Here is a 72,089-nt window from a genome sequence, read left to right as displayed (position 1 = left end):
AGAGTGAAATTATGGCTGGAGTCAGTACTTTATATTCTACCCTCTAAATTTTTTTTCTTTCAATTGTCAAAACTCATTCATTGGTGGAAACTCAAATTTAAACATTTAAAGCTTTGTAACCACAAAAGAAAAGCTCTCTCTATTTCTTTGTGTGCCTTATGGGATCACCTGAAGTCAGAGAGTACTTCTTCAATGGAAGGAGAGAGCAAAAGTGGAAAACCAATATAGCACTAGAAAATGTTTTACCTATTGAAGATCTAGCAAACAACATAGACAGGCAGTTTAAGCAAGCAGATATCCACACAGCCAGCAAAACCTTTGTAGAAGTTTTCTCTTTCAGCATTTTATACCTTAGAACGTATTTGTAGTGAATGGTAGAAAATTTCCCTGTCATAAGATGAAGCTGAGAAGACTGCATCAAGGTATATAACCAGGCCCCACGTAAAAGACTGCCCAATATCTCATTCATACAATGTAATGTCTTCAATGACATCTAAAGGCAGCAGATTTACAACAGAAAAAGGACATTAATTTCCAGCACAGCAATCAGTTAAATTAATCCACTCATTATGCAACTCTCAGTTCCACATTGCTATTTCACTTAATAATGCAAAAAGCTTTGCAAATTTGAAGAAAGGATTTGGCAGGTATATGCATAAGATTAGCATCTGCTAACTGTTATCCAGGAAAATATCACAAGAGAAAATATAACCACTCTTGCGTTTCAGGACAGAAGACTCTGCCTGGAGGTCAGAGAGAAGAGTGACAGAGAAGTGAAACAGGCTGCTCAGATAGGTTGTGGATTCTCCTCTGGAGATATTCAAAAAAAAACCCACCTGGACACCTACCTATGTTACCTGCTGTAGGGAACCTGCTTAAGCAGACAGTTGGACTAGATAACCACCAGAAGTTGCTTCTGACCTCTGCAATTCTGTGATTATATATTCAAAATGTCCAGTTTCAATAAAATGCCCAGGTGTACAGCGATGCATAGTGACAATAATGTAAAGAAGGTACAAGAGAGGTGGCAATAAGTATCCAAAAAGTTATTTAAAGGAAAGACTCACCCAATAGAGGCCTCCAGTCTGCTGGAAAACACTGAAGCAATCTCCACCAAGGAGCAGTCTCAAAGAAAAGTTGCTTCAGTGGTGGTCAGCCCTTAAATGAGGTCTAGAGGAGGTGGAGTCAGGCTCCACCCCTTTCAGGAGCACAGCTAAATTACCCTCACCTGTGCTCCCACAGCTGACCTGAAACTTACCTCAGCTGATTAATCAGAGGTTCAGGCTGCGATTACCAATTTCCCATACACCAGGCAAATGGTTAACCTCACAAAATAAGCACCACTGTGAAGATTACTTTCCATTGTTTGAACATCTACTGACTTTGTTAAGAAATATGTTTCATGTTTCTAGAGCTTTGGTAACATTTGATAATATTGACACAAAAACTGAAGATGTGTTTATTATTTTCTGTATTTTGTTCTCACTAGTGAATGTTCACATAAAGCTCTAGAGACAGTGTGACCACACAGTGGCTCTTACTAATGAGATTACTTATTCTGTGTTTTTTAGGAATGTGTCTCCCCACTTATAACACCTGTCTATGTAAGTACTTCAAAATCTACTTGCATATCTATGTTTGTGTACCTTGCAGGCAACAGCCATGTGAGAAATGGTCTGGGCTAAGTCTTTTTGTGTATGATTAAAGCCAGTATATTTCAGCCTTAGTGTCAGATTATCACTATTACTTAGAGCTTGTTACTTTGTAACAATAAAGCACATCTTCTGTAGAGTCTCAAACTGAAAAAGATAAAGCCAGTATGGGAGTAAAAAAAAGAAACAAACAAAACAAGACAGGTGCACAGCATTTTTCCTGCGTATTTATTTATTTCTTCCTGAACTCTTCAGTCATCAACAGAAGATTACTTCTGGTTATGGCTGTATCGTTATTGATGTAGCTAGAAATATACCATATAAAAAAGTATAGGCTGGCTAACCGCAAAGGAAAATCCTGTCTCCGCATACGAAAAACTGTTTTTCTTAGCAGACTTCTGCCTCTGTAGAGGACAGTGGAGGTCACATGCTTATAACTGATGGACAGATTTGAAGCCAGCAGCACGTAGCCCACACATTTTATTGCTAATTTCTGAACTTGGTATTTTCTGCATCCCATATTCTCTTTATAATTACCAGGATACTAAGTGGTGAATGAGAGCATATCTCAAAGGATAAACCTGTTCTGAGCTTGATACACATGATTTCTGGAGGTAGGAGAAACTGAAATTTTGCTGAGAAGATAGTTCAGCTTTTAAAATACTGATTTCCTCTTGAATTCAAACCAAACTGCTTCATATCCCATATTTTTACAGACAAATTTTTGAGTCTCTTGGATGTACCAGAATGCTTCATTTTCATAGTGTCAAATTGTTTTGGTTTGCTGAAGTTGAAATGCTTCACGTAATTATGTTGAAATACTTTATTTTGTTAATGTGAAACCACTATAACAATCTCTTCAAACTTCAGTGCAATATAACATTTAAAAATTCATGGAAATTCAGTATGAAAAATTAATATGAGTACAACAAAAATCAATTAATCAAAATGGTGCCGTCAAAATGAAATGTTTTTACCTTATCAAAACAAAATGTTTTGACATTGCCGAAATAAAACAAGACAGCTGAAGCAATTTGTTTCAGCTCCTTTCCAATGAAACTTTCATCAAAATTGACATGTTCTCTAGGAATATTTTGATGCTGATGAAACAATATGTCACAATGAAACACTGTTATATGTAAAATGTTTATGCCACCTTTCATTTTGGGAAGAGGAAAAAATACATCCAAAGGGATGGCCACAATGACACGGCAGATTTTGCAGCCACGCTACTATCTATGGCTACTTACATTTTCACTTCTTCCAAAAATAACCCGCTAGGTTTTACGTGTTGTTCCTTAGGTGAAGGTGATTCTAAAAACCCTGCAAAGATTTGTCTTTCCCTATTCTTTGCTACAGAGCAAGAGAACAAGAATAGCTGTAAGCATTTCATGACAACTCTCTCTTCTTTCTTACTTCATGATTGGGTGTGATTTTCTCTCCTGCACACTTACCCTTCATGCCCCTTTCTCTCCTCGTTTCCATGGTACAAAGGCTTGGGCAAGCTCCCTTTTACCTTCTGCATGAGTATTCATAGTTCCAATTAAGTTAAATTCAGCTTCTATGATTTGAGAATTCTTATCAGGAATACTTAACCTGTGCAAATAATATGCATAGACAGAAGTATTCCTTCTGAATGCTAATTAACCATCATTCAAGACTTCATACATAATCAAATGTCCAACTGCACCAAAAGCCTCACAGCTAAAAAAAAGTTCAGAAAAGGCAACAGAAATTCTTTGCTGGCAATTCAGAGCTGCCCAATGCCCCTGAACATGTTTCCTGATTCATGTTGTGAATTCACCTTCTTATTTTAACTGGAAACAGAGGGAGCCCAGCTATTCCTCCACCTGGCATGCAGACAATAAAAGATGGTGATGAAGGGATAAAAAAAGCTAAGAGGGTTGTTCAGCTTTCTTCATTATCCAGAATCATATTTTTAAATCAAATCTTGCAGAAAGTAAGTGATAATTAATTCTGTGTAGCTCTTTCTAAAGTGACTGCACTCTCATCTATACCTTCTCCTCAATTTTTTCAATTTTTCCTTTTTTCTTTTTCTTTTTCTTTTTTTTTTTTTTTTTTTTTTTTTTTTTTTTTTTTTTTTTTTCTCTTTCTAAAATATGCCTGTTTTAGGCCACAGCTCCTTCTTTTCATGTACAAGTCCTAATATTGGGAGCAGGGTCCAGACAGCCAGATTTAGGCCCAAGGAGCAGGCTGTCATAAAGCTGAACATCTTTGAGGGGACCTGTAGAACTTGGCCACCTGAACAGCTGTGAGGGCACTCTGGGTCTGGCAATGTGATTCTTCTCACCAGCCTTAAACATGTGTGCCGTATAAGTAAAATCCAAGCTCTTTGCCAAAGTGCTTCCTGATACAAAAAGTATCCACTCAACCTTTTTCTGGCATCTGTATTTCATTGAGCAAATCATGATCTTAAAGGCTTCTTTTTCTCCTGTGGGACTTTAGCGCAAATGAAACCTACAGACATTTCCAGTGTTAAGGACTGTAATCAGTCAAGTATCAGGCTTACTAGCTGGGCCTATATTTATCCATGCTATGCCACGTGATACAAAGTTCATCCATGCCACAATCAGGCACAAGCATGCCAGCGCTCTCTGTGTCCCTGTACCCAGGGTTTCCCTTGAAACCAGGATGAGGGAGATATGCATGTGAAAGGGCTGATGTGCAGTTAACCATGCCTAAATAAGAAGTCAGGAAGTCTAGGATACAGTACAGCATCTCTCTAAGACCTTCACAGAACTGCACATCTTGACACATTAAACCAGGAATACCAAGAGCTACAAAGCATTTCAACCAGTGGACCTAAAACACCCAAAGCCTTGCTACACACATTTCTCATTAATGTCCAATTTTTTTAAAGTAGGTCAATTCTTTCTCTTAACATTCTATCTAATTCCTATGGTTCTGCACTGTAAAAATGTTAGAATCTTTTGCTGTTATCATGCTTACATTATTTCTCCCGTAATGTCCAACTATTTCTTTATCCATTTTGATACGGACAATTAGTTTTTCCCTTCCATCATTTACACTGCTATTATGAACACATCAGGTTATGATCACATTCTTTTTACTTCACAATCTTATCTTTTTTTTTTTTTCCTTTTTCTTTTTGACTGTGTATTTTCTACATTTTTGCAAAACATTTCTTCATTCTCAATCTAAGCATGGAAAAATTGAATGTTTTGCAAATCTACACAAGTCACTTTTATTTCTATACCTTTGCATGAGGTCCTATAAAATGTATAATTCAAATTATAAAGTCCAGATAGACCCTCTTGTGTTCTGTTATATGCTCCCCATCCTCAGGCCCACAGAATATAGTTGTCTTTTTTAATCTTCTACCATCAACATAAATTTTATTGCAATCCTTCGTTTTATAGGCATTTCTGTCCGTTATATCATGGGACGAAAGAACATGTTAACTTTTCTACTGATATAAATTCTGCTTTTGATTTGCTCAGTTGTAAAATGGCTTGTTCGGAGGTGAATCCTAAAAACTGTAGTAAGAATATATTAAGTGAAGGCCTACCGCTGCATTTTGAGCTGGAGCCTTTATGTTCCATTTGCATTGCTAGAAGCATTCCTGGTTTTGCACCTAAAAATAATCCTTCCATCTTCCTATCAGTCCTTAGCTTAGGGACTGTTCTAATATGTGGTGCTGTTGATCATGGAGAAGCTTGTATCATTACATATATTTTCATAATTATGTATCAAGTGTAAAGATATATAAATGGCACATTAGGAGGGAGAATAACTGGACAAAACACAGAGAAAAAAACTGACAGGAACAGGGATGAGAAGATTTTGACTGATGGCTACATGTGAATGACTAATACATAGATGTATTAAAAAGATGAACTGGAAGTACAGATGAATGAATCAGCAGACAAATGGATGGTTGAATGGACTGTAGCTGTACTGGAGGGAAGGACAAGTAATGTGAATATTAGAGAAAGAAACTGAGTGGTGTTGTGAAATTTGTTCTGCCAGATTGATCCCGGTTGGATCTTTTCAGCAATCAGCTGGTTAGCAGTGAAACTGAGTTCAATCCACAAATGTGCAAGAAAGATGAGAATTGTCTTTGAACAGAGGGAATCAAAATTTAGAAATGAAAGCAAAGATCTTAATGATGGGAACATTATGAAAAGATTAAATCTTAGCAGAAGACTTAGCAATATAATGAGGAAAAAATGTAGAATAAAGTTTCAGATCAAATAAAATTCCTTATATATTCTTCTGCAAATGAAACCCAGAATTTGGATGTACCTCCTATTTTTATCTATATTTTCCAAAAATCCCAGTCACACGTTTCAAAGGTCAGGAATTTCACTTTTTGGACCTTACTGGCATTGAAGCTTATAAAGAAATTGGTCTTTTCATGTGTAAATGTGATGCAGTGATCTGTCTGTAGAAACACTAAGGGCGCAATAGAGAATATGCTGTCACCTACCCTGATGATAGGGTTTGCAGCTAAGGGTTTTCATTAACAAAACTAGATAGCTTAAGAAGATGAAAGTTAAAGAGCTTCTCTTGTCAGCCTCTACTTTAAAATATCATCAGGGTGATAGTACTTGTCACACTATATTTATTAATTTATCATGTTTTAGTTTTCAGTATGTATTTGTACAGTGCTCTGTGCACACAAACAGTACAAGTATTTGCAAGACTTTAACCTTCTAGGTCACAAACCTTTAAAATCTGCTCAAAAAACCAATATGAAAATAACCAGCAGTTGCCACACCTTAGTACCAGGATCCTTCCCTGTGCAGAACCCTGCTAGCAGCTCTTTAGTAAACAGTTGTCCCACATATTTTAGAGATAAGGCCCAGCTGCAGTATTTAGTACCCAATGGCTGGTCAAACTTGTTACTCACATGACTTTTCAGAGCAGCTCAAGGTAGCTAACATAAACCCAAAACAGATTTTCACATTCTTTGGTTAATCATGATTTCTACTGACATAAATATGTTCTTTGACCAGCATTCACCAGAAAATAGAGACATCCGTGGATAGCTATAGCAACTGACACTAATGGAAACAAGATTCCTTCTACTTAAATCTAAAGAAGCAGTGGACTTTTGAAAGAATAAATATGCAGGGTTGAAACTACATTTTTCAGTTCACTTTGCTGACTTTGTCCCCAGGTATTATGTTATATGACTTTATGCTTAAACCTATTCATTTCAACATCTTTTGAACATCTGGTTAGATCTGAGAAACAGCACTGCAGAAATAAACTATGGTATGTCCCATTATGTGCTTTCAGTATGTCTTCTGAGTAGTTTCTGATTAGCTTGCTGGAAACAATATCTGGTCAACATCTCAGTGAAAGCCAGCTGTGTTATCATCTTCTGAGCAGTGCAGCACTAATAATGATCAGCTGACTTTTGGTTCCTCTCTATTTTTCACTGCAATAAAGAGATGATGTTCTTTTCCTGCACTTGGCAGGGTTACCTTTCTAGCAGCCTGAAGAAATTAATTTTGAACTGGAATTCCAAACCATCAAATTCACTGAGAAAGGATCCAGAGAAAATGCTACCTTATAGTCTCCGTTTTTTGGCTTCTCCTAAAAAGAGGGGTAAAAAAAAAAAAAAAGAAAAGAGATTTCTTTTATTATTTTAAAATGTTCTTAGGTCATACATTAAATGTAATTTTACTGGTGATTGGGATGTCGCTGTGATTGCTCTGACTACTGCTATCCTTTTCTTCTTCACAAGACAATTACATCAAAGTTCTCTTCTTTGGCATCAGTTTCATCCTTTAAAATGCCCTGTTCTATTCTTCAAAAAGAAGACTTATTTTTCCAAATTCAAGCACAGCTTCTTATTTTTGCTTCTATCCTGCCATGTTTGTTTCTCACTTACAAATGAAAAGCTACTGGTTATTAATAAGTCCCCACACACATTTGACTTTCAAATAAAGTCAACAAACGTATTTCTAAAAAAGTTAAATAATAATACTTCTCAATATTTTGGCAGTAACTGGCTTTTCTAATGTAAAACTCAAAACTTTACTATTTCCATCTTATATTGGTGTTCTTTTTCCATGGAGAGTCTATGGTTGAGGAGTTTTGAGTTCCTTTATGCCTCTTAGGTGAATTATTTGTTATTACTGTGGTCTTCCCTTTTGGCAGAGGAATCTGTCCATCATTTACTATGTCACTTATTACGCATTTATCTTTAAATCTAAAGGAAAATTTATAAAATTTATCATTTTCCCTCTCAGTACTGACTCTTTGTTTTCTAACAAGAATTAGTTTTTTTCTTCGGGGATTAGGCAACACACACACACACATAAACATTATTAAAAGAACGTCTAAGCAAAAATCCAATTTCATTAAACATTTCAAAGACTATTTCTGAGGGGAAAATGCAGACAATTTCTAATTTTTCAGCCTTCCTGAAAATGTCAGTGCCTGCCCAGACTGGCTTCATCTGAATATCACTGTGAGCTGAATGCCATCAAAGTGATTGCTGAGACTGGCGGAAGCAATGGTGGCACCTGGTCAACCTCCAGCTTTAAAAATGAATGAGTAGCAGAATAATTACACTTTATTGTACCTGCTAATTTATCCCGGAAAATGCCTTAATAAATTGATTGCATGTTTCAAGTAAACCTGTAATGAGAGGATTATTTACAAAGGCCACACAGAAGCTGTTATTAAAAAGCAATCAGAAGGAGAGAGGAACAATGTCAGGAAGACTCAGTGGGGAAACCTGAATAGTGGGGGGTCTGGTATTTGATTTGTATTATCTTGCTGACATTTTAATTAAAATGTATTTCTCTCATTTCATTACTGTCTCACACTCCATCTGAATTAACTTTCACACTTGGTTAAAGAGAAAGACTATTCTTAAGCATTAAGACAAGGTGGTGCCAATAGCTTTGCTTTCATTTCTCAGACCAGAGCCTGGAAAATCCTAATTTTCAGATCTGGATTCTGTTGACGCTGAATATGAGAGTGCTGGGTGAAGGGCTTTCCTCGGGGATCTGCAAATAGCAGGATCCAGCAAAGGAGAACCTCTATTGCTTGACAAAAGGCTCTTGGCAACACTGAAGGAAATGGAGATGTCTGCAGACCCAGAGCAGTGCCTTTTAGTTGATTTTAAATGTTAATAGCATATAGAAGACAACCAAATTTTTCAGACCCGTTTTGTTTAAAATACTGAAATTTTTAAGTGGTAACTGAATTAAACTTTATACTAAATAAACATGGCGTATTATGCCAAATTACCCTCTCCTCCTTCCCCTTCCAATTTGTAAATAAGTTTTAAAAACAAGCAAAATATTAGTTAGCTGAAGCAGTGTGAAAAAAAAGGATTAAATAAACTAAAGATGTACAATTAATTAAAATTAGTTAAACTATGTTTGCACTGGCCCAGTAAACCCAAGCACTCTGTAACTGCAATAGTTACAGGGAAGGAGATCCAAATGATAAAGATGTCTGGGTTTAAGATCATCTTACCAGTATCTGAAGAATTTTAAATCCAAGAAGTATACAGGATATGAGTAATGTTCCCAGGAGAAAATAGCAGAAGGGCTGGAGCCCAAACCAAAGTGGGGATGCCAGGAAGGCTGGAAGCTGTTTCCCCAGGCAGCTATCCCACTTTCTCCTGCAGTGTTGCTTCCAGATGGGCAAAGATAGATTACTTTGGACCTAAATGTAGAACTATGAAAAGGGATTTTCCGAATTCCTCTCAATTAGTATCTGAAGGATTCACTAAGGAAACTCTTACAAAACGTTAGTTCCATGATGGGAAGAAGTGCCAAACAGGGACCGTTTTAACTGTGATGCAACACTGCATTATCTCATGGGAGCTGCAGATTAGTTGTGTCCTGTTTGTGTCCATGCACAGGGCATGCAGGTCAGATGCTTGCTAGGATAGTTCACCAAGATGAGCAACTGTGAAGGCTTCACTCAAGGAAGGAGACAACAGAGCATCACAGGAAAGGTGCACAACCACCTGTGCCCACTCACAAATACAGAAGTGATCACAAGGCCCACAGATCCACTCTGAAACATGACTTTCCTGCAGAGTTTGTCAGCCTGTGTTAAGATCTCTTTCAAGACAAATGATGACATTACCTGAACCATTTCAAAAGATACTGATATAACACTCTCTTTGTCACCATCAAGACTATTATCACTCCATCATTTACCCATTTCAAAGTTTGTATCGTATTGTTTGTGATGCTAAAATAAATAAATAAATAAATAAAAGTAAAGTATGAGCCCATAAAGTGAGAGAGCTGATCTTGCTGTGTGTAATAAGACTACACAATAAAACTCATTCTCTGAAGCATCCTTCAAACTAACTGTTGTCTAAAATGATTTCGGATTAAAAATTGAGAAACAGTGAGCATAACATATAGGTTGCATTAAACCAGGCTATAAAGTGAAAAATTAACACAGCTTTCTCTTACGAGTCTAATAAGAGATTGAAGAAAATGAGAACCAGGAGGATGATTAAGCACACTCCTAGCAGAGCCTCAAAATACAATAAAGACACAGTGATGTGAAGAGAGGGAGAACCTTCTAGGCAGAAAAAAGAGGGAGAAGCCCTGGAGGGTTGCTGCAGCAAATTGCTGGAGGACAGATTTTTGCAGAAACTAACAGCAGACAAGAGCTGCTTCCCAGTCCCAAGCTCTTTCTGCAGTGCCTGATCTGAGTTATAGCAGCAAATCTGCCAGGTATTCAGAGATGCAGTAGGATCAAAGCCATCTTCAATCTTTTTGCAGTTGTTTGACAAGACTCTGGGTAGACTAAGTCTTGAGATATTAGAGTCTTGGCAACAAAATAAAACCGAAGATTGAACTCAATGAAGATCACCAGCCCTGGCTCTTTTGATGCAGCTTTTCCCTACAGTATACCTGCAAGCATATTTCCTAGTTACTTTCCTATTTTTCATTGCTATTCTTTAAGGTGAAAACAAATTTCACTCCAAGGCAAATGTCACTCCCACTTGCATGAGTTCCCTTCTCACTAACAGCAGTTTTTCCAACAGCCTATAAATCCTCAGAGGAACTCGATGTGACAAGACCTTATATTTGGCAGTTTCCTTATAAAATGTACAGGCTTCTGGCAACTAATACAGAAGGAAATGATCATCATTTCTACACTGCTTAGTTTTATGGTATGTTAAACTACTGATATACCGATTCAAGAAAAAAGCCCTCAGCACATCTCTTTGTGCTGACTGATTCTTAGAAAAGCTGATGGTACCAAGGAGTTGTAATACTGTACAGTAAGCTGTAATCTTTACTCATATTAGAATCCATTTACTTTACTGTAGCATCTAGGCATTCCTTATCATACCAAATGCGTAGCAATTTTTCAAATACATGTGATCTTTATCATTCCACATGTTCTATTGTATGTAAGCTCGCTAATCACTGTGAAACATCTTCTCTCCCTAAAACCTGGAGGAATGGATTGCAAGGATATTAAGCCAAATCATTGTAAGTCCACATGCTGCCTGACACTTCAAGAGAAAATCCATTTAGTGGTCAGTGCAGTTTGCTGAGCACTGATATAATCTGCTTGACGCGGAAAAAGCAATTTTGACTTCTGGGGAGCTTCTAACCAGACTTAAAGTTCCCAGTTTGTTTCAGAAGCAGAGGAAAAGCAATGAATTAGTCCACATTTAAAATATTTGGCTCTCTGGGACCAGATCTCCAACAGTAAACAGGGTGTCCTAGATGTTTTCTGAGCATCAAATAAAATCATTGCCCTGACAAGCCACTGATTCTGCCTAACAAACAGCAAATGGAAGGTAGGATCATGAAACAGGCGAAGAAATGTAAGCACCCCCTTCTGGACACATTGCCTTCATTAGAAGTAGCAGAAATACATGTTTTCAGGTTTTCAAAACACAACTACTCCTCTTCTCCATCCGGTCTGTATACTTGTGCTGACCTGGTGTGCTGCACATTTGTAAGGATGTACAAACAGTTCTTTTCAAAAGGGGAGCTTATAAAATAGATGCTGCTGAGTAGTGTGGAAACATAGTCCACCGCTGTGTACTGAACACAGATCTCTTCAGCCTGACCAGACCTTAAGCACATACCTTACCTCCTTCCCTTCTACAAATACTAGGAGCCAAGCTGCCATTTCCCTCTTCTCAGGCCTCAGAAAAACAGCCACACACCAGCATGGTTAGATATAGCTAAGTCAATTTTATTGCCCAGAAAGCCGTACTTTTATAGCAGACAGACAAGGGTGTTTGAAAATCACACACACTAATTGGAGGAAAGCTACTGCAGTAACAACCCTAAAACCCCCCTTCAAAGCCGCAAGCCATTCACTCTTTTCCTAGAGGTGTCCTTGGTTCTCATGCTGTTTATCCCTCCACAGCTGCTGCTCTGTGAAGTCCTTATCTTGCTCCATAGCTGCTGCTCTGTAAAATCCTTCTTCTATTCCCACATGCACCCTTGTTTAAAGTACCTGGAATTTCTGGTCAATTATCCTTCAAAAAACTTCCAAGGTTGGCATTCAAACAGATACAAATAGGAACAATAGATGTTTTGTCTTATAAATGTTTATTCAAATGCACACATATGAGCATAATGATGTTTGTGTGGGTTCACATACTATTATATGCACATATGAATACTACTGTGCGGCTATGATATAAATCACATAATGATACAAACTTTTGATCCAGTGGGAAGATGAACACGTTTCACTTTCCTGTTTTAATGTTAAAACAGCTGTGACTTAAAGGGCACTCAGCACAACACTGCTCAGATCTGCATCACTTGTGAGTGACTCTATAGTACAGCTAGCTGGATGCATAAGTCAAATGATCAGTAATAGAATTTGAGGTTTAGACCAGCACAGAGGAAATACACAAAGTCCTGGATTCAAAATGCTCAACCAATCAACTTTGTTTAAGCTGGTAACTTGCTGTAATGACAACATATCACAGCAGCCATGGTTATCTCTACAGAGATAACATCGCACCATTTGGGAGCTGTTTTGTTTTGACTTTTTTTTTTCCTCCCCTATTCCATTTACCCGTATTAACAGTTGTTTCTTTAGGGACACCTGCAGCTTCACTCTTTTGTGATAATGCATAGGCATGTGTGGCTTTGAGAGCTATTTATGTAATATTTCCATTAACAAGCCGTAATTAAACCATCTAATTAAAAAAGCAGTAATCTATTTAACAGCATTTTAATTTTATTTTTTTATAGGATGCCTAGCAGAACAGTGATTAAGTTCCTCTGTTAGATGAGCATTATGGCTTTTCATAAGGCTCCTAATTATTCAACACAAAATGTTAAATAAATTAAATTAAAGACATAATTTTATTTCTCTGGGAAAAAAAAAAAAAAGAAAAGAAAAAAGAGTAAGAAAAAAAGAAAAAGGGGAACAACAAAATACAAGAGAGTAAAAAACTGCTCCAATATATCCATTAATATAGTAGGGATTATTTTTAATGTGTTGTGTATTTAAACCTAGACAAAAACTGATTAGCAATGTAAAGTATGTGAATAAAATATCGCACTTACTAGGCAAACAAATAGGTAGCTGTATTTTTATTTCCAAGAGGCACCCACTAGTGGAGCATAGGAACAGCCCTTTTGGCTCAGAGCAGTGATCCCCCAGCCCAGCACACTGCTCCCAGCTGGGACAAAAGAAAAGGCTGTCCAGGGAGAGGCACAGCCCTGGTCTCTTCTCTCTCTGTTCCACTTGAGTTTCCTCAGCATTCACCTCTGCTGGATGGGGATTCTAGACTGTACATCCCGTCTATTCCCTTCAGCATCCATTTACAGATCAGTCAGCCGGGGATTTTTCTAAATCCCATGCTGAGCCTGATTGTGCTCTCTTCTTCTGGAGCCTGCTGGGCTAGCAGCTTCCAGAATTTCCCTATCCTCTCAGTAGCGGTATGCTTTCTTTCTGTTTTAAAACTGTTGTCTACTAGTTTTTGGCCAGTGCTCTTTGTTTCTGTTATTGCAGAATTTAGCGAACAACAATACTGCATTCCCCTTATCTGTGATCTGTATCTTATCATAACCCTATCAGAAATACTCATTTTCTTTCAGTTCAGAAATGAAATTCTGTTTATGTGCTAACATCAGCAATACCTTTCTCATCTCCATTCCTTGTATTTCAAACTGAAAGACTAAGAAGGGACTTAATTTCTCTATATAGCAAAAAAAGCACATCCTTTAATGTATTTGCTCAAGTATCATTTCCATCTCTGAATTTAAGTGAACATCCTAGAAATTTGGGGTTGAGGTACACAAAAACAGGCATCAGTGTTATGAAATTGAATACACACATAAGGAAAGGTGACAGCAACACTGAATTTCTTCAGGGAACAGAACCAAATTCTTAATAACTTTTAAGATTTTCTAGGGACCATCACGCTAGCATTGCTAGCTGTTAAGAGAAAACAACAACAAAAAGCTCAACAAAACAAAATCACAGTCAAAGTCCCTATAACTGTTGCAATTTAATGCAAAGGACTCACACTGACCTCTAAGTGTTACTAATTCCAAAAGCACGTTTTAGGATGAAGACTGTAGAATTCCTCCTGTTAAGAACACCATGCTACAGAGACCCCATTTTCATTTTCCAGTTACTTTTCTTAAGCATGACCACCTTCACCAGTGTTTCTCAAGTTGACTCCCTCTACCCTCATTCATTTACTTTCACTAGGACTAAAGTTTGTGAGAGCAAAAGTCAATCAGCAAAAATGGAGTGCTATTCCCAAGAAAGAAATTTTAGCCTTTGCTCTGGCTAAACAGAACAAATTTGTACTCTGCTGAGACACTCCTGTACCTCTGCATTTGGGGTTTTGGTTTTGTTTTGCAAAATTTGTAAGAATTAACAGTCCTACAGGAAAGCTACCTATCAAAATTTCTTAGTCACATCATTCCTGATAAGGTGGAGCTAGGTGTTTTAATTTCAACAGGCTCTATAAAAATCCCATCACCAAGGGACTCCTTGTGCGGCCTCACCCAGAAAGACCAGCCATAGGCTGATCTGGGGCTCTGGGTGTTGGGTTAGAAGAGAGCTTTTAGCTGTTGCAAGGCACAGTATCACAGCACACACATGGTCTGAGAGCCAACAGTCTCTCCCACATTTTCTAGTCTGCCCTGCATTTTACACAAAAACAGCATGGAGGAGGAGGAGGGATCAGCCTAATCTAAATGTAAATCAGAAGGGGAAGAAAGAAAATGGACAAATAGGCACTAAAAAGAGAATTTGTGGGAGCAAAGCACAGTTCCCCATTTCAAGTGTATTTATAGATCTGTTTGGTTTGGACCCAAATCTTTTGCTGTGTTGGTGTTTGCCTCATTGCCAAGTCCCACAATAACAAACAAATTAGGCCAAAGGAGGATGTTTGCTGTTCAGTCTGAACACAGAGCAGAGATACATAAAATGAGATTCTATGTATTTAATCTTAGCCAAATTAAACTGTCAGTTTCTCCAATCTGCCCCAGCATATCATACCACAAAGAAAATTTTCCCTAAGTCTAAAGCACAAGTTAGTGAAATGAGAAAACAAGAATGAAAATATTTATCATTTAATTTGTTGTTAACATTCCTCAGTCAAAAGCCAGAATGTGGCGCTTGTGTCTTCTCCATCTCTGGAAGTGGTATGGCTTCCCTTTTGCTTTTTCCACAGGCAGGAGATATTTGAGGCTGTCATGTGGGAATTCTCAAGTGGTATAAGATAGGGTGCCAGGGGAATCATAGAATAGTTAAGGTTGGAAAGACCAATGTGTTTATCCAGTCCAATGTAACAATTCTAGACCACGTCTCTCAGTTTCACATCAGATGGTGACTCCACCACCTCCCTGGGCAGATTATTCCAAAACTTCACCAGAACCTGAGACACACACCCAGACTCTCAAGGAGCAGTTTCATGTGCCTCACCCAGGCAGCAGGAAGTTAGGTTGCGGATGAACACTTCAGCTCTCAAGCAGTTTTAGAGATCTTGGGCTGACCAGCAAGGGTCTGGAAAAACATCAAGCTCTTTAGTGGTCCTTTAACACCAGACAAAGCAAACAGTACAACAGATGCTTACATGTAGCTCTAACTGAAGAAGTCAAATCAAATCAAATGCTGAACTTGTTTAAGCATATGGAATTAAGGATGCAAATGTAATTATTGACAGATCCCTACTCTCCTTTACAAAATAACAGCACACTTTAAGTAAGACTGATCCACCTGCATGAACACAAAACCCTAGGCACAAATTCACATTTCTCAATATGAGCTCCCTGATACCAAATGAGTGGCAGGTTAGTTTCTGGTTCAGCCTAGGTCATGATGCATGTTGCAATCTCTATAGAGGAAGCTTCTGCTGGACACCTCCTGCACAAATGAATCTCACTTTTTTTCATATGAATAGGACCATGGAAGCAACACGCAAAGCTTCACAGCTGCTTTGTGTGAGCATTTACTTGTTCCTCCAGGGAAACAGGTTTGGTATGAAACCGCAGAAGATAAGGCTTATCCAGCACTTTTCTGTGTTCTGCTCCTAGACAGCACTGAATTGATTGCAGCAGAGAGCGCCTGCAAAAGGCATGGGCCTGCTGTCAGCTGCTGCTCAGGTAGCTCTAACAAAGTACACTGAGATGTGTCCAGCATACCAATGATAAGGACACTTCTGCAGGTAGTGCTGCCTTATCTGAAAAAGAGAGTGTTTCCTTAGATTGGAAGGTTGTGATCTCAAAATTCTCTTTATTTCCTTTTTCCTACCAAAACAAAACATGTATTTGGTGAAAGAAATAAAATCAGAAATTGAATTTACTTTTTCCTTATCATATATATATGCATATATATTTATTATTATTAGAGAAGACCGGCAACAAAAACCTAACCAAATCATAATATGACAGTATCAGCTATTCCAAATTGTCCAAGATAACTCAAAGCCAAGAGTACACAGTACCTACTTATGTCAGAGATCTGTTCATACAGCTCACACACTTACAAATCTAATCTCACAAATTACTTGCAAGAACAGTTCCTTGTTGTGGCACTAGACTTGTCCAGGTCCCATTGTTAGATGATTGGTGTTCAATGTGGCACTGCCTCCTCTAACAGTACTGGAAGGATCTTCAAAGGTAATGGTTTGCTTCTTACCTTGTGATGGTTTCACACTGTTGACTTCAATTAGATATTGTAGTTTGAATTGATGTGATGTGAGGTTAGGTCAGAACTGCTTCCCTACAAGGACGTTTAGACACAGTACAATGAAAGAAATGCAGGTTAAACACCAGGAAATAACTTTTTAACAGTAAAAACATTTTATAGGAACAGTCTGCCTGAGAACACTGTGAAATATCCAACTGTGGAGACTTTTAAGTATGGGTTAGAAAATAGTTTTCATGCATAGAATAGATATGTGAGATTCTGCATTGGGGCAAAAGGTGCGATTGTATTTCCAAGGTCCTTTCCAGGACCGTGTTTGGTTTTTGTTTTTGTTTTTTTTTTTTTTGTGATTAGCAGTTTGTGTTAACAATATTTAAATAAGTTGGATAACAATTTTAACAGTAAGTCATATGTCATATTTGACATTTGAAATTTGATCTATTACACTTGTAGGTTGATTTGTTCTCCCTAATTCTTCCTGCACTGCTTCCTTGGCCTGTATACAAATCAGATTAATTAATTTCTTTTCAGAATCCTAGGGAGCTATCATTTTAAGACCCAGCAGTGATTTACTTCATGAAACTTCCTTTTTATCCAGTAGTGGGGAATGAAAATATGTCAGCAGTTTTACATCAAAGAGAACATCAAGGGGAAAAAACATCCATATAGCTAGCTGGTTCTTTCTCAATCTCATTCACATACTTAGGTGAAAAAGAAAGGCCAAGGAAGGAATTTTCAGATGAGAACTAAAAGTTACATAACTCTGGAAGAAAGATGAGATATAATGAAGCTTTTATGCTGCCAAAGTCAGGAACCCTCATAGAAGTCAGAGATGAGTTTGGAAGTTGTAATTATATCACTACATTGCTGAATATGAAGTCTTCCTTTTCAAATATACTGGTATTAAACACGTCAGAAACAGGAAATGAAACAGGTGGCACATAAAAGGTGAAATGGATTTGTCAGGTTTCATTGTGAAAAAATGTGAAATACAAAATGAGTAGAGGAGAAGACCTAAAATAGTAATGAAGTATCAGCAGTGTTAGATAAATAGTTTGCTTGCTTGCTTTCCTCTTATTTTTTTCTCTTTCAGAAAATGTTATTTCTTACATTAATAGCTCACAAGGTGTATTAATTCTGTTAAACATGGTTCCTGACCGTTACTTTATAATACTATTATTTTTGAAGACAGCTTTTAAGTGAGTTTATTAAATTCCTGTGTTGCTGTTGACATTATTTCTACAAAGGAAATTAAACCTTACATGTGAATTTCATCTACTTCTTTAGAATAAAAACACAAGATAAAAATCAAATCAATCTTGCTCCTAGAAACTCTGGACAAATCCAAATGTGTGTTATTGTTGCAAACTTGAGCTAACTGAATGCACTCAACACGAAACAGGAACAGCCAACATTTTGCATCTATCACAAATGATTGTGCATTACAAGAAGTTTTCAGTCCTACCTAGACTTGAGAGAAGGGTACAGTGAAATCTGAGTCCTGCTTGCTTGGGGAAATAGGGGAAGAAGGGGAGAGGAGGAACAAGAAAGAAATAAAGGGGGAGAAACTGTCAAGCCTACATACTAATACATGTTTTGAAGAGTACTGCATACATAAAGAATTAGACATGCAAAACCAGAGGAGAATGTATGAATGTGCAGGAATCAGAGCAACATCTTTCTACTTACTTTCTCAGAGTTGACAAAAAGAGCTTTATACTTGGACATTACTAAATGTAAAATCTATTTCCCCTCAAATTAATGACACAGAAAATACTTCATGCTGGAGCCTAAAACATAAATAGGACTTTATTCCATATGCACTCAGAAAGAAAGAATGATCATAACATCAGCAGCACAGCTAATACCCAGCTCACCATACCTACTGCCATCGCCTATGCAAGACATGCATTATTGACTTTGCTGTTATTGCTTTTCTAGGATGTGAGATGCTGTTGAGAACTGCAAAAGTGTCTTACTTTGGTTATTTTGGAGGGGCTATTTATTTCATAACTAGTTGACAACCGAAGCAAAGAAGCTTTCAGAGCAAGAATGATTCTTCAGCAGTGTTTGCACAGGATCTGGCACAGCAGGTCCAGGGTTCAATTAGATTGCTTGGAGGTACAGAAATGCTACATAGGGTGTTAAGAATTATGTGCAAGTAACACCCACAATATTCCTCAAATGCAGATTGATCACTAAGTTTCATTAGTGTTAATGGTTGCTACCTACAGAGAAAAATTTATTACCTCAAGCCAAATGCCTTTTATTTACATCTTTGAAAAATAATAATGATGGAAAGTAACGAAGTAAAACACAATAGTAAGTATGTGACCCAAGCGTGTTTTCAATCACAAACTGCCTGAACTCATCCACATAAAATGACAACTGTGTCTGAAGATGACAGAAAAATTGTGTTGTTTTCCTAGCTTTATACTCCAAAAATCACATTGTACCACATTCCAATACTTATCCTGGGTCCATAGCTGAGCAACTTTTCTATATTCAGCTACCACAGCTGTAGCAGAAGGAGGCCTGTGATTTGAGCCTAGGCGTTATGTCAGAGATGAGAAATAAATAGCCTACGACCTATTTATTTAAAAGCATACATGGTAGGTGTAAGGTGGAATGATACAAAAATGATCCAGCTATTCAAAAGGTTATTTACAAGGAAAACTCACTGATATGGACGCCTTCACTGGGAAATGCTGAGGCAATCTCCACCAGGGAGCAATCTCATAGAGATGCTGCCCTAGTGCTGGTCAGCCTTTAAATGAGGTCTAGAGAAGGTGGAGTCAGGCTCCACCCCTTCCAGGAGCACAGCTAAATTACTCTCACCTGTGCTCCCACAGCTGACCTGACACTTGTCTCAGCTGATTAATCAGAGGTTCACGCTGTGATTACCAATTTCCCATACAGTAGGTAACAGAAGGGCCAGAATATTTATTTTCCTATCACTTGGCCAAATAATTCCAACACTCTACGATAAAACTAATTTTACTGCTAGACAGAGAAGTGGTTAAAAAAAAAAAGTCAATTGAAAACATCCCTTATAATCTTAATGAAGTAAGAGGAGATAATAAAGAATGCATCCTTATCAGAATAACACAATTAAGCAAATTCAGCTTGCAGCAGTGCATTACTTTGCATTTTGAATTATTTTTAAACAGGCTCCTCTCCTGCCTAAGGTGTGAGTTGATAAGTAAATGGTCATTTCACGTGTTATCATGAGTATAACAACAGAGTGAATAATGGAAAAGTTTTAGACCCTTCATTTTTTGCCAGAAAATTGGTTCCTGTCTCTGATAGCTTAGTGGTCTTAGAGAGGCCTATTTTCCAGTATCATACAACATATCTATCAGAAAACGTCAGTTCTTCAGTCGGCCCCACTGCCCCCATTAAATACAAAAGGTACTCCTGATGTTCCTGATTTTTCATTGCACTGGAAGTCAAGTGAAGTCACTCACTGCTTGTAAAATTTTGAGGAATCAATCTTAGATTTTAGTAGTGGTAGACATACATGCATATTGCCTAACTTTTTAAAATATAATTATGTAGGGAGACACCCAGAAGTTTAACGAAATGGAATTAGTATAAATCTGGAACATCAGCATCTCCCTGCATAAATTTACAAATGCTCTGACTCCAAAAGGTGAACAATATGGTAGATGGATATCACAGCATGTGAAACTCAGAAAAGACAAGGTTTGGCTTCAAAACACTTGAGTATTTCCGCAGTCCTCTTGAGTAGGCTTTATTGAATGAAGAAAACCACCTGCTGCTTCAGTCAAGCCAAAAACATCACTTACATGTCTTTTGCATTACTTCTACTCTTCATCTAATTGAGAATCTTAATGCATGAAAGTAGAGGCAAAAAAAATGCACAGGTGTGAGTTACTCAATTTAAACATATAACTGTCAGCCACTGGAAAAAGTTAATGTTCACTTTGGGGTTAAGGTCAAGTGTTTTCAGAGCTCATTTCATTCTGAGATTTTCTCTTGGAGAAACTGGTTTTCAGTACCAGAAAAACTGCACGTTCCAGCCTCCCTGTGCAAAAGCTTTTCTTGCATCCACACACATCTGATTTCACACTGTGCAACTTTTCTTCCTCGCTTTTTACGTGGACAGCCTGAACCAAATGTAGAAAACTAAATAAAAAGATCCTTTTTTCTCACCTGCCTGTCCTTTTAATATTTTATATTGCTATCATTTTAAACTGTCATCAGGAAAAGCAAGAATAATTCTCTATTACCTTAGGTAAATAATTACTGGTAATGCATACACACAGCATAAAGCTGTGCTTTACAGATGTCAAGGAATATTGGAATTAATGAAAATGAATGGTTTAGCTGTACTCTGGGCCTCCATTTATCTAGGTCTTTACTTGTACATGAAGCTGAGCAACATTAATATCTCAAAACTTGTGAAGAAGGAAAATTCACCTGGAGAAAAGGACTAATCCTTCTTAGAGATTCACCTTTTCCACAAAGTAGGTTTACTAATACACTTAAGATTTTCCACTTCAAAAAGCCAAGCATTTCACTCCTCCTCCTCAGCATGGTGTTGTGTCTCCCTCTGATGGTATCTGGGCCACATTTTCAGGCAAATCAACAAGCTAAAGTCCTGCATAACAGAGGAGGTCTTAGCTCACCACATGGATATAAATTAGAGGTCCTACATTTACAACCTACTACTCTACCAAAACGTGATAGAGGATGACAGAACAACAATAATCCTCACATAGTTAAAATATTTAGTGGTTTAGGATCTGGTGATGAAACAAACATTTCACATTACAGGTATCATCATTTATCTGTCCTCAAAAATTAAAGGAAAACATCAGCAGGACAGTCATGGATTTCAGTAAAGATAGTTGGGGTGTTTTTAGTTTTTGTTATGTTTGAAGGAGTGCCATTGAGCTTCAGCAAGAACAAATTATACCTGCTGTCTCTACGCTTGAAGCCTTTCCATCATATCTGAATCAGCACTACTCCTAATTAAAATAAATAAATACCCAAAATAAGTTACAACACAAAAGACTGATTTAGTTAGAAAAGATTAAAATGCTAGAAATGTCTGCAGGAGTCAAGACCAGTGCCCTTTTATTCTTCTAGGAATACTGACATAGAAATTCACAGGAAATCGTGTAATCAGAAGTGAATAACTTTCTTTTTGCTTCTCTAAGCTATGTGCTTGTGGAATGGTGACTGCTTGGTGCTAATGGTTGTCCCTAAGGGGCTCAGTCTCTTCATTTGTGTGCCCATACAAATAAAAGTGGAGGTTTAGTGAAGGCGGAACCTGTTTTAGAAAGCTCACATACAGATTGCTACCTGTATGAATCTACTTTTCTTTGTCAGTTTATGCAGGCCCTATAGAATTAGTTCATTGATTACTTTCCCGAAAAGCACTCTGAAGGAGAATGTTTTTTATATATTGCAGGTGACACAAGATTCTTTGACCCTTCTATGAGGGATAGAAATTCTGACAATTGTTATTCGGATCTAGCTGTCAGCTAAGTGACTGTAGATACCACAAAGCTTAGTGCCAGCTGATGAAGTCTGTTGGTAACCTGTGGGTCTAAGGTACTCTGTTTAAACATGGGGCCCTGACTGATACAAAGCATGGGCAGAGCAAGTCAATACTTGCCAGCAAAATATGAGAGTTGTTTATTTCCATCATCACACCACTGGCTACATGGCTTCCAGACTGGTTTTAGCTAGTACCAATTTCAGCTGCCTATGAATTAAATACTGCATTTAGATGTTCCCAACAGCCTGATCACCTCTGAATCCCTGGCAAACTGCACTCTTCTCTATATACAAAACTGGAAATATCTGCAGTTGGAACTGTGTTCCAATTAAGGTAAGATTTATCTCTTGCTTTGAGATCTCCTTCACAAACAGAAGGTTCTTAATGGGAGAATTTGTTTCTTTGGCAAGGGTTAGTCCAGTGGGTCTTCACCTAAGCCTGCTGCTGTTCCCAGAGCTAAAAACCACAAAGACCTTGATTCCCTCCCTGGGTGGGCTGCCAGTTTGGACTCTTCTCAGAGATATCCGAGTTTCAACTACCGATGGCAGTATTTTTTCTATAGTTTATCTAAACTTGTATCCAGAGTAATCTATGTTCTCCCATCTCTACACTGAAAAGGCTTCATTTTATCTTCTGTATGGCAGGCAGTAGTTGTATTAATTTGTGAATGAATCTGTGAAGATCACACACTTATACAGGACACAGATGATGGCAAACAGTGAAAATGAGCTTGTTCTAGGAGGACAACAATAGAAGTATTTTGTGTCTTCCAGTCATTTGATTTGGAAAAGTTGAAAACGCAGGAGCCTTGTATAGGGGCCTGGCTGGGGATCTTACGAACATTAGCATTTGCCAAGTTTCCAGTCCCTGTCTGAAAAATGTATTGCATCAAAGGGCCAAGGTACACACGGCCAAGAAAAAAATTGGCTGCAGCAAGCTGAGCACCTTGGCAATTGAGACGAGTTGAATTTGGTCAGACAAAAGGTTATAAAATATTGCAGCAGGTAGCTTGTAGGTTAGATCGCCACCAAGGTGAAGGGACTGGCTTAGGAACTATAGGATCAAATTTGCATGGGATATGGGATATTTTGGGCCAAATTCCAGCAAATGTTTTCAGACAGGAGAATTAGGCTGCCAAACAGGTTCTCAGCTCCTCTGCTTACAGCATACCTTCTGAACAGCTTTGACCAGAGCTCAAGGGGAACATGCATCCCCACTGGACACCCACAGGAATTCACTCAGTGAACACAAACAAATTTATCCTGTCACTTTCTATGCTGCCATCTCTCTCTTTTTCATGCACTCACACATAAAAGTAATAAAGTAGTAACACATAATTACCTCAGCTTTTGAAAATAAACTGTTTTGATACCACAGGATAGAAATGGTTTCTGACAAAGACCATCTTTAACTGCACAGCTGGTAAGAGCAAAGAATTACTTTACTCATGGAGGCCATTAAGCCATAGGAAGGTGCGCATATGGGGAGGAGTGGGCACTTGCACATTTGGAAAGAGAAATATGCACAGGCTGGCCGCTAAGAAAAAGCAAAGAAAATAAACTCTAGAGATATAATGTGGTAACTTCCTATCAGTCCTTCAAGCCTCAGAACCCAGGAGACCACAGTTGCTATAGTGTATAATGGTACTGTTGCTTTCACAAGTAACATCTGAGATGTGCCCCAGTCTACATATGAAGCCTTGAGTTACAGTGCGTTGTCACAGCATCAGCACCTAACCAATCCACCCACTCACACTTTATAGAGTAAGGAGGAACACTTCAGTCTGTTTCAAACCCCTGAACAGTTAATCTAACTGATGTTTTTAAGGTTTTAGCAGGTCCTTTTAATAGCTGCCATGCTAGTGTACAGTTAACCTTTATTGCCGTAAGGGCCCTATTAAGAATGAGTTATGTTCATCTCCTTTAAGGAAGTATTATGCTTCCAGATGTGCTGATACACTTGACATATGCCCTATGATTGCTGGAGCTCTCAGGCACTAAAAGACTGTTGTTTTCACAAATTCATAACTTTTGTTAATACTGTGTGTGCACATACTTGTAATTTGTGTATGGCACTCAGGAACTGAATAATGAAGCTCCACGGAGAGAGAGAGAGAGAGAGAGAGAGAGAGAGAGAGAGAGAAAGGCAGTATGACCACACTGTATGCAACTTCACATACTGAAAACCCACTCTCACAAACACAGACTACATAGAACCAGTTTCCTTTTTGCTTGTTTCAATTAGAACATCCATAAACATTTTCAGTTGTTACTATCATCACATCAGTTTGAACACATGGAATATTTTGATTTGTAAGTATACGCAATTATATTTCTAAATGAAAGCACTGAATTTGGATCATTTCAACTAGTAGATGCACATTGTGTCTTGCTGTTCACCATTCAGAAAGCAGCAAGGCAATTGCACTACCGCTGATGTTGCAATTGTTACCACTAATAATCACTCATCCAGAAATCCACACCCAAACCAATAGATTTTTTTTTAGCTCACTTTTGAGAAGAAAAGAAAAAAAACAAAAAAACAAACAAACAAACAAAAAAAAAAAAGAAAAAAAAAAAGAAAAAAAACCCTTTCCCTTCTTGAGAAGAGGAATATTGGCTACATCTGCTTTCTAGGCTGAGGAGTTTGGGAGTGACCTGAAACCTAAAGTCTTGATGTCTCACCTCCACATTTCTTCTGTAGGAAATATAAAATAAACCCAGTTTTATTTTGCTAACATATTTCATCCTGATATGCTTCACAGTTGGATCCCAGGATCAATCACTTAACACCAACAAAGGACAGCTTGAGGTTTAAAGAAGCTGTTGAATGAAACATGGGGTGTTGGGTACCATTCACCAAGGAAGAACACAGTACATATCTTGGATCCATTGTGGTAGGATCAGAGGGAATGTTCTCACAAGGGTTGTCACTAAATTAGTTATGAGGTACAAGTGAGTGGATAGCAGATTTGGTCTCCTGACTGGCCTTGCCCAGTCATTTCTTCATACACAGCAGATTGCAACTACTGGGACAACACTGACCAATATAAAACAATACCTGGTTAATAATGCATTTTGCGGACTATCTGTTCTTCAGCTGGCTACATGTCCCAGCACAAATAAATAGCAAATATGCTTTCAGAAATCTGAATTAGCCCACAATATACTATATATACATATATATTAAAAAAAAAAGCAGAATATAAACATGTTACAAAAATTTTGTTGACAATACCTGATCAGCTGAGATAAATAAGCAACACAATAAGAACACTAAGATAGACCTTTGTATGAAAACAATGGTCCTCTTGCTGTTTCAGTACTATATTTCTATTTCTGTTTCCTCATTCTTGCTTAGTTGTATCTCTTCCTTGCTTGTACATTTTGGTTTGGCTTTATTTTAGTCTATGCAGACAGAACACCTGTGTTCCTCCAAACCAACAATGCACCACAAAATCATACGTGGATAATAAGTCCTACTTGAAATGGCAGAATCAACAGCAGCTGCTGAAGGTGTGCTTCCATCAGTCTCTCAAGTGCCTGAGTAAGAACATTTACCCAGCAGCTCAATCAAGCAGTAATGCCATTCCTCAAGAGTTCTAGGCTCTTGCTTCATGTTCAGCACAGTCAGCAAAAGGGAAAAGACAACTGTGCAACAAACAGAAGAACAAAATGAGTCCATACCACCAAGGATGGATGCTATTGAAGAGAAAAACATTACCCCTGTATACTTAACCCTTTTCAGGTGTTCAAAATTCCACTTTCACAGCGTTAGCCTTGTTGCAATGAGTTGTCATCAGGAATGGCATGCTAAGGCCTGCAGGTTGCATTCACAAATCAATGACACCTATCAGAACTGCTGTGCCAGGGTTCCAAACCATGCAAATGGAAAACAGCTCTGACTTAGAGGCTCTGCAGAAAGGTTATCCCAGCATGTTATCACAAGTGAAAAGCTCTACTGCTTGACTGCCATATTAACTGAGACTGTGGTTGAGAATTATTACAGTAGAGTTATGTTTATAACTTCTTTATATGAAAAATAACCACTCATGTAAGCTGATGGCAAGCTTCAGAGGGAAAGTACCATCCAGCTGTGAAAACAAAAGCAATTGAAAGCTGTTTAATTGAAATCACTTTCTGAAATCAATGTAAAAAGCCCTTCCAATTCATTTTATTTCAAGGCAGCTAAAAGCTAGGGGTTGGGACTACAGAAATTCTGTCATCTTCTAGTCACAGACAGGCATCTCTCAGCTGTGATCCTCTGCCTTACAGCCATCCCTCTGCATAGTGGCATATAACATTAGAACTCATCCCACAAGGGGTCAAAATATTTGAAAGAACACAAGGAAATAATCAGACAAAAAATATCTATAAGAATTTAATGATTCTGCATTATATCCATGGAAAGGTTATTGGCATATGACCATTTTACTGACCCATCAAAGGATTATATATACCAATCATCAATTGTCTAAGGAATTCAAACACTGCTGATTGCAAGATAGCTGTGAATGGTGTGAACGAGTATTAAAGAACACACGCTCAGAAATGTTGTTTTTGCTTTTCCTTTATCTTAACCTTGACTGGATTCTGTTGGCAGTTTTGGTTGGGTCAGTTTCTCTGAAAACATAAAAGCAGATTTAAGTCCTGCTGAGAAAGCTTTGGATCCCAATTTGAAACAATGGCTGTTAAGAATTAGCCCAATTCTGACTCTTCCTCTCTGAACTGTGCCTGCAAGTCCTGCTTCTTCCGCAGTGCCTTCCAGGGAAACCACATTAAGGTGCATCTTGACATGAGTGGTTGTTCTAAAGCAGAACACAACATGCATTTCTGAGTCCTCTACATTTATCCATAGCTTTTTACCTCTTCCTCTGTTTTTGAAACCTAAGGCAGAAATCAACTGTTTAAGTACTTGCAGTGTGATCAGCTGAGGCATAAAATACAGCAGCACACATATCACGTAACTATGAACGTTAATAATTCAATTAAATTCCAGTCTAATCATTTCTCACACTTCAGCAAGCTCTCAAGTGTCTGTCTGATATTAGAATGAGAACTACTCATTTGTTGAATAGAAATCAGTTTAAAGCATGTACTAACGTACTCCTGACAAATAACCACCACAAGTATCCCATATGATAGACATGGGTGATGTTTGTTTGTGGTTTTGTGTTCATGGTTTTATTGTTGATTATTTTTTTTTTTAAGCTCATCAGAGATTTGGTTAGCTTTAAGTTAACCTCAGAGTTTTAATCTGAATATACTGTTATATTTTTTCCATTTCAACACAAAATTCAAACAAATAGCATGCAGTAAAAACACAATGCAGCCACTGTGATCACTCACCAAGTAGTGGCTAGCTGGTGAGAAATATGCTGCTGAAACACTCGCACACCAACCATTGATTTGATTATTCCAAACAATGAGAAAAGCCTGTTTGTAAACACACTTAAAAGAGTGCCTAATCCATCAAACAAATTGTTTGCTGCAGATGGTTCCCCAACGATATCTATAGTTGAGCAAATAAAAATAGATGGCCATATAAGTATGGCATGCAGACCTTCTGGGTTATCTTGTCTACACGTTTATCATCAGTCACAGAGTCCCAGCATCCACATGTGAGCCAGGAGTGCTCATTGACTTCTGATTGATTCTGGTGAGGTTTAACTTTAATCTTTTCTGCAGGGTTTTCTCTTATCCTGTGGGGTCTAGTACTTACTTACAGCCTCAGAATCTGTATTATGAATTGATAAACTGCTAGAAAAAGTGTTTTCTAAAGATCTTGGTTTCTTTAGAAGGAACAGTGCATTGCTAGCTGACACCGAACTATCTAATAGTAGCAGCCAGTACTAGTCTTACGAGACAGAATACTGAAGAATTTAAGACAAAACAGCTCTTCAAGAAGCTGCTGAGCTTTAGCTTACTCATGAACACAAATCCCACAGCAGTGAAAGCAGAATATAAACCTACTGGTAAACCTCACAAAGTCTCATATGTTAATTCCCTTGCAGTTTTGTGCACCTTCAATGGGACAAGAATGACCCTAATGGTCATCCCATGCAGTTGCATTTCCAAAATATGCAGTCCACAGCCAGCACAGTATGCTGTAATCTGACAGGTTGCATGCTGGGAGCAATTTATACTTGCTCTATACATTTCATTGACCTCTAGTAAACTTCCAGGTGGAATTCAAGATGACAGTTTTAACCTACAAATCCATCAGTGCTTTGAGGCATTTTCTTACTTAGAAATATCCCTTCTGTCCATATCATATGCTGTTGTTGTCTCTCAGAGGACATGTACCCACATGGTACATCAGAATCCTCCATTGTTTTTGCTATCACTCTGTGCAAGCTATCATTCCTCTCCAGAGCTACACTGAGCAGCAGTGGATCTATACACAGGTACACCCCTTATTTAGCCCATTATTTGCAATGGATTGTTAAGATGCCTAGGGCACAAAAATTTCAATACGTATTCGAAAAAGAGCAGAAGATGAATAAAAGTTGTTTTCTACTTTTGCAGTTAACTATCCATATGCTTACATTCATCTCGCCCTCCCAAGCACCTATTCAAGGTCTAAGCTCCCATGTCAGATGCCAGCTATTTGTGCACAGTGTGGCACTGAGGAGCTGCACCAACACACGCTCACCTTCCTTACACTTCCTTCTTCTACACTCATCGTGCTTAAAATTTGACATCAAGCATCCAGTGAAGCAGCGAGATTTTGATTCCTTCAGTTGCCTTCTTAAATACCCCCAGCATGCTCTTTTTCCTCCATCTAGTCTCCATATGATTTTCTGTCACTTGCCAAACTAGAATCTCCTCAGCACTTGCTTACAGGTCTCCTATGGGCTATACCATTTTCATTTTGTTGGCAGAGAGTTTTTTAGTGCCTCTGACCTCAGCCTAAGCCTATTCTCTGTGAGCAAAATTATAGCTATGGAGCTGAGCGCTAGAGAGAGAAACTCACAAAGTCAGGTTATTTGCACACACATTGATTTGTGGTAACATGTTAGGACCAGGCTGCTTCACTATTACATGAACAGATGCCTTTTGAAAGAACAAGAGGATTTAAGCTAGCAATTTAAACACCAAACCAATAGGTACTTTAGAAATGAGATAGAGGGAGAATGCTATCTTCTATAGCTGCTGTAAAGCCCAGCTCCCTCAATATTTTGAGTTCATAAGAATGGCAGGTTGATAGCTCCCTTTCCATGCATTCAGAAGTGCAGGCAGAGCTGGCAGATGCTTTGCCTTTGTGTTAGGATACAGTGTGCTGACTTTTTGTAGATCTTACCAAAGCAATCACTAGCCTGGAGACCTCCAACCAGCTGGTTATGCAGCTGTCTAATAACTATCAGATGGCTTCCTGCTAGAAGAGAAAGGGAGCTGAGGAAGATAGAGTGAGACTAATTAAAAAAGAAAAACATTGAATATGTTGCTTTTAACTTCCCACAGCTTGGTAATTCAACTTCTTAAATTAGCACAAGATAATAGAAAAAGCCAGAAAGTGATCAGGGCAATCAGTGAAATGGCATCAGAAATCTATCCAGTATCCATATCTTCTGTATCTTTCACTGCTGTCATAATTGTTATGGTATTTCCAATCTTTCTGAAATTAGTTATCCTAAAATGAGTGATTGGCAATGCAAGAAATAAATAGAAAATGCTTCTTTCTTTCTGAAGTTCCTCAAAACTCTACACAGTGGAGATGAAAATATATTAGGGCAGAGAGTGCACTGGAGCAAAGAGAGGAACACTTTATTAGCACCTTCAGAGTTGGAATTGGAAGAATTACATCTAAGTTTGCGTGGAAGTGCTGAGTTTTGATCTATGGTTGAAACAGAAAACGTCTCATAGCAAATACATTTTTATTAAAATGTTGAATGTGTTGATGTTATGGTACTTTCTATTCCAGTGTGAAAGCATGCATTTGGAAATACATTTGATTAAGCAGGAGTAGCTTCAGAAAGTGAATGAAAAAAAGAAGCTGTGTGGCACAGCACAGCTTTTATGCCTCTGCGCTTGAATGGGATTGAGGCTCCCACTGTTCAAAACAAGGATTTCAACCAGTGTCTCCTACTCACAAGGACTTGCTTCAACCACTGAGCTGAACAACAGTCAGAAACATTCCTACTTCACTCTTGTCTTTTGAATCCAGGGTAACTGGCACAGAGACAAGAAACTACATAAATAGCCTTAATTTTGTAGCTATATCAGTTTTTCCACTTAGTGTCTGTGAACATTTAAGGCAAACATGAAGTAGTTTCACTTCAAGCTTCAAAAGGACTGCTCAGTTCAGAACACACAATAGCAAGCAGCTGGGTCACTCTCCTAAGGTACAGAAAACTTAGTAAAGACTATACATCCTCAGAGAAGCATGGAGTGCTGTGAACAAATCTTACAACCACAACAGCCTACCCCAATATGTTTTAAAAAGGACAAAAGAAAAGACCCTCTAATGTCACTTTTGTGAATGAAGCTTAAATGCACACAGTGTTTGTCTAAAAGGATATAATGAAATATGCCTGAAATTATTAATAATTTTACATAGACTTAATTGTTATTTTTTTAAAAGGAATGAGAACTGTATACATATGCACCAGCACATGATTGTCCACGTCTAATTACATTAAGATCCCCAGAATCAAATAAGATCAGACATATGCATTCAGAAGTAGAAAATAAGAGTTCTGGTGTAGTTAAATACCAGGATAATATCCGCTCCCAAAACATTTCATGCCATGACAGAAGAACCAAATACTTTAAAACTCTAATATACTAAAGTTAAAAAAAAAAAAAAAAAAAAAGGTAGAAGAGAAAAATACAAAAGGCAATTGACTTATTTCAAAATCAGTTACTGTCAGGAAATAACTGGTAAATCCACTGATTGTGAAACCACAGCAGACTAGAATTTAGCCCAGAACTTCAGGCTACTGAGGTCACAGATGCCATCTCAAGCAGAAAGTTCAGCCATAAATACTCTCTGGGTAAAAACTCTTCTGTGCAAAGGCAGACAAGGGCCTGTAGGCAGCTTGTTAAGGCTTTGCATTAAGTCAGTATACTTGATGTTACGTAGGAGGAAGAATTAAGGACCAGAGCAAAATCAGAGAGGAAAAATTATGAAAAGTAAAAAATGAAATTGTGCAACATCCTAAAGCATTTTATGAAAGAGTAAGCAGAGCTGTGGTTAAGTGTAAACATAAAATACAGTGTCTGGCCTTTCCCTCATCTTTCAGAGTAACTTGCTCTACCAGCATTCTACTTCAATGTAAACAGCAGTTTGCAGTACTCAAACTCATCACAAAGCTGCTCAGAAAGAAAGGCACCACAAAGATAGATTCTCAGAAATAGAGCAGAGCATAAAGTAAAGTGAGATGGAAACAATACTTCCCAGCCTCCTGTTCCAGGAAGGCATATAGAAAGCCTCTTTCCTGATGATATCTGGGTCCCGAGGAACACAAGAAGAAAGAAAGGTGCCTGGAGACAGGGAGCAGGTGAGTCGTTACTGTATACAGAAGTAAGAGAAGGAAACCAGCTAAAATGAAGACTTCTCAAGACTCAACAGATAAAAATACATGTAAAACTCAAAGTGTAAGAATTACTCATACTGCTCCTCTGGAAATCTAGGGCTGAATCTTGGCACTGTAATGTACAGTATGCACAGAAAGATATCAAGGACCAAGTCACACAACATTCATGAGAGTTAGTCCTTAGAAGCAATGAAAATGCTGCTGATAATTTCTTTGTGATATCAAGCAAAGCATCTTTGAGAACATCAATAGACACATAAAAGAAAAGGTTGACCTACCCAGACAGCGAAAAGCGCCTCCAGCTATAGAACACTCCTTCTCACAAAGCAACCTTCAACCAAGAGGGTGTTCTCCTTTTACAGACTAGTCCTTAAATGAGCCTGGAGAGATCCGATCACATGAGAAGCACAGGCGAATTGCCTGCACCTGAGTTTCCAGGGCCAGCCACTCCCTTCACCAGATGCTCAATCAGGCTGTGACATAATGGTTCCCCTACAATGAGATTAAAATTATTATCTAAAAGAAGATTTTTCCTAATATTCTTTTCTACCTTTGGGACTTACAAACCTGGATTGCATTTTTTAGTTTTCCTCTATAAATGTGAACTGTAAGGAGTCCTCTACTGAATTATTTATTTTTAACCAAGAACTGATATTTCTGCAGCACTCCCACCTACACTCTCCAGCTCTCTCTCTATTACTACACTGCCAAATATCGTGACTTCAAGATCTCCTTTTAATTTTCTGGGATACTATTCATCATTCCTCAGCAGCAAGCCAGTGGCATTTGTTCTTCTCTGTGGGTTTGCCTCAAACCGTCCCCGTTCCCTCTTACATACAATTGACTTCCTATTGCCTCCATTACTTCTAAGACTAAATGACAATACTAGAAGGATAGCTATTAATAGAAAAGTTTAAAAAAAAAAATAAAAATCTCAAAAATCTCAAAACAACTGGAACTTCTTAGACTGTTATTTTTCTTGCTGAGCAAGAGTTTTGTGGGATTTTTTTTTTCTGCTAGTATAAATACAAAATACAGCCACTGAGAAAAAATAATAATGAAAGGTTTCTCCCTGAGTGCCTGCAAACCTTTATGAAATTAGATCACCGAAGTCCAAATTCTCCTTTGTAGTTGATAACTCCTCTGAATCTGCTGGTGCTGCGTGCATTTACACTACTAGCTTTGAATCTACATAGTCTACAAATACACGGACATAATGGCCAGGCAATGAACCACAAGGGAGAGGCAGTGTTCTGGGTATAAAGTAGGTGACTGGGATTTTAAATTGTCCCAACTGTTTCTCATTTTCCCAAATGTTCTCTGATGTTCTTTCCTTTGACCAGTAGCTGTGACATCTGATCTCAGAGTTGAAGATGAAAGGAAGGCTTAATTGTGGGTTCCTGATGTTCTTCTTTGTTGTTTTATTTACTCCTACTCCTGTCACAGGAATTTGTTGCTCCTGTCAGGACACATGGCACAGAAAAAAAGCTCATGAAATCTGGTGCAGGAGAAGAAATGGGAATGGAGAAAAACATCCAGCGCAGAGTGATCAGTGTACTCCTGGGTATTGAATATTTGATGAGGCTGCCTGTTCAAAAGAAGAATCAGCTTCGCTTATTTCAGCCGATAAAAGTGCTTTAATGGGAAGAGAATAATTTGTGCTGAGATCCTCACTCCGTGATAATGCACTACCAGGAAGAGATCTGCACATTCACTCTATTCTTGCCCACTCCCTCACACATATATAGCTGTATAACAGCTGCCATTTCTACTACAGTACTCAAGGATGACTTCCTTGTATGGATATTTCAAGCACAGATAATTTGAGAGATGTTCAAAAAATGCAAAGAGTGATTGCATCAATATTGCAGAGTGCAATATTTCTTTCTATAGAAGAAGGAAACACTCACTAAATCATTTCTTCTTGAAAGTGAGACAGTTACCCTCATTAGCTCTATCAGTGGCAGTTTCTCCATCATCTCTAATTTTCATAAAACTTCCAGCATATAAAAGCACCCTTTGCAAGTTCACCAGCAAGACCTAGTGGGGAATGCATTCTATTTGTGTCTAACTGATAAACGTAGTGTAATGGAGTGACAACAAGTAAGAATATTAAATAAATAAATAAATATACAAATAAATAAATAATTCATCTCTATATTAAACATAAGTTTCAAGTTTTGTTGTAATTGTTCTGGAGGAGACTTCAGAGTAGAAGGTGAATTTTCAATTGGAATGTTCTCATGGCTTTCCTAAGCCAAATGTGTTTGTTTTGCTTTATTCTTAATTAGGTTGAAAATACTTGTGCTTAGAATTATAGAATGACTTGGGTTGGAAGGGTCCTCAAGGATCATGAAGCTTCAACCCCCCTGCCATAGGCACGGCTGCCAACCTCCTCATTTAATACTAGACCAGGCTGCCCAGAGCCTCAACCTGGCCTTGAACACTTCCAGGGATGGGGCAAAATGCTTCTTCATTATCTGAGCAAATCCCAATGCTGTAAAGAGAAACCCCAGTTGCTTTAGATGCTTCTTAGTAGTGGTATTCTTGGACATTTCTATCTAAGAAAACTCTAATAGTCTCCATAGAAATTTCATGACACAATCTGAAGGTGAAAAAAGCATGTTCTTAAAAAGAACAGGTCATGGTAGTCCTTCTTCCATGGAAATATGAGTTCTCAGTGGCTTACTGTCATATCCTAGATCTTGTCGGTGATAAATTTCATTTACTTTTTCCTCCTGGTAGCTCAGAGACAGTCCATACACAAGACAAAGCACAGAAAACTACCTGACTCATGTATCATCAGCAGAATTATTAGCTGAGATTCAGCAGCAAAGCCAAACTTCCCCCTAAGTCAGATCTGTGAAAACCTTCTGAGAAAATGAGCAATTATTGGGGACAGCGGACAGAACTCCATGCTGGAAAGCTAATACAAAGCAGAAATTGCCTTGTACAATTTGCATTACTGGCAAGGGAGAAGGGTAGAAAAGCTGTTCAGCAATGAATCAGACAGCCTTGGGGTGAGTATCTCTACAAGAGTCCAACTGTGGGACCTCAGAAGACTTTAAATAGCTTGAAATTTAAACCAAGCATCAGCTTTTCCTTTCTCTTCAGTGAATAAATGTAACAACAGATGCTGATCTAACTGGGCTGGGTTGCCAGGAAATATGTGTTGCAAGGACACTGGGTGATCACCTCATTAGAGCAGGTGTCTCAACTTCCCTGGAAGCAAAAGACAAAAAGAAAACACAACAGAACCTATGTCCTACTACATATTTCTACCATTCAGAATAATTCTGTCTGTATATGTTACAGCTGGAATTCTAACAGTTGTACAGTAGTTATTGCTTTTGAAACAGTCACACAGGAGCTTCTTGTTCAGGACCTCATTGTGCCTCCTTCCTAGAAGCAGTCTCTGAAAAAAAAAAAAAAGAACAATATAAATTTGAGGATAGATCTAGTAAGTAGAATCACTACCAGAATTAGAAGAAAAGAATTACTAAGATTTTAGTGCATTTGTATATAAATTTCCTCCACATACTATTTCACCCAGTCTAAGCACATTTTTCAGTTGCAGATTTTCTTTTTTGGTAAAGCAAACAAACAATCAGAAAAAAACCCCGAACCATATATATGTATAGATTGATCAGAAAGACCCTGAATACTGCCCACAGTTGAAGACTGCCAAGGATAACATACCAGCTTTAGGAGTGCTTAAAACCTGGAGAGAGAAAATACCTCAGTTTGCCATATAAAACCTGTTTCTGGGGGAAAAGATACATTTTGGTACATCTAAACTTTAGAAGACAGTGCACCAGTGTCCTGACTGACACAAAGACCAGACGAGGTGTGTTCACAAGACATCTCAAAGGAGCTGTGTAGAGAGAAGCAGGTGAAAGCAGAGGTTTGGTCAGTGCAGCTCTTGCTTTGACAGAAGTAAATGATGCTGAGATCAAAATCAGTGGTTAATGCCTGCAGGGATGTACCTGGACATCAAATACATATGGGGAGAGATGGACACTGCAGATGAAAAATGAGTTGTCAAGGCAGGGGCTGTGAAAAGATATGGATTTTGTCAGCCTGTCCTCCTCCATCGTATCCACTGCAGTCAGCCTCATGCTCCCATAAGCAGTAAGATCACTTGCAACTACTTTATAAACAGATGAAGCCATTAAAAATTATACCTTCCCATGAGAATTGTCCTGACTCTTGTATCTAGCGTATGGTACCTTCTGTTTTGCAGCCCATACCCTGGGCTTAATGAGCAAATCACCCTAGTATGAGATACTATTTAACCAGTCAATATAGGCAGTATAGTAATGAGCACAATTAAAACACCTTATGGCATATATGTTTCACAAACAAAAGGCACATCTGAGATATGGAGGCTGCTGGCAGAATAGAGAAGCAGCCTGCCTCTTTGCGAGATTAATCTGATGGAGAACAGAGTGTAGAGATAAAAAGAGCTCTGATAACCTGAACTGATCTTCTGAGGCACCAAGAAAACACAAAACCGACAAAACTGGTAAGGACTTGAATGCTGCTACCACAACACATGGAGGCCTAGCATTCTAACCAATGACCTCTTTATTTGGTGTGACCTGATCCCACATTAAAGAACACTGTTATTTACGTCTTGCACATATCTGTCAGAGAACATTATTTGTGCATCTCATCTTTGTAGACAGGAACTTTCTTCTCTTTTTGCTTCCAGATGGATTTATGGTATCACCATGGCAGGCTGCCCAGCTTGGCCAAGAAGATGAGTTGAGAAGATGGCACTCACAAAAAACAACCTCCATCCACCCCTCAAGATTTTCTAATTTTTTAAAGAAAGCAAAAACCCTACTGGCAAGCGCTCTAAATCTAGATTCAGTCCAATTAAATGAAAATCAACAAGGGACTGGGTGGCATATGGAATGGGTAATGGCTTACAGAGACCTTCTCCTGAGGATTGGGTTTGAGGAGTAAGAGAATGACTCATCCTGGTTTCTACTTAAAGTCACATGCAGAAGTCACAGATAGAGCTCAGAATGGAAAATAGCTACAACATGCACAGCTGTTTTTCTCTGCAACAGCACGTCAGGGAGAAAAAGAAGACACAATTTCCAGTGAAATCTGAAAAGCTAAGATCATTCCCCAGACTTTAACTCCATCCTTGCCAGCTAGGCATGGATAGGAAGAGTCAAGACACTAAGGAAAGCAAAATGCAAGAATATTGTGGGTTGTTATACAATAAGGTTACAAGGTGCTCTAGTTATAAACCTCCTGGGATGTTAGATATGCTGCTGGTAAACCTTGCTGTTTCTGTCCAACACAGCCTTTGAGTAACTTACATATCTCAGACCTCTTGTCATCTATAAGAGATGTTGTGTGGCACAGTCAGCAGATGAAGTTTCAGCTTCCTTCTCTACCTGGGTGGTAGGAAGGAATGGAATCTGATGTCAAAGGCAAAACAGTATTTTGGCAAGGTTAAGCCTTTGCTGCTGTTGTTGAGAACTATCATGGAGCTCTGGTATGAATAGTATTTAGAACGATTCCACTAACAATGTGGAAATAATAAATGATATGGGCTGTATAAGTATTATCTAGTGTAACTCCTTACAGACAAATGCTATCAGTAAACAATTTCTCAGGTGAGATGAGCAATCACCTGCAGTGTGTACCACTGTTTCTGATCCCCAACAAATGCATGTCACTGAAGAGGTGGAAAGCTTTAATAAATCAAAGTAGCAATAGTCAAGAAAAAATATAACTACAGTATCTAATTCATATATTCGTAGATACAGAAATTAACACCAGAAAGGGACAATATCTCAGCTTATCCAACCTTCTACCTACTACAGGCCTACTATTTTTTCACCCAGTTATCCCTGGATTAAGCCAGATAACTCACTTAACTGGAGTGTATCTTTGAGGTGATCTTATCGAGACATCAAGTCTCTTCCTACCTGGATCTAACTTTGTTTTGGACAGGGAATAATCCTAGCTGATCCCTTGGAAGCCGATTGCCCATTGTGGCTAACAAGAAATCATTTTTGCCATTCAATGGTTTATCTCTTATGATTTTACTATTATTTACTGTCACAAAGTAGATGAAACTGTTGAATAGAACCAGATTTAATATTTAATCCTCTGGGTTACCCATTTAGAAACATTTTCATTCATTGATGTTTCCTTACTAACAGAGAGCATTTAAATTTGTCAGACAGTCAGCTTTTATCTATTCAATGTTCACTTCATGATATTACATAGAGATTTTTGTTAAAAGAATTTCATGTGGCACTGAGTGAAATACCACAAAAAAAGTCTATTATGTCTTTGCAGTTTCTCTCATCGACCAAACTTATAATCTCATCAAAGAATTAAATTAGGTTTCCCTGACAAGATCTATTTTCTATGGAAGAAAAAAAAATATTGACTAGTATTAATTCTATTACCACACTTAATCTTGTATCAGCTGATTCTTCTATCAATTTCTTCTCTTTTTTTTTGCCAAGGAACCTTATCAGGTTAATTGCTCTATGCTTATCTTAGCTATCACACTTGCCCTTTCTAAACTCTGGAACAGTGTTAATAAGCATCCGCACTTCTAGTGATATTCTTATGTTTAGGGGGAAAAAAAAAATGTAATTGATCCAGTTAGCTCCTCAGCCAGTTTCTTGAGAAATCTTAGGTAGAATTTATCACCATTCATGACTCTGAAGTTCACTGAATCATAGAATCACCAAGGATAGAGAAGACCTTCAAGATCATCCAGTCCAACTGACCACATAAACTACCATTATGCATATATTTTTTTTCACTTCTACTTGGATATCCACACAAAAACAATCACATCACAGAGATAGTCTAAATCATTTTTAGTAGCACTTTGTTGCACATTGCCTCCACAAAATTAGGCTGGCTATTTAATAAACTAAGAAGGGTACAGTTACTTACACTGACTCGAAATGACACTCCTCAAACCACCAGGAGCAGAAACCTGTGGGACTCCTCACACAGACGTAAGTCATGCTTGTGATGCAAAGTGATGGACTGACATCTGTACTTGGAAGGCACTTCATGGCACTTTCCATGTAAAGCTTTCTTTGTCTACAGTCGACAGCCAGTGGACAGACCAGACTGCAAGCATCACTCATGGAACTGAAAGTCCATCCAACCACAACTCTGTGTCAGTACTCATTTCACTTCTTCTTTTCTTCCCTTTTCAGTAATTCTCTCAGAGGTGATATAAACCTTCCTGGTACTGTAGGATGATGATAGATTCACAGAAGACATGCTTTCTAAGCAATGTACTTTTTAAAAGTAAGCAGTAGATGGATCCAGGCTGATTCCCACTAGTCATTCCTGAGGGCAGAAACTGAATTTGCCTTAATTGAGTTCCCCATCCCAATTGTAGCACCTCCTGGGGACTTCAGTGCAGAGGTGTAGGATACCAACTTTCTTTCCACTGATTTTCTTTTAATAGCTTTAGTTTATGGACTGAAATCTTTTCACATACAATCTGATGTGATAATCATCTGCCTATCACCTGAAGGACTGGGATTCTGCACACCTCTGCTTTTCTTCTTGCAATACAGCAAGAGGTGCCCGGTGAGTGCTCTTCCAGTGTGCTGGCCACACTCATAGCTTTAGGCCTACAGTTGTCTGTGCAAAGACTGCTTATTTTGGGATTCACAGATCCTAGGATACCCAAACTTATTGAGATATCAAGTTCTTGATGGTTGCACAAATTAAATTGCATTGTCAACGGTCTCTGTTTCTAAAGCTGTGCAGGAAGATGGGGATACGACTAAAACTCAAGTAACAGAACATGAAAACAAAAAATTGCATAAAAACTGCACAGATAACACTAGATAACATAGATAAATCAAAACCCATTGCTTGTTTATACAAGCAATTTCCATTCCTTCAGCAAATTCCAATCCTCCAGCACTGTAAAAAAATCACTTAAGTCCTCATTAAGATGAGATAGAGTTAGGAAGTAAAGGGTAGAAAACATTTATGATTTGTCTGATGTTGCATCAATATTCTTGGATTTACTCAGCTGTGAAATGCAGAACTGATACATTCTTGCCTTTGTTCTTCCACACCTCTTCTGAGCACTAGGAAAGCTATGAGCACACATCCATGTCCACATGAACATGTAAACTTTTTCCAGGTCAGGCATGTTTAGATCAAGTGACTACTGGATTTAAGTCTTTCTGAAAAGAGGAGCTGCTTGTCTAGATCAGGTCTGAATCCAACCAGGATTTTCAGTTCTCAAGTATGTATCAACACAACAGATTCTGAGACAACTAGGTCTTCAACTTAACAAAACACAGCCAGAACTGGGGAAAAAAAAAAAAAAAAAAAAAAAAGTGGTTGCAACTGAAAACTGAATTATAGAAATATTTCTTATTACAAAACTTTAAGTGGAGCCAATTTCTTCTCCTCAAGCATGACAGAAGTACTGAATGTCTAACTGATCAACAATGGATTTATTTTTTCTTCCACTATTCTCTCATGCTACTTCCTCTATATACTCTGGATGAAAGCAAGTTGGCTTTTAGCTGCAGTCTTAGAAAAGGGTCAAATTAAGCACTAAATGAACCTATAAACATTTATCTGCGACATATTCAGTATCAGCTTTTTCTTAACCAGTATCTGCATGTTCTCTCCTGCTTTCATGACCAAAGTAACATATTACTGTATTATGAGAGACCGTTTTTGATCTTTTTAAGGTGAGCTTAAGGTGACATAACATTTTCTGCAGTGAAATGTTCTATGGGCAGCTAGGGGAAAAAGGTTTATTGCAGCTTTATTAACATATATTAAATAAATTGACGACAAGCTATTCAGCCAGCTGATTGAGGCAGAGACTCCCTGTAGATATTATGGTTGCACATTAAGAAAGTTGTCACAAGTAATTTGGACTGGAGCATGAAGTTATAGACTGCCAAATGTTGATTAATTAAGTCGATGTTTGGATTAGTTCTGCTAGATTGTTTCATTAGGGAAAATAACTGAAAATATGGAATAGAGCGGTCTGAGGGAATCCAGGAAGGATTTGCATGTGAGGTTTCCAGCAAAGAGCAAGGGATGAGACCAACCTGTATGTGTCTTACAATATCGTATGACCCTCCTCCTGACCAGGGCAGGAATAGAATCATAGAAACATTAATGATGGAAAGACCTCTTAGATAATCTATTCCAGCTATCAACCCATGCCTGTGACTGCTCTAGACATGTCACTTCAAAAAATATCTACCCTTTTCTTGAAAACCTCCATGAATAGTGTCTCTATCACCTCCCATTCCTATAGCACCAGGAAAGCCAACTTGTGTCTGTTGTACAAGTGACTGATGTCATAGTAGTCATTTCCAATAGCATAGGAATAGAGTCCTTTCTTTGCTGTGTGCTGCTTCAACTTCAGTGAAAATTGGTAACTAATGTTACATCCAAAATATCAGCCTAAAGGTATGAAACAATGTATGGACATAAAAAAAAAAAAAAAATTACAGCTTTTGGCTCTGTACAACTCCTCTGTAGTACTGGAGAAGAAAGTACCTTGATGAGCAGACCTCCTGCATCGAGAAATTATTTTGTTATTTTCTTGGGCTCCTGTAATTTGCCTATAAATGTACTGCCATGAGACTTCACTGAATTTAGCTGCATTCTAAAAATAGTGAGATAGTAAGAAAAAATTATGGCTTGCCAAATTAAATTAAAACAAAATAATCCATGAGTTTCAGAGGTGAAACAAGCTGTTATCTCTATGAAGTAAATAATATCTCACTCAGAGTAGCCCAGTGAGAGAAAAACATTTTTCTCCAACACATTCAGCTCTAATAGGGAGAGAGAGGTGGGAATCTGGACTGGCCCCAGACAGAAACCTGGCCCAACTTGAAGACCTTGGGGGCAAAGAGGCATCTGCTATAGGACAGAGGCCAAGCCCAAATTTCAGGGAAGAAAAGCAGTGCAAGTGTGCCTCAGCCATAGGAGGTGATGTTGCAGGTGCCCAGCATGCTGGCCGCAGAGCAGCAAGATCTCAAAATAGAGCAGCACATTGCTGAGCCACTGACACCCTAATAGAGAGCTTGTACTGCATAAGTGAAGTTATAACACAGAAAGCGAACTCATCACGCTTGTCATGATTCATAATGTAAAGCCTTCTGCCTGTTTCTAACTGCATTTCACAGTCTTTGTGATCCTGCTTAACTAAAAGGACACAGCCACAGCTGACAGGAGGGTGGTGGGAAATCTCCAGTATCAACACCAAGCAAGCAGAAGGTGGCAGGCCACCAACTTTTTGACAACCCTGGTCTACAAGCCTGATTGATGGGTAAGGTAAATCACAGGTTCTCAACTGTTCACTTTGAAATAAGTCATGATTAAATAAGTAACAGGGGTATTGAGCTATTTGTTATTAAAATGAAGGAAAAGAAGTATGTAAACTACTCATTCTCAAAATAAAAATTAGAAAAAAAAATAAAATAAAAATAAACTAACAAACAAAAAACAACAGTACAACAGTTGTATAGCCAAATTCCTTCAAATAGCCAAATTCCTTGTTTACTAAGGAGAGTATAGACACTCACTCTCTTCCTTCCAAGCTGGTTTCTATTGCAGCTTAGATCAGAATACTGAAAAATTAAAAGAAAATTCTAACTCTGGTCTTATATAAAAAACTTCCCATAAGTAAGCTACTTGGACTTTCACCTCATTAAGTCTATTGTCATGTCAATTGCCACACATCAGGCTGGCATGGAGAATGCTCATGCGGCATTTAGGAGTGTTCATAATGGGTAAAAAAGGAAAACAAAACAACCTACATCCTCACCTTCAAAGGTTTAAGACTACTGTGGGTGCCTGACCTTTTGCCAGCCTGGGTTACATTGAGCAAAGAGGAACTGACATTCACTGACACCTGCTGAACATTTATGGAGACCAAATGTAGTGCATGTGAGCACAGTAAGGTGCTCCTTAAAACTCTGTTGTGCAATATGTGTGAAAAATGTTATTTATGCAGCTAAGCTGGACTGTGTCGATCCAACATTCTAAATTCAAGTAAATTTAAAAAAATAATAAAAATAAAAATTAGTGAAAATTTCCAGATTTCTGTATTTGTAGAAAATTACCCAAGTTTTTTGCTTATCAAACAAATTCTCTAATTATCATTCTTACTACTCACCAGAATCTCAAAGTGTCCCCTAACCACTGTTGTTGCAGTATGCATGCCCACACTGCAGGTGACTTGATACAATGAAAGCTTCTATATTTGCAGCCAACAACAGGAATGTAGTGGGAAGCAGGGTGGTTCTAGCCAGAAGTCTAACATAAAAGGAGGTAACTGATACTGAATCCAAACTATTATCCATACATTAGAAAACAATATTAATAATTAAAAAAAAGGGGGGGGGAATGATTCTGAATCACTTCTTATATCTGCCCAAACTGTTCGTGCTTCTTCTGTTCTGTTATGTTATGTTATGTAACATATCATCTGGTCTAACACATCACAAATCTGGCCTTCTCCTTACTAATCAAATTGGATCTACAGCAGCTTAGATAATTTCTGAGAAAAGAGGCAGAAAGTGTGAAGGATAGAGCAAGGACAAACTACCACTGACTGCAAAAGAGAGATCCGCACTTTCCAAGTGATTTGCCTTGTCACATAACAAAGAATTGCTTACCCACACCTTGAACACATGCTTTGGGGTATGTAAAATTCAAATCTACTTTTGAAATTATGGGTCACTTCTCATGAGGAGCTGGATTTAACCAAGTGTTTAAACATGCTCAGTCTAGCCATTTTTCCAGCCCTTATTAGCTGAAGATCCTCTGCTGACCATACTTTCACATTTATATCAAGTCAAGGTGAGGGTTTCTAAAATACCTAATAAATTTCACATATAGACACAGTATGATTTGAAGAGAACAAATAACTAATGCTGTTTCTTGACTTCTTCTAGTCATGACAACTAGTCAGAACAACACAGCAAGCTGCAAACAATCAAGGACGTTCCTGAAGACCACTGAGGATAACTTTCTGGTGCAGGTCTTACATTGACTATCATGAGTTGAATGTTACTGGACCTGATGCTCACCAGTGTGGAGATCACTAAGGAGATTAAGACTGGAGGCAGTCTGGGCAGTAGCAACCATATCCTGGTAAGCTTCATAACAGCCTGTCAAGGGGCAGAGTCAGGACACTGATCTTAAATTCTTTATTCAAAGGTAGTGAGCCACCAGCATAGGCTGCCCAGAGAAGCTGTGGGTCCCCTGTCTCTGGAGGTGCTCAAGGCCAGGCTGGATGGGGCTCTGAGCTGGTGGGTTTCAGCCTTGCACACAACAAAAGTGTTGGAACTGAGCTTTAAAGATCCTTCCAACCTAAACTGTTCTATAGTACTCCCACAAGAAAGAATCTCATTAGATGACCTCTTCATTTAGTGCATGGATGGAAAAAAACCTGCTGAAATGCCTGAAATTCTGACAAGTGTCAGAACACTGTATCAGAACTTAGTTGTGCTTTCCATGTGTCCACAAAGTAATGTGAAGTTACAACCTCATATTGGACCTCATATTCAAATAGCATCATTACCTTAACATGAGCCAGAATTCTGACACTGAAATGCCCAAGACTCAGCCAACATGGAGCTTGTCTGACCTGCAGAGAATGGAAAAATGGCGTTCAGTGATTTCCTTGCAGCTGCACAAGCAGGAATCTCAGAACATTTGGTTTATTTGCTCATACAAAAAGCTGTTCAGTTCCCCTTTTCAAGGCATTTAGAAGAATACAAAGGAAATAAAGATCTGAAAATAGAGTTAGTGTGCAGGCCTGGAGCCTCGTTATACTTTCTTTTGCCCATGATAACATTTTATTAGCTGTGGTGATAAAAGCTACTTAGAGGATTGGTAGTGGTTGTAAACAGTCTTTTCCTCTCTCCCAACACTGCCTTGGGGACCCACTCTGGTGGTGCTTCAGCACATGGCATTGCTGCACAGTGACAGAGGGCAGTGGGAAATGGGAAAAGGAAGTGCTTCTGTGAAGTGCTGAAAGAAGCAGGAATTGCTGCAAGTGCTTTGAATGTACGGCAACAAAAAAAAAAAGGGAAATCAACTCTCAACTTACATGCCTGTGCATGTTTCACGGTGGTAACTGGCAATAACTCCTGATCATAATTCACCTATAGGACTTGAGATCTCCTACTACACAAGAAGTCCCTTAAAATGTCTGTGTTGGACTCAGTTTGCAGGGAGAGGGATGGAAATCTCATTCTGTGTATCCTTAAAACTGGAATGGACCAGTGTGTGTGGTCCTGTTCCAGTTCCATCTTGGGGTGAAGCAGAATCAATGTCATTTCAGGGGACTTTTTTTTTTTTTTAATTCTACATCTAAAATAACAATGAGGCATAATTATAAATTCATATTCTTTCCTCATTTAGGAGCTGTGTACCCCTGAACTACGTGTTCCATCTGTAGTTCTACAGATTTCAAAGCACCCTGCTTCTGAAAGAAGTACTGTCAGCAGTTGAAGATGTTAGAGAATGCTAGTAGCAGCAGGAGATAATGCCAAAATATGGCATGTAACCACAGCAAAACAAAACGCTGAAGATGACATCTGCAGTGATCAAATGATAACTAATTTATGCTTTTAGCCAGAATAAAAATTTCCTCACCTTATTTCAGCATGTTGCATTTCTGGGAGTAAAATGAGAATTAGCAGCTTTCTGTCAGTCATGAGATAGCCTGTCCCAATTAAGTACCGAGTCAACACAGGCTCTGTAAGAGAACTGAGCAGGGAGGGATGTGAAATTTTCTTCTACTCACTGATTTTTATTCCATGTAACGTGAGGCTTCATAGTGCAGATGTAACTATGGTTGTGCAGATTCCTGCTCTTTACTGTTTTCTGTAAGTCTCAAAATGTCAAAAATTTCTTTCCAAGAAACATAACTATTTTTTTACTGGACTGAAAAACTGCTCATTTTAGGTTGAACCAAATCAATGTTTTGATTTATTTATTTCTTCTGGAGATTATTTAAACATTTCAGTTTAAACACAGAGGAGGATGGTAATGCAATTCTTAATACAAATGCCAGGAAATTTAATTTTAAAAATTTTAAACTGTCAAAACAAAAATCAAATATTTTGATTTCTTCAGAAAGAAGTAGCGCATGTTTCTTTTGACATATCAAAAACTATGTAAAGGAAGTGGGCAAAATTTAGTTGTAAAATGAGTACAATTGACAAGAAAAAATAGCACATTACCATTATATATATATATATATATATATATATATATATATATATATGAGATAGCATTTGATTCTGTAGCAATAGCGAAGATTCAAAATAATAGAAATCCTGTTCTTTTAGACTGCTCCTGTTTTCCTCAAAATATGCAAATCCTGTTGCCAAAGATTAGTATCAGACTCTCATTGTCTGTCTCTCAAACCCAAGGACAATGTACTTCTAATACAAGAGGATGAACCCCTGTCCCTGCTTTCTGCCCTCTCAGTTCTTCTGAAATGTGTAACACAGTGGGGCTGGTGATGTTTGGGCTGTAGGAATAGGAGAGCTGCAGAGAATCAGTTACGCCCAAGGCAATCTAACTGTCACTGTAAACTATACCTTATGTCAAGGACACATATATGTGTAATATGGTCCACCATGGGGGTCATTTCCAGGGTTCAGAATATCATAGATGGCAGCCTTGTTCAGTCTTGCCCTCACACACTTAAGGTCACATCTTGCATTACCAAACTCATTTTAAGGGGCTGAATTTAGCACAGTAGATGGCAAAGCACTCTGCTGCATAATGTGTTTCAGTCCTGAGCTGGAGGCCTCAGGGAGCCTCCAAAAGCCATTTTCTCTGACTTTTGGCCTGCATGAAGAGGCCAAAAGCAGTCACACCAATCTCCACAGGCAGCAGGGAATTCTCTGGATGGGGTCACAGCCTTGCTGCAGAAACCTACCTGCCTGCACTGAGGAGAGGTTTTGCACTCTTCCTCCCTCCTAATAGCAGGCATTTTGGCTGGCTGCTGCACACTCATGTCAACAAAGCCCAGAGGGGCTGTAGGCTTTGGTCTGCAGGATTAGGAAGGTGAAACCTCCTACCAGATGAGGATTACAGTGATGCATTTGCCACTGTTTTTCTCCTGTTCAAAAAGATGCTGTCTGCCAAATCGAGGGGTAGAAGGAAGCATCTCCCAGGGGCTACCAGTTCCCAACACCATTAGCTTAAAAGCTGCTCTCTGCTCCTTTTGTGCCACAGAAACAGCACAATTTTACCAAACAGTTAAAGCAGCTCTGTGTGCAAACATCTTCTGTTTTGGGTAATTACCTTCTAGCTCCCTTAATTCCCATGGTCTTCCAACAGAAGATATTTTTTCTCTCTCCGCAAGTTTACTTGCTTCATTATGCCCCAGAGATGACTATACGTCATTGGTGGCTGAGCGATTCCATTATGCACAATCAGCAAAGAGCTTAGGGTCCTTTCAAGATGAAAAATGCTGTCTAAATGTAAGTTATATATTTCAGTAATATACATTAAAGTGTAAATTCTGTTTAGCAAGGAACACTTAAGGTCTCCAACAAGCTACATGGAGTTAATAAATTGACAGCAAAGGCAATCTCATACCATGCTTATTTCAGAGCCTCCAACTTCTTGTAGGGAACTACACTTTGTTAGACAAAAAGCCTTGCTTTCTGCATTGTCTCACCATTACTGTAATGCTATTGACATCCTGCCTCTCCTGTTGCACTCAAGCCCTATTTTCAGCAGTGTAGTTTTAACATCCTCCAACTGCAGCAGAGAAAACTAGCCTTTGTTTGCAAATTGATCATTCCTTCCGAGGCAGACACCACCACCCCCACCACGCTGGTCTGGGGGAAAGAGGTTTGCCAGCAGAAGTGGTCATAATTCATTTAACTGCTTTTAATAATCTGAGCAGCAGGGTTTGGTTTCTTTGCTTCATAGGCTCTTTCTCAGTATTTGGAAGCAAAAAAAGCCCTCCTGACCTGAGAAGATGCTCAGGGGATTTGTGCTAATAATCCAGTGGTGAGGCAGCTGCTCTGGAGAATCCCCAAGCTGGCTCATTTCCCTTCTCCCTTCTATTTTGTCAGAGTCTTACCCTACCCTTTCATTCAGAGACCGAGGATCCTTCTAAAGCCTGTTTTGAAGCATGATCTATACCAGTGGGACAAATGCTGGCTGCTGCTGGTCCCTGGACAGTAAACCTCAGAACTGAAGGAAACAAACATAAAAACTGCTTCATCCCCCCAAGCTAGACAGCTGCTTGATCAGCATAGGTGGAGGTGGTTTCTTGGCTGAGTAGCAAACTTAATATCTCACTTGACAAGTATTATAGAAAAGAAGGAATTCTAGAACAGAAAGAATAGTTGCTGGTGGTGGCAGCAAGGAGCATCCATTCTAATTCTGTGCAGTGCAATCTGGACTGGATGTGATTGCTAATGCCTAGTTTAATGGACAGACAAAGCAACAGGGCAAGTGGTGAGTTTATTTGAGGCAGAGTCGTATGCTGGAGATCTGAAAGTGCAGCTGTGCTCTATACCTAGGAATAACAAATTAGAACAAGCCTTTTTATTAATATTATTATTACTGAACATAAAAGTAAGTTATTTAATCCTCACTATGAATCACACCTCATGCCAGGCTACATTTGTCATGAAATATTTTAAGCCTTTCTAAAAAGGTTTCCACAGCAAAGGGAGAAGAGCTCATTTCACTTCCTTTGAATGTATTTTAACACATATCTCAACATAACAGTAAATTTGTTGCTACCTGCTGTGAGTAAACACAGAGCTCACTACTGCACATCAGGTTCTTCATAAGCTAGTGGTGAACTGGCTTCTGCACCTCATGCAGATACAGTACTGAAGGGACTGCAAGGTATAGCTGAGCAATTCCACTTCTTCAGATTGAGGTGAGAGAAGCCTTCAGCCGCAGTACTGCTCTGGGCAGCAGATGGTGTTTTGCTGCAAATCAACACAAACTGCAAGTTGAAGGGAACCTTTCTGGCCAGAAGAGCTAATGGTCAGTTTTCAAGCAAAAAGTTCCTTTAGCCAAAACCCATACCTCAATTGACTCATCCAGCAGCACAACGACTGCTTACTGTGCTGTGCTGGATGCTGAGGAAGCAATCAGCAGCCCTCTGAATGCAATCTCAGTACCTCCATCAGATTCCTCGCCTTTGGACTTTTTTTGCTTGATACTGCCTCATGTATTGGGCCCTTCAGTGAGCTTTGCCTCATTAACATTATCCTAATTTCCCTATGGGAACTGTCTCTGGAAAAATCCATTAAGTAGGTTGAGAAGGGAAGCAGTGTGTATGCTAGGGGATCCTCAACCAGCTGAGATCCACGAAACTGTAACTGTTTGCCATCTTGTGGCCAACAATTTCTCAGCTCTTATTTAGCTTTCCCCTGCAATGCTGCGCTGGTATTTTAGTACCAAGCAAATTTTCTTTATGTCTTTTGTTGTCTTTTCTTTACAAAACCCCCATCTGCTCTCAGGCCTTTGTTCTAAAGTTCTTTCCTCCTTCTTAGTGATTTAATGACATTCTTTAACTCTTCTGTAGGTCCAAGCCTAATGAGATGGTCCTTCTGTTCATTTACCAGTGTGAGCTAAAAAATCCCTCACCAATGTGAATGGTCAGCAGCATGGATAGTAATGCTGCAACTGTTATTTCTTCAATGTAGGCTTCTTCATACTCATCCAGAAATCATTTTCCTCCCAGAATCCTTTATTCTCTTGCATAACTGGGTGTATTGTGCAAGGGTACTAAGAACATACACTCTGCTTCAGATGGAAGGAAAAAAAAATCAAAGCCTCTTTTTCTCTGCCAAGTGAAGGAATTTCCTTTCCTTTCCTTTCCTTTCCTTTCCTTTCCTTTCCTTTCCTTTCCTTTCCTTTCCTTTCCTTTCCTTTCCTTTCCTTTCCTTTCCTTTCCCTTTCCTTCCTCTTTTTCACTCTTTTCTTCTCTTCTTTCTTTCTTTCTTTTTTTTTTTTTTTTTTTTCCTTTTGGATTTCTTTCCTTTAACTTTTCCTCTGGATCTTTCCTTTCTACACTGCTAGATCAGCCTTGGTCTTCTAGTAGAACTGCAAGAGAGATGTTTGCAGTCATGCCATCAGCAGATACTTATTACTACAGACTTTTTGGCAGGATCCTGCCTTACTGCCTAGCTTGGACTCAGAGGTACATCTGACTGGAGCTGCTTGCAGCTGGCAATAACATGGACATGTACCTAAGCACATCTGTACAAAGGCAAGAATAATCAACAGTAAAAACATCAGTACGATCTAGTCCTCATACAATACTATCAGAAGAATAGGAAATTAACCTTCCTCTTGTACTTCCATGTTAGGCCCAGAATTTAAGACAGTGATTATGCCTATAAATAAATAAACAAATGAATGAATAAAAACCAAGAAACACTGCTTTTGTCCTGAGGCCAAATAACATAGAGCAGATGTGCACATGTGTCCACGCTTCATGGCGCTTGACCTTGGGACTCCAATGCGTCCTACCCGGTGCTGTGAGGCTCTAATACAATAATTGTTCAATTTCCTTTTATTTTAGTTCAAAGTCACAGAATCACAGAATTGTAGGGGTTGGGAGGGACCTCCAGAGATAATCTAGTCCAACCCCCTACCTACAAGCAGGCTCCCTACACCAAATGTCGCACAGGTAGGCCGTCCAGGAGGGTCTTTGAATATCTCCAGAGAAGGAGACTCCACCACTACCTGGGCAGCCTGTCAGGCTCGTCAACCCTCACTGTAAAGAAGTTCTCGCACATCATTGCAGAACTTCTTATGCTGTCATTTCATCCATTACCTCTAGTGCCAACCCATGCATAACTGAAAAGCGTCCAGACCACCACTATGGTTCCACACCATCAGGTATTCTATAAACCTGGATCAAGTCCCCTTCAGCCTTATCTTCTCAAGGCACAACAGACGCCAGTTCCCTAAGTCCTTCCCTCATAGGGGAGATGCTGCAGGCCCTCTACCATCTTAGTGGCCTCCGCTTGGACTCTTTCCAAGAGAATCCCTGTCTTTTTTTGTACTGGGGAGCCCAGAACTGGACACAATAATGTCCAGATGCAGGCCCACCAGGGCAGACCGTAGAGGGGGAGGATCACTCCCTTCGACCTGCTGGAACACACTCTTTTAAATAACACCCCAGTAATGGCATTGGCTTTTTTGGCTACAAGGGCACACTGATGCCTCATGGTCAATCTGTCGTCCACCAGGACGCCCAGGTCCCTCTCAGCAGAGCTCCTCAAGTGCTTGAAATGCAGAAAAATCGGTGTTGCAGTTAACCAGATGATGACAGTTTAAGAATATTTCTTCTAACAGAAAATCAGGAGATACATTTTACATGCCAGGTGATGGCACAAAGCATCACAATATGCAGGAGTTCAAAGGCAGAGAGCCTTCTGGGACAGGGCTGGAGAACCATGGAAAAGTGGAATGATCTAAATCTGTCCATAGTGTTGAAACACTATTTGTCACAGCCCATCTCCAAAAATCCTAACTGGATGTTGTCTTGGAGACTGCAAGTTGGCACCAACCAGAACTACCAGGGCAGTGAAACAGTCTGGACAATCCTTAAGTTTAGCACTTAAGCACTTCTCAAGATACAAAAGATGCCATGGAATACTTTTAAATAGGTATATTAAGAATTTTCAGCATGTTTCCTTCACTCTTAAACATCATCAGGTGGCAGTCATAATCACAGTCTCACCATACTTGGAGCAAGTTTTACTACCCAGTGGCTAATAGTGGCTGGAAGATAATATTTTTCTGCCTTTAGGCTTGCCCCTGTGTGAAACCATCAATACAGCTCTCCAGGCAAATGGATCCTGGGACCAGAACAGGTCAGACTCACAACTCTTTTTGAGCGCCCACTCAGAAGAAAAAGTACTCAGCAAACTAAAATTCTTGTCCTACCATATTTCACCTGTGTTTGGTAATCATGCTGCCCTTCTCTGCTCTGTTTCCCCCTTTTCCTTATAGGATTTGTATTACGCCCCTCATTCCCCTTTCTTTCTGATGTAGTTCTTCATACTTTGGCAAATACAGCCTAATTTCAGCTGATCCTTCAGATGCAGGCTCTTGAATACGGTTTTCAGTTAAGCAGTAGGAAAAAAAAAAACACTTCTGCAGTATTAATTTCTAATCAAATGCAAAAGTAAACATCTAGAGTGAAGTTCATTCAACATACTTGAAACAAAGTTCCACAGATAGGAGTAGAATAAAGCTGTGCAAAAAACCAATAAAGCTGGTGGAGTAATACAGAAAGATAAAATCTACAATCAGAGAAGAAATTCAAAGACCTGTTTTAGAGACTACAACAATAAAAAAATAGTTTCATTTCAAAGGATGGAACGTGAAGCAAGATGTTATTTGTGGATGATGCAATTTTTATGCAATTCAAGACAATCAGTGTTCTGCTCAGAGGTGGATAAATGTGTAAGATAAGAAAGATACATACCTAAAACAAATAAATTTGGGTATAAGATCAGAGAATCATTTATTTAATATCAGAGAACTAAATTCAGGTAAAATTCTGGGTCATCCATGGGTACCCAGATTGTTTTCCCTGCAAATTTACGCTAATGTTAAATGAAGTACTTTCAAGAAAATTTAATCTTATATTTTCAGAAAGCATTACCTCCTCAAACAGGAGAGAGGTAAATTCTTTAGCTAACTAAAATTCACATCACTACGTTACAATTAATGGTGATATGCTGATCTACACCACCTGAAAATCTGGCATAAATTATTCTACTTAGATCATTAGTCTGTTTTTCTTAAATAAATTAAATACATATATTAGAAACAGCAACAACAACAAAACAGCCAAACACAACAACAAAACACCACCAACAAAATCAGCTGTCAGCATCCTGGCACTGCAGCTGACACCAGTGATTTATTTTGTTCACTAAGATTGATTACTGTCCCTGATGTATACGCGTCCAAGGGCAGAGACCATCTCTTTTTGCATAGTGGAAAGCCATCCACTGCAACAAATTCCCAGACTGCTCTCACTGTACTGTTATCCCATGTAGGTTTGCATATGGAAAAGCAGCCAGAAAGCATGGAGAGAAAACTCCACGCAGCAAAGGCCTGAAAAGACCAACCAGCAGAAACTGTACAAACAAACACTCTGCTTTAACTCTTGTGCTAAAGTAAACAAGCAGTATCTGTTTTCTTTTTGTTTGTTTGCATTGAATTCTTTAATATTTGCAATTTTAAAAATAGATTTAGATATCTTTCTGGGGGAAATATGTAATTCAAGAATTAATTAACTCATCTTTCTTCATTTCAACTGTTTAACCCATATTAAATGTACTAGATAGATCTTTTTCTGGCCATCAAACATATGAATTTATAAATTCAGCAAGACAGCCTGAAAAGCATCATCGGTATCTACCTGGCTACAAAGGAACAGTGCTAAATCTTCCTAATTAAAGGGAAAAATCTCTGTCTGGCACAATTAGTATGAAGAGCTGTAGGTGCTGAAGGCGTTAACGTGCTATTTGCCTCTTCCTCTGCTCCAAGAACATCAAACAGTTAATTATGGTTCAAGGATTCTGTGATGGGACACAGACCTGCTTTTACCATAGCAACCATGTTACAGAAACCCTTTTCTGATATTATCAAGCATAAATGAAAAACAAGCAAAATAGAAACATTAAAACGCGCAGGATTTGAAAGTGATCCTTTTTCCCCTTGATTTGGAAAACCTCCTTTTTCTTTCATTTGCATCCAGTAAAGCTGTTCAGAAAGAATAATACTTAAGAAGACTCTGTCTGGTAGCCTGATACCAGAAGTTATTCTTGTTAAAAATAAAAGAGCTTATTTTCATTCATTTCCATAAACAGAAGAGGCCCAACGTCCATCTTAACACTCACTTTAATGACCTCTTTATGAAAAAACCTTAAATGTATTTCTGCATCGCAAGCAAAGACCTCTTTAGTAATTACTGGATTTTGGCTCAGCAACAAAGCTCTGTTAGGTAATTCCTGCTGGTCATGAGTGGTGTCCCCCAGGGCTCAGTACTAGGGCTGATTCTATTTAACGTCTTAAAAACAATCTTGACTGGAGGACTGGGTGCACCCTTGCTAAGTTTGCAGATGACACCAAGTTGGAAGGATAAAAGGCACTACAGAGGGACCTGGATAGGCTGGATCAATGGGCCAGATTTGACTGTATGAGTTTCAGTAGGGCCAAGTGTTGGTCCTGCATTTGGTCACAACAACCTCAGGCAACTCTACGGGCTTAGGGAAGAGTGACTGGAAAGCTGCTTGATGGAAAGGGACCTTGGTGTACTGATGGACAGCTGGCTGAACATGAGTCAGTAGTGTGCCCAGAAGGCCAATAGCATCCTAGTTTGTGTCAGCAATGGAGCGGTGAGCAGGATTAAGGAAGTCTTCCTGCCCCTGTACTCTGCATTGGTGAGGACTCACCTTGAGTACTGTGTTCAGTTTTGGGCACCTCAGTACAGAAAGAACATTGAGGTGTTAGAGCTGGTGTCCAAAGAAGGGCAACAGGGCTTGTGAAGGGCTTGGAGAATATGCCCTACAAGGAGCAATTGAAGGATCTGGGACTGTTTAGTCTGGGGAAAAGGAGGCTGAGGGGAAACCTTATTGCTCTCTTCCAATATCTGAAAGGTGCTTACAGCAGGGTTGGTCTCTTTTCACTGGTGACAGGAGATAGGTCAAGGGGAAATGGCCTAAAGTTGTGCCAGGGTAAGTTTAGGTTGGATACCAGGAAACACTTCTTTACAGAAAGGGTTGTTAAGCACTGGAATAGGCTCCCCAGGAGGTGGTTGAGTCACCATCCCCGGATGTGTTTAAAAACTATTTGGACGTGGTGCTCAGGGACATGATTTAGCAGAGGGTTCTTAGGTAGGGTACTATGGTTAGGTCGTGGTTGGACTTGATGATCTTTAAGGTCTTTTCCAACCTGAGTGATTCTATGATTTCATGATTCCTTTGAACCTAGGTCCTTGGAGATGGGTATACATTCCTTTCCTGTTTGTACCTTTGCCATTCCACTCCTGTATTGCCTTCCTACTGTGCTAATCTTTCTGACTGTAACAAGCCCAGACTTATAGGCTGAAAAACACACCTTATGAATCTAGAGGCTGGCTTACGTAAGCTTTAAAATTTCATCTAGTTATGATATTTTAGGGCAGGCGGTTGAATTACATATCTATTAGAAGCTTTTCATGGAAGAATTTATGCAATACTGCTTACATGAGAAAACCACATAAATTCTTTTAGTGGATAATGGAACTCTGCAAAAGCAAAACAAAACAGAAACCTACAAAGCTCTATTTTTTGTTTGAATCTGATTTACTTTGGCAGTTGCTGTTAAACATTTGTATGCATTTCTGTGTCAGATTAAAATAAACTTCTACTGTACAGATTGCCCCCTAAATTTATCTTAACCTCCTGAATACCGCAAAAGGTAGTAATACCAAGTTCTTACTTCTTTTTTAGCTACAGTAGATACCTTATATTTGCTTTGTTACCCACCAGAAAACTCTTAGCTATTATGACTCAATTTTCTAAAGTGTTTTATCAAAACTCCACTTGATTTTTTAATACTTTTTTTCCAAGAAATAAATCTAGATTTTGGAATTGTTATTAGAATTCATATATAGGTCACACAATCAATAATCCAGCAGGTCAAAGCATACAAGGTAAAAAGCAATTTTTTTGTTTTCATTTTGGGATTTTTTGTATTGTTTGTTTTCCTGGAAGAAATGGTTAACAAGGGTAGTACAGAGTCCTCTTTAGACTACTGGAAAAATTGTGTTTATAATCTTTTCCCCATTCTTTCAGAAGAATATAGGCTGGGTTGAGATTAATACAGATTGCTTATAGAACTCTTCACAAAATGCAGAATGTTCTTCATTCTTGATGAATTGCAAAACTTGTCAGTCATTAGTACAAACTAAGCCTGGGAGCTTATGGGTCAGTAGATAAGAATATCCATCAATTTAAAAATAAGTATACAAGTGGCCATGTAAACCAAAGAAATGCCTCACCAAAAGATATCCATCATATTTAACTATCCAACTGTAGCTTGAGATATTGGACAGTTTGATCTGTTGCTGCTAAACAAAGTGTAATACACCTATACCACCTTCTTACACATTGTGTGAAGCCACATCCATAGCAATAAGAGACAGGGAAGAGAATGCTGCTCTCTTATGCTGATAGTCCAGGAAAAATTATCTTACACACAGAAAAAAAAACCTATGAGCAGCAAAGAAATGTCTAGCACGGACCCTTAAATTCACTTCATTCTTTCAGAATGTTTACAAGGAAGACAGGAAGATTAAGGGAGCATAAGTACACCAAACATTCACAGAGCAAGAAAATACCACCTTTGCCAATAGTCCAAGAAGTAAAGAGAAAATGAGCAAATTAGCTTTAAGTCTAATGCTGTTTTCCCTGCTCTAAGTAGTGCACTTGCTGGATCAAAAAAAAAATTTCTACCATATATACAAGACCTTTTTCAATTTCAGAAAGATTGAATAGGAAGCTACTTTTTTTGTACAGAACTGAGAGAAGATGTATTCTGAGAGAAGATACTGAATATATATGAGCAACTGCTGTAGAAACCCCTGACAAATTGACTCAGGACTCATTCACCACTTATGCTTTCTGTGGCCATCACCCTAAGTAGATGCATTGTTTATTCCTGAATCAATTGCATTTCAGCTCCATTTCATTCTAATCAGATAGTCAATAGCCCTTGGATAGCATTTGTCAGCGTAGAAACCACTAGCTCATGATTTTTTATTTATTTATTTTTTCTTTCTTAATTGCTATTTGGAAAGGTTTTGTTACTAAGGCTTTTCAAACTGCTTTTTTTTTTTTTTTTTTAACTTTATTTATTTATTTTTAAATACAACATGACATTGTCACATCAATTGCACCAGAAAAAGCTGATAGAACAGTCTTCTTTAAATCTTTCTAGAATTTGTGAAAATTGGGAAATTTGCTGGTCTGACATCATTTAATGCTTATGGTAACAAGAACAGATCAGGACAAAATACCAAAGGCCCTGCAAGCATCTTCCTTGGTGACAGACAGCCATGTGAGAAGTATGGCTATACATTTATTTTGAGTGCTGTTGCTGGGCACATTTGCTGACAAATGGCAAAAGTCGAAACCAGGGGTGCTGAAAGAGTGAATGAGTAAAACACAGAGTCTGTAGGAAAGCTGAAATAATTTATCTCCAGATTTCAGCTCTAATGGTCAACTTTTTCTTTTTATTCACAGAGAAATACTTCTTGGAGAATTAGGGACTAACATTATTGCTTTTGCACGTATGGGTGGCACTTACTGAAGCGAGTGACCACAATGACGTTTCAGAGTCAGCTTTTCTTATGCTTCCACAGCAGAAGCCTTAGAGAGCTGGCATCACTGAACAGATGGAGGCTGAATTCATGCAGTGAAATCCCTGCAGAGCACACAGCTTGTTCCTTGCTTTTGAGAAAAATGGGTAAGGCATAAAGGCAAAACACAGCTGCCTTCTTCCTCAATTTCTCAGGCAAACAGATATTGGCCAGTACCATGCAACAAAGCCAAGTGACGTTTTGTGATTCATATTTAGCACTCCTCTCTGCACAGCAATTCTCCACTTTGAGTCAGCAGACTGGGCTTCTCATGTCAGTGAAGCAAACTGGATTTTAGATGAGTTTTGTCTCACCAAATAAGGGACAGGAAAACAGCCCATGAGGATAGTAACTATTTTAAACACAGAATTTCAACATTATTTCATGTTCAGTTAATGGAGTGGGCAACTATAGGAAAGTTACAGCAACAAAAGATGACGAAAGAAATTTGGACAAGCGGGCCACAGAAGGAGATGTAATTCCAGTGAGATCCAAAAATTAGGGTTAGGACTAAGTGAAAAAATAAGCTTAGGGGTGCTATTGGATCTTTGTGGTGGGGCATCTTAGTCTCAGCCCAAGCCAAAAATTAGAGTCAGGGCTGAGTGAATGAGAGAGCCTGCGTGTACTAGCTGGAATTTGGCAATCAAAGGTGAATTTGAGCAGTGATAGCATCTGTACTGAGAGAACACTGTTGTGGGCTAGATAAGGATATCTTATATCAAGCCTGCACTAAATTAAGGTTAATGAACAGAAGACCAAACCTGGCAGTGTTACCCTCCCCTCAAGATGATGGGCAGTTTGGGCTTTAGGTTAATGCCTTACAGTCAAGCCATGGACTGTGCCCTCACCCTCAACAGAATAGCCAGGCCAAAAACTGAAGCTTTTGTTTCCTTTCATCATAATATTAGAGTTCAATGTGCTATGTTGCCTCTGAAAGTTGTACACGTTCCCCCTTCGTATATTAGAAGGCCTTAATGATTTCAATGCCTTATTTTGTTACCTAGGTGAGAAGATACTACTTAAATATTCTCAAAACCTTAAAGCAGAAATTAGTCAATTACTTCAGAACAGCAATATTTTCTTTTTTTTTCTTGTTACAGCCCATATAAGCAATAAGCTGTCGTAGATCCAAACTTATAAGCCCAATTACTCAGATACACAAAGGTATACGAGTTCAGACTCAGAATTAAGGGATGATTGCTTCTAAGGTCTGCATTATAATCATGAAGACAAGGGTACTCACTGTCACTTTATTTCATCTTCTGTGAACTATATCTTGCCCTAAAGTTCAGCACTTATATTTGGAATATAAAATCAATAGAGGCATAACCCAGTCATCAAATTGATATCTTGCCTCAGCTCATGCTGAAACACAAAAACAAGCTAATTTCCCATGGCTACTCATTTAATAAGTTTCAAAATGTGCTTGTAAAAAATAATAACAAAATCATCTGATCATACTGTATCCCAAAACAGAACTATATTGGAAAATGTCACTTTAGGAAAAAATCAGACCAGGGATTCTGCAAACAGCACAGGCCCATTTTCCCACCCCACAAATCTTAGTCATCCTGACAGAGTGCCATCTCCCCACACCCTGCCCATTGCTGCCCAGAGTCAATCCCCTCAGCAGCCAGGCAGCACAGGTCAGGGTGCATGGACTCACAGTGCAGTAGTGACAAAGGAGCTGAGCACAGGTTACCCCACATATTGGCATCAGTTATCACTCAGGAGTGCATGAGAGCTTTTTCCCCACTCTTCATTTCTGCTTGACATCACTCTCTCAGAGCTCAATGGATGAATAACACAAATACTATTTTATTATACCTTCCTTAGAACACTACCAGTCCTGGTACAGAGTGATCATAGTGACATGCTCATTTTGAAGTATTACAAACATCAGTTATAAAGTTTATTGAGGTAGTGATCATCATAAGGCATCCTTTTTCATGCAAGACAGTCAGTAAAACTTAATGTCTGATATTACAAGAGGAAATCTGCAAAAGAGCCAACAGATTCTGCTACCCTAACCCTTTCCTAGTGCTACTGACAAGCTATTGCCTTTGTTTTTTTATAGCAGGAATTTGCCTTCTCAAGCAATTTTTTTCTTCCTTTGTGCATTATATAGCTTAAATATGTGACTCAATAGAGATATTTACATGTTCCTTTATTTTGCCAGCCTAAATAGCATGAAATATTTTACATTAGAATAGTAGATGTGCTCTGGTACCTATTCCCCAAACACACTTAATCTACTTTAATTTTAAACTAAGATATATTTTCCTTGAAAGTAAAATTCTGAAGCTGGTTGAAAAAAAAAATACTTTGGATATAATAAAAAGCATCATTACATTAGGTTCTGCAGTTTAATCTTAATTCTATCTAAAGCCCACCTGCCCACAAAGACTATATAGGAGTCTTTGAGTTGTTATTTTACTTTCTGGCAGATTCCACTAAATGGAGAACCTCCTCCAGGCACATATTTAGAAATCAACTAAACACTTCCAATTTGAATTTTCATTTTTCGGCTGGGTGAATAATACCCTAAAATGAACTTAAAGATTACTAAGAAGCAGTGCAGCTGTCTGCAAAATTCCACTTGAGAGGAAAAAGTTTTTCCTCAATTTTAGACAAGAGAGGATGGGATCCAGCACTCATCCTGGTGTGCAAGATGACCAATAAAGACATGAAGAGAGAATTTTCTAATAGTCCAGGTAAGCTGAATGCATGTTAAAGGCCATTAACATCTGCCACACAGTCACATGAAGCTACTAAGTGACTTGGTCTTTCCTAGAAAAATTGTTTATTCCACTACAAAGTATCTCAAAGCACAGTCAAGATTTGCCTGAGACACTGAAACAGATTCACTGGAGCTGTAACATCCTGTTATCCTTTGAGCTGTGCTTGCACTGTCAGCATCACTGGTGTCTAATCTCCAGGGCTATGCTGCTGTGGCCCACTGAATCCACTCATCCCCTTCCGCTATCACTTTTCTCTGAAAGTTCAAAATGGAAATACAGAGTTTTTATTATCTCCATGGCTAAAACCTACCCAGCAAGGTGTTATATGGTCTTATAAAACAGTAAACCAGATCCAGATATTTTTATCTCCAGGTTTAAATCAGAGGTGGACAAGAATAAAAGAGTTATAATTGGGGTCTATGAAGTAGCCCAAGGCTGTAGCTTTGATTTTTGGGTTTTTTTTTTTGACATGGTAGAATGGCCAGAAAAGTTGCAGCAGTTTGTTCTTTCTGCAGATTCTGGGTACCTCTTGAAGTTTCATGTGTCAGAAATACTTAACCTTGGATTTTCTTCTTGACATTTCAGAGTGGATGAAATGAAGAAGAAACTTTCTTCAAAACCAAAGAAAACTCAATTTAAGTTTTAGAATGTTAGAAGCATTTCAGATTTGCTTAGAGAAAGGACCAAAATGCTATTTACTTTTTCTGAGGCACTATACATCTCCCTGTGGCAATTAATCTTAAAAGACGTGAATATTTCAAGTTAGCAAGAGACTTAATGAATATGCAAAAGGCCAGACCAGCGTTGTCATTTGTCTGGCTATGAACAGATACCGACATGAGAAACTTTCTGTCTGTTGCACCCCTGCAAGGCATAGGTACTACTACTATGCATCTTTCTGTGTTGCTCCAAGTGTGAGAGTTCTGCCCTACATACAGTACAACATGGATAACCTTGCATTAAATCATAGCTCAACATAGCCCCTTCTAAGACTTTCACTGGGTAGGTCAACTATCTTTTTTCACATCTGTTTCCCTATGCCTTCTACTCTGTAACATGTCATCCAGTTTTGCAGAATGGACTTAAAACACTGCAAATTGATTTTGGTATACGTTCACCATAATTAACAGCCTCCACCATCAACATCTCAACAGGAACATGATTTCAGTGCAATCCATATATATAAATCAGACCATGCTAGCCTCATGTGGACTAAGTTTTCATATGCAGTCCAAGTCTTGGAGTTTTTTGGTGCCATCTCTCCCTGTCCAGCACTTCGCTTTCCACAGAGAGGTCCCATGGACCAAATTAAGCTCCCAGCAAATTGCACCGACTCAGACCAAGAGAATGTAACTGCACTATTGTACACAGAATGCACAATAGCTGCAAGGGGTCTGTTTTGGGGGATCTCTGGCAAACTAGCACAGTTTCAGATGCACAGATGTTTTCCGATTCAGATCATCTCCTGTTTTTCTTTCTAGCCACATGGTTATGGACAAGATCATTTGTCTGTTCCCATGACTTCCACCAGGTAGTACCAGGCAAGGAAAGTAACGGCCAAAGGATCTTATCCCTTTACAAGATGATAAAAATAACTGAGAAGTTGTTACAGCGTGAGTCAATCCAGCATAATACATCACAGACAGCAGGTGTCTGAAATATGTGGCACAGTATCTAAAATGCATGATAATTTAAAATATAAAAGGATATTACAAAACTGTACAGTTTAGATGACAGATAAAATATATGATTTGACACACTGTATATTTTCATCTTTCCTCTCTAGGAAAATTGTAATCTGAATGCATTACTTGTGAGAGGGAGTTGAACTACTTTGCTATACAGTTGTATTGTGTAGGGAAAGAAAGGGGGGTGGAGGGAGAAAAATGAAGAAAGGAAGTCAATATTTTGGGCTGAAAGTAAGAAAATTTCTTTATAGCAAAATGAGTTACTTCCTCTCCCCCCCAACCTCCACTGCTACTACTGAGATTTGTGTCTGGCCCATGTATCCTCCTAGCTGCACATCAGATTCTCTGTACACTCCTGGTGCAATATAGGAGGGCCCTTAAGCTCACAGGTAAGTACAGACTATTGCTTTCTCAGTCACATGGTTGTACAGAAGTCAGAGAAGTCTCAGCTCTGAGGGATGAAGGAGCAGAAGCAATGGAAGCTGTCTGGACTCTAAGCCCTGTTTCCTTCTTGCTCCCTTATCTCATACTATCTGACCAATACATTACACAAACTACTTGTATTTTATTATTCAGAGCCTACATTTAAATGTAGTTGGGTAGCCATATCAGGAGTACAGGCTGGAGAATGCATGAAGGATTGCAAATTTAAAATCTCATGTTCAACAAAACTGCCATGTAAGTGCCTTCTACAACAACACCATGCTAAGCTTCAGAGTTCCTTTAACAGAGTGAGTCTTCAATGACATGGCCATATACCCCTATGTAAAAGCACTAAGAGGGATCCTGTTCCACAATAGTAACCCAAACTTTAAGAGGAACATGCATATGTTTAAAGAATCAGAAGCACAGTGGAAACACATACAGTGAGAGACTGTAGTGTATATTCTTAAATATTTTTAGCTCCATTTCCATCCCATGCTGCAGTGACAAGCCTCCAAAAATAGTAGCAGGGTCCTATGACACATTTAAGTCACCTGAAGTCTCAGAGGAATACTAAACACAACAGCACAGTACCTCTGGGAAACCAAAGTCCTCTCTTCAGTTTTTCACTCTATCTAAGCATGATTGCAAAAATAATATAAACACAATAACATTTCCAAAAGCCTTTTCAAGAGAAAAACATAAGACTTACCTGAAAATTCATATACCGTCTTGAAGGACAACGCAGATTTCCATCAACTCAAAAACAACTAAAAACCTACAGGATAGACTCCAGAGAACTACTTATTTTCTCTAGTTACTGCTGCCTACATTTGTACCTCCTCATTATACTGGCTTACCTCTTCCAACAAGTGTCCTTAAGCTTCACCAGGCACCTACTCTGACCATGCCTGTAGAGAAATGCAAAGCAATTATTACGATCTTCATTTTCTTTCAGAAACAAAAGCAGCACATCCAGACTGACACCTAACTTGTTGCTGTGAAGATACAACTTCACTCCACAGAGCATGAGTAATAAATGTCAGGTGGAGATAGAACCCACACACCTGGAATGGGTCCCAGCTGATATGTTGTAGTTGGAGATCACTTCCTCTGCCCATTGCCCCAGTACAGTTTTCATGGTGTGAACCACACCTTAGTTGACCTGAATCATCTCTAGTGGTCTCTGTGTCTCATTTTAAATTTTGAGGGAATTTTGGGCAAGAAAATTCCCAAAGGATGTGGCTTGGATAAATGCTTACAGTTAGGTGAAGTTAATCTTTGATGCACTCTTCTGTTTCAGAAGGGCCATTTTGCTTCATTGAAAAGACTTTGCCTGATGGTATAAATGTTACCATGGAAATAAAGCACTATATATTAGCACTCATTAGGCACCTGTCTTCCCTTTTTCTATCATGGGTGAATGGTTTGAACGGTGTCTCCTCAAGCAGCTTTCACAGGCTCAGGAGTAGGAGAGACTTATTTGACTCAAAGTAAAGCTGTCTCTGAGATCTCAGATCATCCATTTCCCTCATGGGTTCCCACTCATGTTTCAGTTACTGTAAATCTTCTTTTGTCATTTTTTCTAACTACATACTGAAATAGCAAAGGTGTGAGTGAGTTTTCTGAAGTGCAACTTTGCTCCTCTGTGGTTTTCTTCTCCCTTTATACCAAGGACATATTTATATCCTGATAATCTGGGTGTTGTGATGGAATTCAACATTTCAGCTCCTTGTGAGGGGAGTATAAGTGCTTGTGTCCCTAGAGAACGATTGCTGGCAAGGCAGTAGAAGAAAATGACTAACAGAAAGTAAAGATGCAGTCATGGCAGGCCAATAGACATAGCAGAACGAACCCCTGCAGAAGGCAAGTTCAGAAGCAGTAAAGGCAGAGAAGGTAAGGGATGCTTAGAAAGGGGATAAAGAGCAATGTCTCTTCTAAACACTTTCCAGACCCTAAAGAAGAGAAGATTAGCTGCTAATGAGAGGGTCAGGGAAGCCTTTTGAGTATGGCCATTCAAGGAAGTGTATCCATTTGTCTACTTGATTTCCTCCATCCTTACAAGGTGAATCCTTATGAGCACTTGTTTCCCAAGCATATATAAATCACACCTGTCCTTAGCCTTACTTAAACTGAACTGTGCCAGAAGAGATCCTAAATTCCTGACTAATTCCCCAGTTAAACATTATATTTGCCAGCACAACTTCCACGATTGCACACAGATCACACTTCAAACAGCAGAAAGTAATAATCCTGTCCTTCCAAGAGCTCTTCTAGATACAGTGGATTAGAAGTTACCATGGTTTGGCTTTAGCATTAATGTCATAATCAAAGCTAATGTGCTGAGTTTTAACATCTTTCTGAAACAGTCCCACTTCACCACTTCTGTTTCAAGTTTTTGCATGAGCACACAAAACTAGCCATTGACAATTTTGTTTCTACCCACAGGCTTTTTTAGGTACTGCCACAATTGCACTTCTATCAGCATTTTCAGCTTCAAGTAGACAACCCATTGCCCATTACAGATGCTAAAGCTGGAAGCAGTTTTGTCACATACGGCCATCTGTAACAGCCCACTTTGGTCTGGAAATGAAGCTGAAGCATGCTCCACCAAAGAGCACCAGTTGGCAGCCATACATTGAATCAGCTGCATCTCCCAAGTGCCTGCAGTACAGCAGTTCCTCAGTCAGCAGAAATATTCCCTACAATAATTAATACCAACGTTATCAGGTTAATCTTGTGAAATAACAGGAGGGAATAGCCCACTCAAGTGACAAAGGTATCAAACCAAAAGTAAAAGATGACTGTCCCTGACCACTTCTTGTTTCAGCATGTACCTTTTATTGTCCCCTCTGCTCAGACAAGGAGCCTCTGAAGTGCTTTCCAGTTACAAACTGAAATGGTAACGAGTATGGATGTGCTACTGCAGGAAGCTGGCGCTCACTGCAGACCATCAGGCTGGTTTTAATGAGCAGGGAGCACCTGTGGACCAGATCTTCTCTGCCTTGACACACTTATGCTGTGTGTCCCAGACAGCTCTTAATTTACTTGATTAACCACTCTCCTTGCAAATCTCTTTTGTTCTGTACTACTAAGTATTCATTGTTCTTTCCCTTCATATGTAATTTTTCCCTCTGATTCTGACAGTACTTTGAGGGAGGAGGGTGTAGACAGAGGCGGGGAACATTCTGTAAGATAAAGCTGTGTTAGGTCACAGTGTTGTAACTCAGTTCTCTTTGAGGACAGTGTCGTGATCATATGTTAGTTGGAGAGAAAGAGTGGGAGAGGATCTGGGAGTGCTTTTCCTCTCTTTGGGTTTTATTTTCAGTTTCTAAGGAGGATATGTCACCCAGTAACTAAGGCAGCAGTGTGAACTGCAAAAGATCTGAATGCCATTCCCTGCTTTCTTTAGGTTTCTTCTGAAGATCATAGAACCACAGAATATCCCAAGTTGGAAGGGATCCCATAAGGAACACTGAGTTCAAGTCCTGGCTCAACACAGCACCACCTGAGATCCAGCTCCTGGGAAGATGATTTCCAAGTAACCGGTTGTAAAATCTTTGCCTGGTGGTCTTCTCTGTGTGCTTTGTAGACACAGCCACTAGCAGATTCTGATTGCTACAGATCACTTTGTTATCCAAAATTATTTGATGGTATTTTTACAAGACTGCTTTTAACAGCAGTTTGCTATTCACAAGAGACCCATAAAGTTATAACACGATTAGAGGTAGTGTTTCTATTCCTCATTTGTAGGAGTGTAAGCCTTAATCATCCAGTACAAATACTTCCAAAAGGTGAATTTAAAATTCACTTTCCCGAGATGAAAGGACACAGAATCAAACTAATTTTCTGTGGGTGAATATACAATTAAGTCTCAGTCTTGCTTGTGTTTGCTGACAACAATCCTGAAGGGCCTGTGTTTGCAGCCTGTGTCAAATCATTTCAGAACTCAAAAATTATACAGGAAGTTGCTCTTGGTGCCATTCAAATCCCTCTAGTCTCTTTTGTTCACATCATTTTATGAAGGAGAAGGGAGCTCCAGTTGAAAACCAGAAATGAAGGTGTTAGCCCTCTGTGTAAAATCTTCAGTTGCAGTATCAGAAAAACATTACTCTTTTCAGACTCCAGTGCTGCTATAAATAACCACTATTACTAAGAATAATCCTAGTTTAAGGAGGAAATAGAGGCACCAAATGATTTGGTGATCAAGAGCCAACAAAGTCTATGACAAAACCAATAATGCAGCACAGTTCTCTGAATGAACAAAGCATTTTTTCTGAGAACAGCTTCCTGCTTTTCACTGTTCACCCATCTGGGGATGTTCTACTCTGTTGGGCTTTTTCCTTATCTTGCTGTGTCTCTGCTGACATCTTCAGTAATAATCCTGCATTCAGAAGGAAGAAACAAAACGTTAGAGACAGTCTAGGTTCCGATGTAATGAATGAGACATAGCAGGGATGAGGTAAAACAGGATCAATTGTATGTACTATCTGGGAGAGGATAATCTCAGCAGGGAAATGCTGTATTCTTAAACTTCAAGGGAGTTACTGTAGATAGCCAGAGGTGAGAAAGAGAAATCAAGATATACAGAAAGTACATGACAAACATCTCTTTTAGTATCACTTCTGATGCCTTACAAACCTTCACTAATCTTGTCAAGATATGGCCAACCAGCCTGGAGAACAAAAATGTTCTCCCTTAAACAGATTTGGACATACAGTTTGGCTTTAGTCTTTCCCTTCAAGGTAGCTCTATTTTCACATATTTAAATTATGCTACTCTGGAGTAATAAATAATTTCTGCTCCAAGAGTTTTTATTTCTATGAACACTCTAATATTACACTATGATATTGATCACTGGGTTTTCTTCAATTCAGACTCTTCTATTCTGTCTTCTTGTTTTCATTTTCAGTTCACAACTTTTATGGTGCATTATGTTCATCTGTCAGGATACCGAAAAAGGGGAGACTGTCAGGCAAAACACAGGCTATTCTTTGTGTGAAGATTTGTGTTGCCCTTCAGATGATTTTCTGTCGAGCTTTTAGAATTTTCATCATCATCCCAAAGGAAAAAAAGCATGTACCATGAGTATATGAAAGGAAGCTATAGGAGAAGGGTAAAAAGGAGTTGTCCTTTACTTGTTACTTACAGCTGAATGAAAGCAGACATGCATATGGCTGTATATTTTTCATCTTGTAGTTATACAGAAGGTGATACAGTCTCGTAGAGTTAGCACTGAACAAAGGTAGCTGCAGTAACAGTGTACATAGGTTTTCACCCTCCTCTCTTCTCCCACCAATACAATTAATGACATTTGGCTATTCAATAAAAAGTGTTTTGGGACTTAATATTTTGCTGATATGTAATAGAAAGCTTCAGGTTCTGCTATGCATGATTCATTCTTCCCAAATGAGTAAAGGCTGAATGTAATACAAGTGAAGGTTGAATGTTATGAAACTATTAGATGAAGCATGACCTTTGAGTGGAGAAGTTATCACCGAAGCAGTCTCTCTAGCAGGCTCTTAGAAAAGATTTCTCTCCCCAGATTTGAGTTATACATCCCATGTAATCTCTTAAGTTTTCCCTATAGTTAAAGTACAGAGATGGATGCATCCAAATTGGCATCCATTTATTGAAATGTCTAACACAGAGAGAATGACTTGTGGTTGGTTAACTTCTCCCTCTCTGGGAGCCTGAAAACTGCCTTTATCAAGTTCCCTGAGAGCCACACAGAGAAAGATCAGAAAGATGAATCCCACCTGAACTTAGAACTTGCTCTCAGCTGTATTTGTTCCAAAATATTTCCTTTTATGGCTCAGAGCCCTGTTCACCAAGTAAGGAGATTCATGAGCTTTTGACCCCCTTAGGCTTGCCAAAGGAAGCTAGGATTCAGTGTACTACGTGAACTGTCAACAGAAGTTTAATGTAGCTCTGCTCTCTGAGCCTATTAATAGCAATGATGTTGGAGCCAGAAAGAATCCAACTTGCTAATCAGGATGAGATTCCAGTGTATTTACTGAACACTTCAGTCCTACTTATAAACAGAGTACATTTGATAGAAAAGTCACCAAAGGACAATAAACACTGACTCAAATAAACATTGACTCCGGCAACATTATGTTTATGGATCCATTTTTGTAATAATTCTGGCTCACTTCAGAGTGCTCAACCAAAATTATCCTCTCATTTGTTTACGCATTAGGCAAGACACTTTTTGATTTGACTATTACCTCTTTGCTCTGCCACTTGACAGCACTGTGCAAGGAATTTCTGTGGATCAATTTTAAAATGCTCAGGCCTTCAAGCTATGTGACATATCAGGGATCATATCTCCATCACTTCTTTCTTACCCATTTGCAGGCCAGATCTCTGTTAAGATGCAGCTTTATTGACCCATGTTGAAGAATTTCATATGCGGTGGTATGAGGTATTGAGCTTTTTGTCTTACTGTCAGATTTGAATCACAGATGTTCCTAAGGATCATACTCTGACCTCAAGAAATTACCTTTAAGGCAAACTGGATCAGATACTGAGTAGAGAAGAGGTAGAGACTGACACTGTAAACAAAAAGAGAGAAAAAAATGAGAGAAAGCCAATCATGCTTTTATGTTCTTCCCATGGTGTGACATGCTTAGTTCCTGTTACACATTCCATCTTCACTGACATCATCTGTGCCATGGTCTTTCAATACTCCTCAAAACAGCAAGACTTCCTATGTTCCTGCAAACTGGAAAAGAGCAGACTCACAGCATTGTCACACAGAGATGCAACCCCACTTGCATTAGTTTCTAAATATGGTGCAGGTATCCAGTTTATGGGGAAGATACTGCCTTTGAGATGTTCCTTACTATCTACATCTACTTAAAAAAAAAGTAGGTAATGATTTTCCAGCTTCTAGCCATACCATTTTTTCTCTAGTTTCTAAGGAGATTGCATATTTTCTTAGCTGCCACGGGACTTTAATGATCTCTTAGTGATATTTTCTTAAGCTATTCAGGAAACTTTTTTTTTTTCTATTCTAATCAATGTACTTTTTAGTTCACCTCTGTGAAATGCCTTCACTAATTAAATTCACTGCTCTCCCTTGCATCAACAGCCAATAAGTGCTTGCAGAATGTCACCACATTTTGTCCTTTGCTCAAGGTGCGTTGTCAGCTAGCAAAGGGGTTTGTGTTTATCTGACTTTTAGCCCACAGACGGGATGGTGCGTACCAGCCTATGGATCAAGTCACAGTCTTCCTTCTCCAGTCCTTTAAGACTATTTCTACACCTATTTCATACTTTCCCCCTCTCCTTTCTTTTTCAACAGCCATTTCTCACATTTCTCTCTTGAATAGCCCTGTCTGCTTCTTGAGCAAACTTTTGTATAAAATGTTGAGTTCAGTTCTGAAACAGTTGCTAGGCAAAGAAGGAAAATGGGTGAGGTTTCTGACAGAAAACTCCTCGTATCTCAGTTACATGGATTAGGAAGAAACTGATGGCTCACATTCAACATCTGCAGAGGGTGAAACAAGGTGAATATGAGATATGTAATCCTTGTAATTCCTTTGAAGGGTTTACTGTGTGGATGTGCTGTTCAATTACCTATGGGCCAGCAAGGAGATTATCTAGGAAAAGAATTTCCTCTGTGACATACAAAGGGACTTAAACCTGAAGCGCAAGTGAGAAGATTTTGCAGGCTGAGCACTGTCTTTTGTTAAAGGAGGAAAGGTGGACGTTTCCCCTGTAGAACCACAGGTTTGATTTTAATTAAGTCCGCTACATTTTTAAAGTCTTGTACAAAGTGGAAAGTAGCCATCTCACTTCTACCCTCTCTCCTTTTCCATGTGAATCATGCAGCATAAACCTTTGCACATCCACCGCAGAGACTCTGATGGGCTTTATCAGTTGCTCAGGGCTTGATCTTGGACAGAGCTGGGCTGCAATAGTAGATCAGGTGGGTTTTTTTCCTCAGTCTCAAGGAATGCCAGGATCTTGGAGTAATGCTATGGTCTGCTATGGTCTCCCATCAGAACAGTGGATGCTTTTAGTCTAGCTAGATCTAAAGCCTAAGCATCAAGTAAAAATCTCAGTCCATTTGCGATACATAAAAAAACACAGATATTCCCTGTTTCTTGTAGGAAGTGCACTGTTTGCGAAGCCCACAGATGGATAACCAGAATCACCTCGTACCCCTTCCACAAATGACTTCTATTCTAGTAGTACAAGTCCTCACTAAATCTCTGGGTATGTCCTCGCTTTGTTCTCCTCAGCCTCAGGGGCAGAAGAGGACACATGCACATGAGAGCACATGAATCGATTACAAACTTTTCTACTTAAATAACTGAATTTAGTAATTCCCGAGTAACCATTCGTGCTTGTGGAACGAACCAGAGTTGGACTTGGCTTACCTATGTTAACACTGCACCCATGCACCAGGACCCCCTGCAACCTACTGTACAGTGACACAGAGGAGAAGGGCAGTGCTCCAGCTCTGTCTCTTTGGCTGACTCCAGCTCTTTTCCACTTGGCTGCCTCTGGGTTTGTTTTAATAACTTAGCTGTCTGAGCATCATTAAAATGGCTCTAACTGGAGCCTGTGATAAGATAGCAATCAGCATATGAACCAAAGTGACTCACTCGACAAATAATATTTGCCCGTACTTTTATGAGAATAATGAAACCACTACTGTAAGACTCCCGGGAGCCAAGTGACAGGGACAGAGTGAATGGTTGTAAGAGGGGATGGTTGTAAGTCTTCCTAGAAAGATGGATGGAAAGAGAGCTTGCAGGACTGACCATTTAGTACAGTACATTTTCCTCTTGGGCAGTTTTGCATACTAATACAGTGGAAGCTTCAAGCAAATGCTGCATGGATTACAATTCCCCTGAAGGAAAATCAAAACCATCACATCTGAGTCTTACTGAAGCCTCTGATGCACACCACCCCACACTGCCACTCATCCATACTTCCCCAAGCTGGATGGGGGGAGAGATAGGAAGGGTAAAAGTGCAAAAAGATAGTTTAAAAGGTAAAGCAAAAGCTTCACATTCTAGTCAAGCAAAATAAGGAATTTGTTCACTGCTTCCCACTGGCAGGGTGGTGTTCAGATATTTCCAGGAAAGCAGGGCTCTTCATGCCTAATGGGGGGAAAAAATTACCATAACCCCAAACATCTACTATTCCCTTTCCCCAGTTTTTATTGCTGAGGACAACATCATGCAGTGAGGAAAATACCTTTGGTCAGCTTGGGTTCATCTGCCCTGGGTGTTGTGTTACAATGCTGTTTTGATGTGGTATCAGAGGACTAATGGGGCTTTGAACTGGAAACACTGCAGGTGATTCAGGTCACAATGCAGCTGTACTGGAGCTGAGGCTGGGACACACTAGCACATGACTGTGTAGAACTAAAATGCTGGCAGGGGGTAGGGGATCACATGGGCCATGCTGGCCCAGCATTTACTTGTGCTAATTCTGACTCTACCTGCTATTCCTTTTCATGAATACCAAACATAAATATTGGAGTACAGATCAAATAACAGAGGCATGCATTCCAGCTCTGCCTGTGAAGGGATGTCTCAGAACATCTCAGTCCGAACTGTGCAGATATAATTAGTCAGTCAGTGTTAGGAGAAAGTCTTCCTTGTTAACCACCTGCAATGTGCCAGCAGATGCTCTCAAGCTCCTAAGAAGCCACTTTGAATCCTACTACAAACTGCAATCAAAGTAGGGGTATATCTTAGTGTCACGGGTTACTTAGATTTACCTATGCCCGTGATAGGGGAAGCCACCCCACGCCCCCCCCCCGGGGCCCGGAAAGGAGGGGGAAAAGGGGAGTGGGATAAAATAGCGACAATCTAAGGAGGAAAAACTTATTTTACTAAATATGATATCGAAATACAAGATAACACAATATAATATAATTGAGGCTAACAAATTGAACGAAACAGAGAGAGAGAGTCCCCGAA

The 72,089-nt window shown here is 39.0% G+C and overlaps 1 long non-coding RNA gene across 1 annotated transcript; it reads right to left on the bottom strand.

Annotated features, from left to right (window-relative positions):
• Positions 1 to 44,382: 44,382 nt before the first annotated feature.
• LOC107311131 lies at positions 44,383 to 64,888 on the bottom strand. Its single transcript, XR_004306809.1, has 3 exons — positions 63,003 to 64,888; positions 45,521 to 45,634; positions 44,383 to 44,507 (listed from the first exon to the last, which is right to left on the bottom strand). It is a non-coding gene; the product is annotated as an uncharacterized LOC107311131 (long non-coding RNA).
• Between the last annotated feature and the right edge of the window lie 7,201 nt (positions 64,889 to 72,089).

This window comes from Coturnix japonica, chromosome 3 (genome assembly GCF_001577835.2).
Source record: "Coturnix japonica isolate 7356 chromosome 3, Coturnix japonica 2.1, whole genome shotgun sequence".
Classification (NCBI taxonomy): domain Eukaryota; kingdom Metazoa; phylum Chordata; class Aves; order Galliformes; family Phasianidae; genus Coturnix; species Coturnix japonica.
Note: the sequence above shows the minus strand (reverse complement) of the source record. Positions and strands in the feature narration are given on the sequence as shown.